Here is a 72,089-nt window from a genome sequence, read left to right on the forward strand (position 1 = left end):
TTCTAGGGCTATATCCAGAAGAAACTGTAAAAAATGGAAAAAGTCCTACATGTTCCAAAATATTCATAGCAGACCTTTTTGTAAAGAATTGGAAATTGGGGGGGATGTCCATCAATTGGGGAATTGCTAAACAAGTTATGGTATACATGAATGCTATGGAATATTATTGTTCTATAAGAAACAATAAATGTTGGACTCTAAGCATGGAATGACTTATGGGATCTGAAGCTGAGCAAAGGGACTAGAGCCAAGAGAATAATTTACACATCAACATTATGAGATGAACAACCTTGATGGAAGCAAGTCCAGAGAGCTAGGACAACCATATTTGACAGATTATGGACTATATTATCCCTCACCAGAGGAAGAAAAACAAAACAAAACAAAATACACAGAAAAAAAAACACCCCTACTGAATCTGATGAACTTTTTTTTTTTAGGTTTTTGCAAGGCAAATGCTTGCCAAAGGCCACACGGCTAGGTAATTATTAAGTGTCTGAGACCAGATTTGAACCCAGGTATTCCTGACTCCAGGGCCGGTGCTTTATCCACTATGTCACCTAGCTGCCCCTGATGAACTCTTTATAAAAATTCTCTCTTATGTATCTCTTTCCCTTAATCTTAATTCCTTATGCCAAAAATGACTAATTTGTAAATGTGTTTAATAAAATATGTATGTAAAATGCTAACCTGACTGCTCCTAACTGAGGGGAGAGGGGTGGGAAGAGAGGGTGGAGGGAAACTTTGTAACTTGGAAATATATTTTGTACAAATCGATGAAAATAAATTTATTAAAAAGAAAAAATGGGGATGAAAATATCTGTGAACTCTGTGTAATAAAATATTTGTGTTATCCACCTTGTGGGGTTGTTGTGAAACTCAACTGAGATGGAATTAAACTCAACAGCAACAGCTACAGGTCAGGCCCTAGGCTAAATACTGAAGATATAAAAAAGAGACAAAAGACAGTCCCTGCCCTCAAACAGCTTACAGTCTACAAAGTGATTTCCCAAGGGTCACATGGACAAAATGAATCATAGGTGATCTTCCAGAGCAGATGTCACATAAAGTCCTCTGGTTTTCAAAACTGACCATCCCAATAACCTTAAATAGTCATTGGCTATAGGAAAGGGGGGGGTGGTTTGATGAGAATGGGAGTAAAATATTTTTCTGGGAATTGTTTTTTGTAGGCCAAATGAAGGCATCTGTGTTCCTTGAACATATCAAGTGAATGAATGGTGTAAGTGAGAAAAGCATTAGCAATCCCCGGAGTTTGGAGACCTGGATTAATTTCCCACATCTATTACTTAAGGTTCAGATTATTTCCCAGGGGATTGAAAAGAAAAATCACTGGATTTGCTAATAAATCTCTAGTGGTTGATGTGGAAGACTTTGATCTGAACTATCCCCATTCCTTAGGCAAAATTGTCTCTTTCTGAGCCTTGATTTCCTCCTCTATAAAATGAGGGTGTTGGATTAGATGGTCTTCAAGGTCCCTTCCAGTCTTAAATCTTTGATCCTAAAATAATTAGCCTAAGGGAATACTAATTCCTATGTCTGGGTGAGCCTGTCATGTGGTTTCATTCTTTTTTCCTTTCTTCTTTTTGCAAACTCACGGAGATTCTTTTCTTTTTATCTATCAATGTAACTTCCCAATGGGTTACTCATCACCCCCAAGAGAAGCTATCTCTGCTAACCGGTGGCTAAGTAAATCAAAACAAGCCCACATATTAACTGAATCTGAAAAAAAATGTACAGCTTTACACGAGTCTAGTGGAATATCACTGCATCATGAAGATGACTATGACATGTACTGAGAAGCATGGGAAGACTTGTATGCACTGATGCAGAGTGAAATAAACTGAACTAGGAGAATAAGACCTGCAATGCTACAAAGATATACATGGAAAGACTACAACAGCCAGAAACAGAACATTATGTGATATAATATCATAGACTGGACCCCAAAAGGAACCAGAAAAATATACCTCCTTCCTTTCTATGCAGAGATGGGTGACTACGGGTATGGAACACTGAATACTCTGTCCTACTCATTTGATGTGGTAGTTAATTTTTCTGAACTGCTGTTTTCCCTCTTATTTATTTGTTATTAATGGGTTATGACTCTCTGGGAAGGAAGGAGGGGATTTGTTTGGAAATGATGGTGACAGAAAAAAAACAGGGTATAAGTAACAATTGATTTTTAAGGATGCCTCAGCCCACACCTGTGGCCCCTTCTCAAGGAAGTGAGCACTCATACATTGGCTTGACTTTTTGAGGGTGGCCAAGTGGAATAAATTGATACTGCTCCTTCCTCTTCCTCCATCACCTCTTCCTAACACAGAGACACAGACACAGACACCAGAAGCCTCCCAAAGATGAGGCCACCACAACCAGATCCTTTTCTTGCACACTAAACTTGTGCAATTCTGACCTGCCTTCTGGACTGAGCCTTTCATGGGCAGGTCTCTGGGACCTGGGAATACTTGGTTTGGAAACGGAGGGTCAGGCTTCCTGGTAAGCAGTTCTCTGTATAATTGTCCGATTCCAGAGGCAGAGGAGGGCACACAGACTCTGTTTCTCATTAAAAATGAAAGGGGGGAAAAAGCCCATGAGCAACTATGCCCTTGTAAACAAGCTCACGGGCTCTTGGACGAGCATCAGTTGCATTGCTTGGTCTGTTGCGGTGGGCTTGGAAACCACAGCTCAGAACTGTCCCTAATGTGGAAGGAGGACCAGTATGTCTGCTGCACTTGCTGGGTCATTAAAGAGGCCTCTGGAAGAGAATCATTCGAGAGAGTTTGCCTTCTAGTCTCTCACCTCCAAACAATTAAGCCTTGTTATTTTGACTCCACTGATTTCAAATTTGTGATCTTACCATCTTCCAGTTCTCTCTGAAGAAAGGGCTTCTGGAGTGAGGTGATGGCAAACAAGATTGTTGGGGTTAATATTTAGCCTGTCTAAGAGAACAATGTTTTTTTTTGCAAGGCAATGGGGTTAAGTGACTTGCCCAAGGCCACGCAGCTAGGTAATTATTAAGTGTCTGAGACTGGATTTAAACTCAGGTCCTCCTGACTCCAGGGCCGGTGCTCTATCCACTGTGCCACCTATCTGCCCAGAGAACAATTTTTTTAAAAGGGCACCTGTCAACTTGGGGTCATATTTAAACCAAGGTACTCCTGACTCCAGGCTAGTGCTTTATCCACTGCGCCACCTAGCCGCCCCATTGGAGTCATATTTAGATGTTGTTCATTATTTTTTAGTTTTATTGAAGATTCTTTCCATGATCTTTTCTTAAAATGGATATTTCTTTAATATATATATATATATTCATACATCAGTAAAATTGACTTCCTTTGTAATCCTATATATTTTATTTTATATATTAAAAACATTAATTTGAGAAGGGATCCATCAGTAACATGAACCTGCTCAAGGGATCAGAACATCACAAAATTAATAAAATCTTATCAATCTGAGGTGGTGTGGTATAATGAATAGAAAGCCGGTTGTAGAACTCTGAAAACTTGGGTTCAAACCCCACCTGTGACTCATATTTTCCGTGTGACCCTGGGCAAATCACTTATGCCATTAGATTGTAGGCTTCTTGAGGGTAGAGACTGTCTTTTGCCACATTTTGTATCCTTAGTATTTAGCATGTAGCTGTCATTCAGTCACTTCAGTTGTGTCTGACTCTTCATGACCTCATTTGGGGTTTTCTTGGCAAAGATACTGGAAAGGAAATTGCCATTTCCTTCTCCACCTCATTTTACAGATGAGGAAACTGAGGCAAATAGAAATAAAGTGACTTGTCCAGGTTCACATTGCTGTTAAGTGTCTGTGGCTGGATTTGAACTCAGAAAGATGAGTCTTTCTGACTCCAGGAGTGGGATTCTATGCGCTATGCCACCTAACTGCCCACCTGGCATATGTAGGTGTTTATAAAATGATTATTCAGTGGTTGATTATCTTCTCCGTACCCCCAGATAATTCCAAGACAATAAAGCCTTTGTTGTCAATATGCAGAGTCAAGCAAAATCACTTCCCCCTTTGTCTGAAGGCATGTGTCACCAGGAATCTTGAGTCAGTCGGCTCTTTGCGGAGAGGTAGGTAGCTTGCTTCAGTCTCAGTTTGGTGGTGTTATGTTTAGAACCATGGATATGGAGTTAGCAAAGACCCAAATTCAAATCTTGCTTCACACTCCTACAAGCTGGGTAACCCTGGGCAAGCCACTTTATTTCTGTTTGCCTCAGTTTCCTCCACTGTAAAATGAAGCGAATAATAGGACCTACCTCTCAGTGAGGATCAAATGAGATAACATTTGTAAAGTGGTTAACACATAGTAGAGACTTAATAAATCCTTCCTCCCTCCCTCCTCCCTCCCTCCCTTCCTTCCTTCCTTCCTTCCTTCCTTCCTTCCTCCCTCCCTCCCTCCCTTCCTTCCTTCCTTCCTTCCTTCCTTCCTTCCTTCCTTCCTTCCTTCCTTCCTTCCTTCCTTCCTCCAAAATTGTAATTGGCCCTTGAATTGACCAAAGCTCTTAATTCTTTCAAAGTTGCTTTTCTAAGAAATGTTAGTATATAAATTGTTTTCCTGATTCTAGTGAGTTCATTCAAGTCTTCCCTGGTTTCTTCAAAACCATCCTGTCATCCTGTCTTATGTATTAGGACTTTGTGAAAAGGAGGAAAAGTATGGGAGAATAACTTGAGGGGATGTAGGATCAAGAGAGTGGAAAAGCTGGGAACATTTGTAGGTAGCAGGAAAAGGGTTAATGGATAAGAAGAGATTGAAAATTAAGGGTAGAATGGGCAGCAAAGTGGCGTAATAGAGCATCAGCTCTGGAATCAGAAGGACCTGAGTTCTAATCCGACCTCAGATCCTTGACGCTTACTGGCTATGTGATCCTGGACAAGTCATTTCACCCTGACTGCCTTGTGAAAAAAAAATATTAAAAAAAATTAAGAAGGTGGAGGGGATGATGAGTGATCTCTTGGAGATGGAAGGACATAAGGTGAAGAACATATAGGATTTGATGTTGTCAGGAAGGACTATCTCATCCTTTTCGATTGCCCTAAAAAAGATGGCAGATAATGGTGATTTGAACTATGGAACTGGGAAGAGGGATCTGATGTCATACGGCCCTAATGTTCTCCATTATTAAATGATGGGAGACACTTATTAGCACTTATTTTAATTGCTGTATGTATCTGAAGGGAATACAGAAAATGGCATTTCCATAATAACAGTTCACATCTTTATAAAATGTTAAGATTTACAGAGCACTTTGCCCCCAACTGTCCTTTGAGGTAGGGCATGCAAGTGTTATTATCTCTATTTTATAGGCTGGGCTCAGAAAGGTTAAATAGATTTCCCAGGGTCACACAGTAAATTCCAGAGCCAGGTTTCTCAGTTCTGCACTTCACTAAACCAAGCTCTGACTTGCTAGGTTCCCCCCCCCCCCCCAATTAGTTTGAATAAAGGAGGGGTTAGTTAATAAGGAAAAAGACCAGAGAAGCTGGAGACCAAAAAGAACTGAGGTTCAGAATTCTCAAAATATAATAGGTGAGTCTCAATTACCATATAAAGCTGTCTGATTATATGCCTGGCTGGTGTCTCTGAGCATAGAAGCCTAAGGCTCAGTCACTATTTCTGAATTCAACTTGGGTGGCACAGATCTTACTCAAGTTAGACCAAAACCAAAGGGGTTCACAAGCCCATGGGGATTTCCATGACCAGTGCAATTTGCCCCATTCTGAGGGTCCAACTCTCATTGGATTGAAGAAGAAGCATGGGGAGTAGTATGGCTGAAGCAGGAGACAAATGACTTTCAAAGGTCTGGTGTGGGAAAACAGAAGGGGAAGGGAAAGGAATTCCTATCTTATCTCTCTATCTTTTTTACTGACTATGTCTAAGAAACAGGCAGTCAGTCAACAAATGTTTCCCAGGAACTTTCCAAGCACTTTGGGAGGTGCTAGTAATGCAACAACAAAGAATGAAGCAACCCAGTGGTAGGTTTTCGAAAGTCTAAGTTGAGCAGGGCTGGAGGGTCTTTGTTCTCATCTTCAAGAACTTTGAGGACAATCTAGTCTCCCACAACCTGACCTCCTTTGATAAGGAAAGGAAGGAGAGAATATAGATTGACACCCCTATTTTATGGAAAATGAAATAGAATGAGGTGAATTAAGGTTCTTTGGAGGGCCTTCAGTTGCAAGGATATGCATGGTGCCCCCAGAAAGTGCACCTGATTTGGAATCAGAGAATCCCAACTCTCCCACATGCTACCTGTATGATCTTGGGTCTCACTGGGCTTGACTTTACTACTCTGGAACTCAGTTTCCTCAAAAGTAAAATGAGTGGGTTGGAGGAATCCCTTTCCTACCTCTAAATCCCTGATCCTTTGATCTGTGAACGAAATTCCATCAAAGGATTATTGATCTGGAGATGGAAACAAATCCTCAGTTCAGCTGTCTCACTTTACAGATTAGAAAACTGAGGGCCAGAGAGGGAAAATGACTTATCTGAGGTCACCCAGGTAATACATATCAGAGGTGAGATTTGAGCCTATATCCTTTAACTCCAGATACAAGGGATCTTATTACATCACAATTCCTACTTGGTTTTAATCTAGTGACCTACTAACTTGCAATTGTTAGTGGTGGTGATGATGATGATGATGATGACGATGACTTTGCTTTCACAAAGTTTTCTGGGGAAACAGGATGCACCCTATGCAACATGAGAGCAACAAATATAGAGCCATATCCACTAGTGGAAATGACAAGGTCTGTGAAAGGTGAGATGACTGAAGACTGTAGTCCTGCAGCTGAGTATAACCCCCTCACTCTTTAGGGGAAAATCCCGAGATTCAGAAATGTTCAGTGAGGTTCAGGAGATTCAGGAAGTTAAGGGAGAGGGAAATAACCCCCTTTAGGGTGGGGTGTCCTTCCATTCAAGGCTATTCCAAATAAATTTGGGATGGGCTGCAGGTGAAGACCTCTACCTTCCCTAGTCAGAGAAGCTGGTTTCAAATTTTAGTTCTGCTCCTTCCTTTGACATCATTAAGCAATTTGGACAAGTCCCTTGATTTCTCTGAGCTCATTTGTAAAGTAAATGGATTGGGTGGCCTTGAAGCTTCCCTCCAATTTGAAGTCCCTCCCCACTCCAGTCCAAAAGTTTGGGGTTGGCCATGTCATTCTTTGGTCAATAAACTCCAGGAGCTTCTAGCATCAAATAGAAACTCTTCTGGCTGGCATGGATAGGTCTTGACCCCACTCCAACTCCTCCCTATTTTATGTAAATAATGGTCCAGTCAAACTGGTCTTTTTACTATTTCTCCTAAGGGCTACTTCAGTGCCTTTGCTTAGCCAGTCCCCTACACCTGAAATATGGAACCTTTTCTTCTCTCCCTTTTTTAGAATTCCTCTCTTATCTTAGCTCAAGCATACCACCTTCTAGGAGGCCTTTCCTGATGCCCCTGGGGAGGGGGGGCTGGTGACTCCTATCAATCGTACTATCTTTACTTTGCATATAACTATGTAGGCATGAATAGTTTCCCCTAACTAGTAAAGTGGCTAGAGGGTTCAATAGATGGAGCACAGCTGGAAGACCTGAATTCAAATCTTGCCTCTATACTTTGTAGCTATGTGAGTCTAGGCAAGTCCTTTAACCTCTTCTCAGACTCGGCTTTCTCATCTATAAAATGGGAATAATAGGAGCTGCTACCTCCTGGAGTTGTTACTGGGAGGATCCAATGAACTAATACATGCCAGGTACTTTGCAAACCTTAAAGTCCTTTTTATAAAGCTAGTTATTATAAGATTGTAAACTCCCTAAGGGAGCTATTTAATTTTCCCACTTTGTCTGATGTCTAGCAGCAGAGATAAAGAGCTTATCCAAATACCCCGCACCTTGTATCAGGGTAACTAGCTGGTATGGGGAAGGACTCGTCTGCCTCAGATACTTACTAGCTGTGTGAAGCTGGGCAAGTCATTTCATCCTATTTGCCTTAGTTTCCTCATCTGTAAAATGAACAGGAAAAGGCTATGGCAAACCACTGTAGTTCTTGTGCCAAGAAGATCCTGAATGGGTCCCCAAGAGGGAACATGACAGAAATGACTGCAAAACACCCCAAGAACCTTGTATCCTTTTGCCTATAGAGAAGCATATATAGTGGTATATAGCTGATATTTAATATATTCTGATTAGGCAATTGATCCTTTGTTCATGCATGTCTATACTCAGTGAGCATCGTCTTAGGCTTCCTATTGACTAGGCTATAGTCATTTGCTAAACATTTCGTAAGACTGGGCAAGTTACCGTACCAGTCTAGGATGTTGATGTCTCTTGAGAAAATTGTTTATGTTTTCTAAGCTTTCTGCAAGAGCTGGGTGCTTTGCTCCTAATTTTCAGGACCTGGGTCTTACCCTTTGTTCTTTCCTCTACCATGGCACAGGCCAATTGGGACAGTGTCCTGCCTGTACTTGCTTAATGGTTGCTTAAACAATTCTTATTGATTGATAGAGCCAGGCCCCGAAGGAATGACCCCATTTGATAAAGTGAAATAGGAATGGGGAAGTCATCCCAGAAAGGGGAACTATAATCAAAGGTGAATGAGGGTCCACAAGGCCAACCTTGTAGAACAGTGGGTTTAGGTAAAGAAAAATAGGTGGGTAGATAGAACTGTAGAATATTTGAAAGATGTGTCAAAAACAGTAGCCCTGGCAAAATCAATCTGCCTTGGTGAATGAAGCACAGGTTGGATCATGCCAACTCCTCCTGTAGAATCAAAGTTCTCTTTGGCCCCTTTATGGTTTGGCCTCCTTTAAATCTGTTAGTCTTCTTAGACTTCACTCTCCTCTACGTGCTCTATGGTCTAGCTACACAAGTCTGCACCTGATACTTCCCCTTCAATCTCTACCTTTGAACTAGCTCTACCCCATGCCTACAGTTCTTTGCCTTTTCACCTCTATTTCTTGGCTTCCCTGGCGTCTTTCAAGAACCAGATGCAATTTCACCTTCTGCCAGTGGCCTTTCCTACTCTATCCCATCTACCCCTTCATGTCCCATGCTAGCACTTTCCCCATCTTCTATTTTCACTTGTAAGTAAATAGTTATTTGCGTGTAGTTTCTTCCTATAAGAATTTGAGTTCTTTGGGGGTAGCATCGTCAGTTTTTTCCTTTCTTTGAAACCCCAGGCTCAGCCCAATGTCTAGTTCACGTAAGCACTTACTGGGTAGAGTGCTAGTTTTGGATTCAGGAAGAACTGGGTTCAAAGTCCACCTCAGAGACTCATTAACTCTGTTCTCCCACACAAGTCACTTTACCTTTGTGAGCCTCAGTTTCCACATCTCTAAAATGGGGATAATCATCTCTGGTATATCTAGTGAAATGGCCACTGATAAATGGAGAACAGAACAATAGGGAGCCTCAAGTCCATGCTCTGGGAAGATATATTGAAAGAACTGGGACCAAAGAAGAGAAGACTCAGGCAGAAAAAGATAGCCATCCTCAAACATTTGAAGGACTGACATATGAAGAAAAGTTAGTTCTATCCTGTTGGTTTCAGAGGAGGAGCAAAGGACAGAAATTGTAAAGAGGCAAGTTTGAGCTCCATTTTAGGAAAGGCTTCCTGACAGTCAGGGCTATCCAAAAATGGAATGGGCTGTCTGGGGAGGAATGGGTTCCTCCAGTGGCTAGATAATCCCTTGTAGGGCAGATTGTACGGATGGTTTTGGGTGGTGGTGGTAGGAGTTGGAACTACATCACTGCCAAGTCCCTTCCAGTTCTGAGATTCTGTGCTTATCATTATTCTCTGGATAAAGTGATTTGCCAGTTTTAAAATGTAACATAAAATGCAGTTATCTTTATTGTGATGTTTGTCCTTCATTCTCAAGGAAGACCATGACTTCAGAGAGGTGATGTCATGCCAAGCAAGTGAATTGCATTTGAGTGAGGGGGCTGTGCTAAGTCACCAACTTCACTTTGGCCTCTGGTCTAGGTACCAGATAGGAATCAGAATGACTGGAGACAGCCTTGAATTCAAGGCTATCAAACACAGATAAATTTTTTATTTGATTACTAAGGAATCCAATATTGCATCATGATCTGTTATGAATACCACATTTTCAGGACATTGACAATGTGGGGGGCAACCAGAGGAGAAAGACCGGTATGGGATAAGTCCCTATGAAATGAGGTACAAAGAAGCAGAGAATGGTCAGCCTGAAGAAGAGAAGACTCAGACGAGATATGGTGGCTGTCTCTAAGTATTTGAATGGTGTCTATGGAAGATGGTATAGACTCATTCCTCTTGGCCTCATGGGACAGAACCAGTAACAAAGGGTATATTTAAACCTGGTGTCAGAAAAAAAACCCTTAGAGATAGAGGTAGAGCTGTCCAAAACTGAGATCATCAAGGAAATGATGGATGATGACCCTTTGTTTGAGGTGTTGTGAAGGGGAGCCTCCCTCAGGTGCACATTGGGTTAGTTGGCTTCTGAGGTCATATGAAAACTATTAGCCTAGAAGGGAAGATAGAGATCTGATTCCTGACTCTGCCATTAGCTAGCTGTGTGACCTTAGGTGAGTCACACCTTTTCTCTGGGTCTCAGTTTGCTCATCTGTAATGAGAGAGATGGATTAGATGATAGCTCTTCTGGTCCTCTTTTCTTCTCAAGTCCAGCAATAATTGGGAGACAGACTTCATTCTGGCTATTTCTGACATGTTTATGCTTAGATCACATTGTTGTGTGGTGTTTTATAAGAGACTTTGACTCTCCTTTTCCTAATTTATTTCTAATATTTCCAAATCTCTCCCAAAATACCCTCTAAAACTTGTGCTGATTTGAAATTTAAAAAGGAAGGAAGCTAAACGAGGTCAAAAGCAGGTGATGAGTTCTGTGCCCTTGCCTCCTGAATCACCAAATCCAAGTGAAATATTTAGGCAGTAAAATAACACGGCCTGTGCCCACAGATGATGAGGAAGGAGGGTAATAGTTTATACCTGGCTTCATTACTCACGGATGCTGCTGCTTTCAAGGTGAAAGGGAATTAGTTATTCCTCTGTATCTGTCGGGCATTCACTTTCCTCAACTGCCTTTATTGTTTTCCTTTTGGGACTTCAGTGTGCACACAAAGATATCTGATAGGACAGCTGATGGAGAAAGAGATTTAGGAATCCAGGGAAAAAGATGTTTAGGATTCAGTCCTCTGGTTTTGCCATTGACTCATTAGATGGTATCATATACTTCTCTTTCCTACTCTGTGCCTTGATTTCTCTCTCTGTAGGTTGGGGGTAATTCAAAATATTTATTTTCATCTTATGAAAATTATGAGGAGAAATGGAGGCCTTAAATTACATGTACAAGCATATCTAATTTCATTATGCTTTACTTCACAAAAATTGCATTTTTAAAAAGATTTTATTTATTTTGAGTTTTCCAATTTTCCCCCTATTCTTGGAGATATTGCATTTTTTACAAATTGAAGGTTTGTTGCAATCTTGCATTGAGCAAGACTATCAATGATATTTTTCCTATAGCATGTGATCCCCTCATGTCTCTGTGTCACATTTTGGTGATTCTTGCAATATTTCAATTTTTTCCATTATTATGTCTGTGAGGGTGATCTGTGATCAGTGAAACTATTATAATTGTTTGAGATTCCATGAACCCCAGCCATATAAAATGGAAAACTTATCTGACGAATGTAGAGTGTGTTGTGATTTCCCCATTGACTTGCCGTTGCTCAACATTTTCTCTTTTTCCAAAGTCTTCCCTATTCCCAGAGACACAATGCTATTGAAATGAAGCCAGTTAATGCCCTTACAATGGCCTCTAAGTGTTCAAGTGAAGGGAAAAGCCCACCTCAACCTTCTAGCAACCACCACTCTGATCAATGGGATGATGATTCACTGAAGGCTTAAATGATGGTTTAGTATTTTTAGCAATAAAGTATTTTTAAATTAAGACATACACATTGTATTTTAGGCACAGTAGAATATATCGTAAACTTAATAGACTACAATATAATGAAAGCATAACTTTTATATGTGCTGGGAAATAAAAAAAAACCCCATGTGACCCCCATTATCATGATATTTACTTTAGTGTGGTGGTCTGGAACCAAACCCACAAACCTTCAAGGTGTTCCAATACTAGAAATTTCATACTTTTGACTTTTATTTGTATTTTCAAATATTTATTGTCATTCTTGTCAATGATCCCTGCCTGTGATCCCATACAGTCATCTTAAAACCATGTGCAAAAGAGAACCAGCTGAGAGCATGCAAGTGACTAGCCCACTGCGTGTAAGTCCTGGCTCTGATATATATTAACTGGGTAGTGGTAAACCAGTTTCTTTTCTTCTCTAACTTATGCTTTCTTCAGGTATGATGCAAGAGTAATAATACTTGTATTATTTGCCTTACAGCTTTATGAGGACTATCTGAGTCCAAGAATTGTGTGCATTGGGGACCCCTCACATATGGGCCCTGTGGAAAATCTACCTCGCTTTCAAAGAGCTCTGTGGGCCAATACCTACTCAAAATAATATGTTTACTTTGCTCATCTTGCCAGAAGACACATCAATTCAAACCAAAGTTCATTTAATTTAATAGCATGGGAAAAATCCCTCCCACAGGTAACTCTATCAGCAGGGGTAAGATATACTCAAAGAGAATACATGTAACTGGGGAAAACACATAAAAGACATACACATAGAGGTAAAACACACAATAGAGAACATCTTTGAAGGGTCATATAACAGAAATATATATAACTATGTTATTATTGTGATTGTGGCAAATCATTCTTCTGTCATTGTAGAGCTGCTAATGTCCTCTGGTGATATCACAGTTCTATTCTCTGTTGTTCTCTCCTGTGCATTTTATCCTTTTTTTTGGGGGGGGGGTTTGCAAGGCAATGGGGTTAAGTAGCTTGCCCACGGCCACACAGCTAGGTAATTATTAAGTGTCTGAGGACAGATTTGAACTCAAGTCCTCCTGACTCCAGGGCCAGTGCTCTATCCACTGTGCCACCTAGCTGCCCCTAGCCTTACTTTCTAATGGATGCACTGCCTCTCTTAGGTACACCATTTCTGGTAGGTCTTCAGGCTTTGAACTGGTATAATGTTGAATTGGCTAGAAATTTCCACTGATTTTTCGATTGTCACTCTGCTCTGCTGCTATTTTTTGGGTTTCAGCTCCCACTCCCTGGAATGCAATGACTAGAAAGCCTCTCCTTGAAAACAGTAGGTTGGCAGCTTCTTTATTCCATTGCTGAAGCTATAAGACATCACACCTAGCTAAGCAAAGCCAATTGAAATTTTTCCTTTCTTTTGACTGCCACTGTCTGGGTTTAATTCAAATCCTTAGTCCCAGACATTAAGATTAGAAAATTCCTTATAATTCCTGCTTCATGTTCTTTGATTGAAATCCTATGATTCTGAAACCCATTTTAGAGATTCTGCTAGAAACCAAGTCAACAAACCAATGAACTAACAGGAGAGTCTGTGAAGCCCATCTCAGTCTCCAGATCTTCCCTGATGGACAGGCAAATAAAGTTGCACCAGAGCAATGTAATTGAGGTAGGAAGCGAGCACTTGGAGGCTGTAGTTCTGAGGAATGCGCTACTTCCTATTCCATGCTAGGCCTACCTGTAACTAGGCCATCAAAGTTGGGGGGAGCAAGGCCAGTGTTAAAGGGAAGACAAAGGACATTTGGGAAGATCAGGGCAACTATAGAATTTATATCTATCTGGGGCTCTTTCTTGTTGTATATGAATATATATTTTGTGCTGTGGGTATTCTTTAGGGACCTGGGGGACAGTCAGTTGTATTGGATTGTTGCCGGACTCTCAAAGGTGATAGGCACATAATATCTAGGACAGACCTGTGTCACAAAATCTGCACTGCTGACTGCAGCCCCCTGAGTCCTTCCCTTTTCCCCCTTAGGATATGTCAGCAGCAAAGTCTGCAGGCCCCAAGGAAGTCCTTGAATGCCAAAGTTTGAACTTGATCTGGTAGGCAATGAGGAAGAGAAACCTATGTAGTTTTTTCTTGTTTATTCCTTATTTATTTCATTGTGGTGCAATAAAATTGTACATCCCCTTAGATCCAGCAATACCACTACTGCATCTATATCCTAAAGAGATCATAAAAAGGGTAAAATTTCCACATGTACACAAATATTCATAGCAGCTCTTTTTGTGGGTGCAAAGAATTGGAAATTGAGTGGATGCCCATCCATTGGGGAATGGCTGAACAAGTTGTGGTACATGTATGTGATGGAATTCTATTATTCTATAAGAAATCATGAGAGATGGGATTCCAGAAAAGCCTGGCAAGACTGGCATGAAATTGATGTTGAATGAAAGGAGCAGAACCAGAAGAACATTGTCCATCCTCATAACAACATGGGGTGATGTCACTTATGATGGACTTGCTGTGTTCAGCAGGACAATAATCAATGACAATTTTAAAAGACTTGGGACAAAAAAGCACCATCTATATTCAGAGAAGGAACTGTGGAATTGAAATGCAGATCAGCACTTATTATCTTCAATTTTTTAAGTTGTCTTATGTATTATGTTATTTTTTCTCTCTAATGTTTTCTTTCTTCTGTTTGGATCTGATTCTTCTTTCACAGCACGATCATATTGATCTATATTTAGCATGGTTATCAATGTAGAACCTATATCAGATTGCTTTCAGTCAGGGGGAGGGAGAAAAAAAATGTAAAACTCACAACTGCAAAAAAAAGGATTGGTAAAAACTATCATTGCATGCAGTTAGAAAACAAAGAAAGAAAGAAAGTCTCTAAGAGGAAAATCACTCTATCAATGTAGGCCAGTGTCCACTTTACAACTTGTAGTCTTAGAGAACTTCTTGGGGGCCAGGTGGGGGGGGACCCAGAAAAGTTAAGAGGTTTCAGAGGTAGAGCTTTGTACCCTATTCTACCCAGCTCCAAGGCTGGCTCTCTGTCCACTGCCTCAAGATGCCCTCATTAACTAAGGAAGAGAAATTTGAGCTTTCTTCTCCAGACAATGGACAATGGAAAATCCATAATACATAAGAACATTTGTTGTTTCCTATTGGAGACTTTTTTTTTTACTGCCAAAATTCCGAGCATTTTATGGTGGGACAATCTAGTGGCAGTCAAGTCTCTGGTGAGACAGATGCACCTGATTAAACGATTAGAGTGTGAAGGGAGAGAGGGAAAGAGAAAGGAGAGAGAGAGAGAGAGAGAGAGAGAGAGAGAGAGAGAGAGAGAGTTAGGAATAACAAATACAGATGTCTCCCGCTTAAACAAATACCTGAGGAAAATCACAGAAATATTTCAGACTTTAAGGTCTGAACTTAATTAATTGATTATGTGTATTCTCCCCTCATCCTCTTCTACCATGCCTTAGTGAACTTTCTTCATTAGTTGTTATGGTCCAAACCATTCATTTGCTGGTGTCCAGCCTGGGGTTTTAAGTTTCTCTGCCCTTTGCTCCTGAGGAAGGACTCAAAGATTTTCCAGCTTGGCTTTCTTTCTGCCCTTCATGCAGCTTCCATGTCCCATCTCCAGGCCATTTTCCAGGTCATTCCCAATGCTGCAAATGCATTCTCCTCTTTCTTCTGTCTCTTAGAAAGTCGTTTCTTTCAAAGTTTAGTTCGGATATCACCTCTACCTGAAACTTTTTCTGGTCTCCCCAACTTCTAGTTCCTCCCAATGACCCAGAACACATTTTATTCGTGTATGTTCACACATGTAAGATATACACCTTTATATACATAAGAACATGCATATATGTAGACATAAAATACAATGGAAATATAATATGTACTCACATACATCTACATACCTATGTTATCTTCCCTGTTTGAATGTAAACTCCATGAGGACTATTTTCTTTCAGTTCCTACTACTAGTTCCTAGCACAACTCTTGGTCCTTTGGGTCCTTTTATAAATGCTTGCTCATGGGGCGGCTAGGTGCTGCAGTGGATAGAGCACTGACCCTGGAGTTAGGAGAACCTGAGTTCAAATCCAGCCTCAGGCACTTAATAATTACCTAGCTGTGTGACCTTGGACAAGTCACTTTAACCCAATTGCCTCGCAAAACCCCAAAATAAATAATGATAATAATAATTATAATAAATGCTTGCTCACTTGCTCTCCTGGCATAATCTTAGAATATGAGCAATTGAGATATAAGAATAACACATTAGATGCTCTCACAAAAACCTGGAGAAACTTAGATGAGCCTCTGATGCAGAGTGAAAGGGGTAGAACCAGGAGAATATTGTCCACAGTCACAGCGACATTGTATAATGATCAACTACGACAGATTCAGCTTTTTCTCAGCAATACAAATATCCAAGACAACTCTGAAGGATGCTATACAACCCCAGAGAAAGAACGGATGGAGTCTGAATACAGATCGAAGCATACTTTTTAAACTTCATTTGTCTTGGGTTTTTTTTTTGGTCTGTATTTACTTTTACAACATGACTAATATGGAAATATGTTTTGCATGATTATAACCTATATAAAATTTCTTGCCTTCTTAATGAGGAGTAGGGAGAGAGGGAGAGAATTTGGAACTCAGTTTTTAAAATGAATATTGAAAATCATATTTGCATGTAATTGGGAAAAATAAAATAATAATAAAAAATCTACCCAATAAAGGACCTCGAATTAATTTCTTAGTATCATTTCTTGTCATTACTGCTGATGATTATTCATGTTTTCACAAGATCATCCACTGTGAGACACAGTCTATAGGAATGCATTGCATTTAAGGGCAGAGACTACCTGAACTAACAATCATTTCATAGGAATGCATTTATTCCACTGAATGAAGCACATCTATGTCAGAGATGGGCGTGCCTTGGGGGAGATGTGGGGTGGAGGAGAGGGAAAGGCCTCAGTAGGAAATTTTAGACATGCAGATTGCAACTGAGTTGGAAGGTATCTGCATTTGTCAGTCGACAATTCCCCTGGAAGTCTTGCAACCATAATCTTTGTGTTTCTTACCTTTGTGGTCCCAGATGAACAAGGTGAGTGGCATGTCTATAGTGCTCCCCTAGAAGCACATGCAAAAGTGAGTCCTATTTCCTGAATTCCTTTCATCTGGAGGGATTCTGCAGAAGAACACCCAGAACACAAAACACGAGGAAGGAAAGTTGATCCTAACACTGACTCACCTGGTAAGAAATTCCTTTCCCTAAAGTATGGACTTTTGTCTGCTGTTGCCAGGTTATACTCTATAATATGATAACCCATACATGGATGGCACTTACTATTGAAGAAGAAACACAAACAAAACTCATGTAATAAATATTTCTATTCAAATAAAACAAATTTTCACTTGACCAGGTCTAAAAATATTATGTCTCAAACTACCTCTAAGTCCATCTATTAGCGAGTGGTTAGCATGCTTTATGATTAATCTTATAAAATCATGATGGTCATTATGTTATTCAGAATTCTCAAATCTTTCAAAGTTGTTTTTCTTTATAATGCTGTTGCTTTTGTAGAAATTATTCTTCTAGTTCTGCTTACTTTGTTCTGCATCAGTTCATATAAATTTTCTCAGATTTCTCTGAGACTATTCCCTTCATGTTATCTCATAGCACAGAAGTATTCTTTTACATTCATGTGACATAATTTATCTATTCAATCCTTAGTTGATGAGTATTCCCTTTATTTTCAGTTCTTAACAACCATAGAAAGAGCTATTGTAAATATTTTTACATAGTTCCTTTTCTTCTTTCTTTGAATTCTCTATCAATCCAGCAGTAGAATCATCGGGTACACACAGATTAGTGACTTTTGGGTCAGGGAGCTAAATTTCTTTCCAGAATGGCCAGAGCAATTCACAGATCCACCAGTAGTGCATTTGTATATCTGTTTTCATATAGTCCCTTCAGCATTTGTCATTTTACTCTGGTCCAATTTGTCAATTGGAGGTAGGAGATAGAGCTCCAGACTCGTTTTAATGTTCATTTCTTTAATCATTAGTGATTTGGAGCACATTAAGTTATTGTTCTGTACTAGACACTGAGAATAGTCAAATGACTTTTATGACCTTATTGATTTGGAAATCCCATCCAGTGATATAGATTTCATTCTTTCCATTCTGCCCATTCTGTGGGAGCTCAGAGGCACCACTAGAGGCACACAGTTCAGTGTGTTGGAGGGTAGAATGGCAGTGGCTTGATGGCTCCAGATATCACAAGGGTTCTAGGGGGCATTTTGGTCACTATCTGTTTCCTTTTACCATTGCCAAATGACCAGTCCTTGTTTTCTTCCTATCATCCAATTCCTTAACATTTTTACTAGATGACTCCTTCTATTAATGAATTGATCAAATCTACTGACATACTTTTATTAAGCATTTACTACACACCAGACACTGCATGAAGTGCTTTGGATACCAAAAAAAAAAAACCTAATTTCTGTCCTCAAGGAGCTTACATTTTGATGGAGAAGACAATCTGAAAATAATACAGGATACATTTATAATATACCATGGAAACAATGTCAAGACTAAGAGACTGCCTTCTGTGGGGGGGGGGGGGAGCAAGAAGGGGGAAAATTGTGAAACTCAAAATAAATAAAATCTTTCTTAAAAAAATACACACACACATATATAAAATAGATGATAAAGACATTCAAGGGGAAGACTCTAGCAGATTTTTGAAAAAAAAATCAGCAGACATGGAAAAAAAGAGAAGATGCTTGCCCTTTAGAAGCTTACATTCTAAGAGGGAGAGACAATGTTCAAAGGGGAAGTGGTAAGCAGGGAAGAGAGTTTTGGTTTCGGGGGTCCCAAGGTAAGTAGAGTTATAGGGCAGTAAATGACTAGTCCTTTTCAGAAGCAATAGGCAAATGCTAAGATGATCTGATGCAATCACTCGATGGGATGTTTAGCATGGTCTGGAACCCAGGGTGATTCTATACAGTGGGTTAGATGGATAATTACCAAGCAAGAGGTCTCAGTTGCTATGGAAAATGGAAGATGGAGGTATTAGAAGGTGGAAAACTTCTATGATCTTTTAAATTGATGAGTCAATTAAAGTGAATACTGTTTTCTCTACTAGGAGTCCCTGTATGGTGCCTTGACAAGAAAGTGACCTGCAGATAGGAAAATCTATTCCAAAGACAGTACTTGGGGCAGAGAGATCTCACACATTAGCATGGCTTCTTTCTTATGGATGGACCATGGCAGCTCTGGCAGCAGTTGGCCTGAATTTCCTTTGTCAAAAAGCCTTCTCCCCCAGCTTGTGGGAAATATGATTCCCCATCTGATATAAGAGGAAGAATGATTCCAAAGAAATGCTCTTTATTTGTGCTTAATACTGCTACGGAAAATATCTATTGCTGTCTTTTCCCTTGTCATTCAGTTCGACAAGTGTCTCATGAAACAAATTGAGAGGTTTAAATCTCGGAGACAAAAATCAATACTTGGATAAGTAAAGAATTGGAGGGAGTTGGCGGGTTCAGATTTATTCCCCTGGAAATGCTTTTTCAATGGCTTTGCTAATAAATCTGAAGCGGCTGGTGCAGCAGACTTTGAGATGCAATATCCCCTTTGGTAGCTGAAAGTCACCAGTGGAAAGAAGCCCAGGACTTCAAACTAGGGACATATGCATGAAGGACTTCCTATCAGTCTTTTAGGAAGAGCTCTTGATCCCCTGAAATGGAGTCAGACCTCTCTCCTTCTCCTTCCAACCAAATTTCATCAAACCCAGAGAGCATCTGTGTATCTCAAGGGAACTGGGTGAGACGAAGACAATCTTGATGACTGGTGTTGACTGGATGGTCAAAGGGAGAAGCCCTCATGAAGGCCTTTGGGGAAGAATCTGGGGGAAAGACTCCAGGAGAAAGAAAAAAGGTGTGATCTTGTCTTTGGGCAGTTCCTCCCTAGCTCAGTCGAGGACAAGAGCTCTCAGTGTAGCGTGTGGGGAAATATGACAAGCTATGGCAGTTTAGGCCAGAACCACATTACATAGATACAGTTCATTGAGAATATGTCACAATTCATTACAGGACAAGGGACAGCATAACATGAAGCACAATATAACATGATACTCTATGGATTAATACAGCTTTGCACAGGACATCCCAGAGCAACATCATATTTTCACCCTATATTATTATAATATTATACATAGATCACAAGGTGGCATAATAGAATTTAATAAAATAGACCAGCATCACCGCACAATGGGATACAATGGAGCACAATACAATGCAGTACAATCCAGCAGAACACAAAACATCGCTATACAACAGAACATAACACCACAAATACTATATGGCACAACACAAAACATCTCAAGACAAAATCATCCACCACGACATAATACAGTAGAACAGTGTACAAGGCAGTACGATACAAGGCGATATAATTTTGCACACGTCAAGATGATGTAACACAGCATAAAACAACCCACTACAGCACAACATGGACATAATAGAGTCTGACATAACCCAACAGATTACACCATACTATATCACACTACATCCCAGCACCATGAAGCCTAACAATATTGTCCTGGGCAACAATATTGCCCAATGTTGTTGCTGTTGTTTAGTCATGTCTGACTCTCTGTGACCCCATTTGGAATTTTTTGGCAGAGAGTGGTTTGTCATTTCCTTCTCCAGTTCATTTTCTAGATGAGGAAACTGAGGCAAACAGGGAGAAGTGACTTGCCAGGGTCACATAGTTAGGAAACACTTGAGGCTAGATTTGAAGTCTGATATTTCTAACTCCAGGTCCTGCACTCTGTCCAGTGAGCCACCTAGCTGCCCCTTAATATTGCTCGATACCATTACCCTAAAACAATACAACAAATTTGTATGACGTGCACATGTGAAATAGTTAGTGGGCCAGCTTGGCAGGAGCAGAACTTGCTATAAGGAGGAATGTGTAGGTAAGGCGTGATGCTGCCATGGTCCTGGTATCACTTTGTGCCTCCTAAACTTCCCTGTTCTCGGGTGCCCAGCTGAAGCTAAAAGATGGGGAGGGGATCAGCAGGTCTTGTGGGTTAGAATGCCACATTTTTAGCATGCCTTTTTCCGAACTCATGGTGAGACAGAGTTAGAAAGAGAAATATTCTTAATTAGAAACTGTCAGACAGAAACAGAGAATCATGGATTTAGAATCCAAAGAAACATAAATCTAGAAATGAAAGGACCTCTAGTCTGACCCCCTCATTTTATCAATGAGGAAACTGAGGCTGGGGAGACTAAGGCAGTTGCTCAATATTGTAAAAATAGTAAGTTTCAGAGGGGAAGTACAAGCCCAGACCTTCTGATTCCAGAACCAATGTTTTGTCCCCTGTACCAGTTTCCCAAGGACCTTAGATAAGAAAACTAGGGTGTAGGGACATGAAGTGGCTTGTCTGTGGTCATACAGATAGGAGGCTGCAGAAGAGCCTTCAACCCCAGGTCTTCTGATTTCAAATCCATCTCTTTCCACTGTGCTATGCTGCTTCTCAATGAGTAGAAGTGAGTAGAGGCAGAGAAGAGTCCTGAGAGAAGGAAAGCAGATGGCAGACAAAGGCAAGGCAGATCAAGGATGTCTTTGCCGTGTCTCAATGTGCACAGCCTGCCAGTTGAGGAACAGTGACTCAACACCTCCTTAGATTCTCTTTTGTTCTCAAATTGTTTGTCACTCTAGTCACTTGGCCAGCTTAATTCAATTCAGCAAATATTTGTTGAATGTGCATCGTGTGTTTATTAGGGGCTGCATGTTTGCAACTTTTAGCCCTGTAGTGCGGCTGTGATTTGGGGAGGATGGTTTTTAAAGCAGGATCTGAGTTTTGTACAATGGAAATATTTCTGATCTGGCCTTCAGATGGTCAGTGGTGGCCCCTTGAGTATCTAAAGTGGAGGCCTAGCTACAGCCTCCAGACTGGATGCAGCAGTGGCTCTCGGCAGGCTATATTGATGTTGATGCTGGGTCCTATGTGACAAATGGGAAGTCAGTCATTGGCTACTTAATTAGCCTTCATCACTCTAATTGATGGTGGAGCAGATGCCCTGTGTCAACTATGAAAAGCCTGCTGAGAGCCACTTTCACTTTTGGGATAAAGCTAGGGCTTGGAACTGTGATGTCACTGGGATGAGGGACTTCACTACCAGTGCAGGTTGGCATCTTCTTGCCAATTTATAATTTGGGGGGAGGGGAGCAGTGACATTGAGGAGTTCAGTCACTTGCCCAATTCCCATAGTCAGGATATGGCAGAAGCTGGATGTGGGCCAAGGTTTTCTTGCCTTCAAGGTCAGTTTAATCATTAATCAATCTCTAAGGTTCCATTTCAGAAATCAGAGGAAAAGTTATCAGAAACAGGATTCTATTAGACCAAGGGTCCCCATGCTTCTTGTGGGTCTAGTTTCATAGGAGACAAGTCATTGTTGTTAATGTTCAGATTTGTCCTACTCTCTGTGACCCCATTAGGGGTTTTCTTGGCAAAGATACTGGGGTGGTTTGCCATGTCCTTCTCCAGCTTATTTTACAGATAGCTCTATGAGGCAAACAGGGTGAAGTGACTTGCTCAGAGTCACATAACTAGTGTCTGAGGTCAGATTTGAACTCAGATCTTTCAGATGCCAGGCCTAGTGCTCTATCCACTGTACTGCCTAGCTGCCCTCAAACCATTAGCAACTGTAAACTCTCCATTTATGATTATTAAGTGACAAAGCATTTCCTGGAGACACGATATCCTGTGGTCTGGCCAGAGCAGCCAATTCCTCCATGGGGAGTGCATGCCTGAAAGAAAGAACTTAGTTCTCTTTTTAATCTCTTGATAGTCACTTAGTGACCATTTTGCATTTAGGCATAATCATGGAATCTAAGTTCCAGAATTGGCAGGGCTCTTAGAGGCCATCTAGGGTAGTCCCCTCATTTTATAGAAAAGGAAACTGAGTTAAGGGGAGGTGAAATGACATGCTCTGGGTCACCTTGAGAGGGAAGGGCAGGTCCAGTTCCTGTGAGTCCAAATTCATCATTTTTCATTATTTTCTTTAGTAGCTGTGCCCCCCCCCCCCAGTTTAAAAGAGGCAGTCTCAGGCTTACTATGCCTGTGCTTATAGGTGCAAGCACCTGGAGACAGTTGCATCAGCAGGGCCACTGGAAACACAGCTTCCTTTTCATTCCAAGTTTCCTTCTTTTTCTCCCCCTTCTGATTCACTTCTGCTAGGGATCCCCACAAGCATCTTGATCCAGGTCCCCTACTTGGGTGTCTCATTTCATTTCCACATGCCCAGTACCTGCCTTGCAGAAGAGGAAGGTAGTACCTGAAGCTGCTACTTTCTCCTCAGTCTCCACCGTGGCTGCTTCCAGACGGTCCACAGTCAATGCCATCCCACCCCAGTGTCTGTTCTATCCCTCCGCTAAGCCAGCCCTCCTTATGTTCCATTGAGGCAGAGGTTCTTAAACTAGGCTCCATGGAGAGATTTCTCTGAACTTGGATGAAGAATTACATTTTTATTTTCTCTTTCCTTTGGTGAAAATGGAACATTTCCTTCAATGAAGGCAACAAACAGTACTCTGAGAAGGGGTCCGTCAACTTTACCAGACAGTGCTAAAGAGGCTCATGGCGCATGGCATCAGGAACCCTCACTCTATGGGTGTCCAGAAGAGTCCTTAGACATGAGTCTTATGTGAAATGCAGTTGTATCTGGCCTCCATCCTTCAGAATCCGGAATCCTGCCATTTTCACCTTTGTCTGGTCACAAGAAGGATCCTTTCAGTATCTCTGTTACCATTATCACCTGTTACCGTTTCTGTTACCACTGAATCCTTCCCCAAGTCCCCAAAGGCTCGCATACTTGAGATCAGAGGTTCAGAGTTCAAAATGGAAACATCCTCTTTCTTGGTCACACTACCCCTAAGTGTAGTATCTTCCCCATTAGAATGTAAACTTTGTGAGGTCAGGGACCATTTTGTTTATTTGTATTTGCATCTCCTCAGACGCTTGCTTGCTATGGGACCCTTGGATGCATCACTTAGTCCTATTTGCCTCAATTTCCTCATCTGTAAAATGAATTGGAGAAGGAAATGGCAAGCCACTCTCTTTGTCAAAAAAGTGTGTATTTGTGTGTGTGTGTGTGTGTGTGTGTGTGTGTGTGTGTAACTAGGTGGTTCAGTGGTTAGAGAACCAATACTGGGGTCAAAAGGATCGGAGTTCAATTCTGGTCTCAGGCAATAACTAGTTGTGTGACCTTGGGCAAGTCACTTCACTCTAATTGCCTTTAACCCCTCCTACCCCCCCCCCCAAAAAAAGAAACCCAGAGAAGGTCACAAGCAATCAGACATGATTGAAAACAAGTCAGACAACAGCAATTTGTATCTCTGGTGCTTAACAAAACGCCTGTCCCATACTTAGTCCCATTCATCCAATTATTCACCTTTGTTGAACCCTAAGATCCCAGATTAGAGCTGGAAGGGAAATAAGTCTAAGCCCTTCATTTTACACTTGGAAGAAGCCAAGTTCCACTGAGGTGAAATAACCCTCTAAAGTCACTTAAATCGTTTTTTAATTGAGACTTGAAACCAAGGCTTCTGGATTCCATGGCAGGCTCTATGTCCAACCCTTGGGTTGCTTCTCCCAGGCTGGCTATTTCTTCCTGCCCATGTGACCTCTTATTTGAGGAATTTTCACAGATTTACAGACTATCACAGTTCAAAAGGTGCTCAAAAATCCTAAGAGCTATAACAAGGGTGGTTCAGCTGTGGCTTTGTTCTGAGTGCCAACAGCTGGGGGGGGATGTTTTCTCTCTGAAATGACCCCTTAAACTGGCAGAGAGGGACCTCAAAGGTCATTCCTCTGATAGGCCCATCTGGTTGCTCCACTCTTTGGGCCTGACTTGTGAGCAAGGAATAGTGAAATAAAAAGTTCCCATTTGGAATGTATGTTCTTGGGCAGAACTCCAAGCTGCCCCTGTGGAAGGTGCCCACTTCCCTCTTAAACAAAGGTGGTTTTGGAGGAAGGACCAGAAGCTGTGGTGCCTTAGTGGTTCTTCCTGAAAGTGAGCAACCAGGATGGTTTAAAGTCTGCTGAGTAGAGAGAGAAAATGTGGAACCAAAATAGGTCTTTTCCATAAACAAAGCTGCTTTGCATTTGGGTAATGTAAACAGGCAGATGCAATAAGAGATCATACCATCCGGAGCTCGGGAAACAGGCGACAGGGCCCGTTTCTGCTATGAGGAGGAGGAGGAGAAGGAAGAAGAGAAAGAGGAAAGAGGAGGAGGGGAAGGAGGAAGGAGGAGGAGGAGGAAGAGGAGAGGAGAAGCAGGAGATACAAGGGTTCTGAAGTGTACTAGGACAGAACTTTCTGGATCAAGGCCTTGCTGGGTTGGTGCTGACCAGGAGGGGAATCTCACTGGGGCCATGGAAGGGAAGCAGGGAGGCTGGGATATGCCAGATGAGTTAAATGTCCCATGGAAGGGCAAAGGGCTATGAGCAAGGGATGGCCCAATTTCTGCCCTCTTTCACAAGAGTAGGTGGGCAAGAATGCCTCTGAAGGCAGCCCAGACAGAACAAAGTGGTCTCTTCCAACTTCCCCCCAGGAGTTCACGTCACCAGGCTCACATCAGCACAGTGGTTGTGGTTCCTGCCTGTTTTCCTCACACGCCACTGTCTTAGGATGGGACACGTCACCCAAAGGTCTCGTGTTTTCTGCCCTTCGGCATAGTTTCTCCTCTACATTGTCTTCCCCCAAGAGGTTTGTTGAGTATCTATAGCTGTAACCTCTGCTAAACTTGGGGGGAAGTCACACTTGCTTTTAGGATACTTTGCCAAAATGGAGTAGGGACAAAAAGGGGTAAGGCCTCCTCCTCCTGCAGGCCTAAGGGGTCTGGTTGGGAGCTGGTCGTCCCAAGCTAAGTCCCTTTTAGCTGTTTTGCACATATTCATTTACAAGCAAGTTGCTCCCCCTTAGAATGTAAGCTCTCTGAGGGCAGGAACTTATTTGCTCCACTAATTAGTTTCTTAGTAAATTCTGATTGACAGGTGAACTCCCATCCTTGGCAGAAGAAGTGGTCTTACAGGTCAGGTCTCAGGCCTTGGGGGTCTCAAGAAGGAATAATGTGTTAACCAAAGGAACGGGTCTTTGATAAAAGAACTCCAAACGCCAGTGACAGGCAGTGGGAAAGAGCCTTCCAATCTAGGGAGCTCCAGCTTCAGCCTCTTTGGAACACTGCCCTGGCTGGTTTGTTTGGTGGGTACACCGGGCAAAGGGAAACTAATTCACCCCGATGAATCTTGGGAGTTTTATGTTACTTTTTTGGGGCTATATCATGAGTTAGGCCAGAGGGCTTCAGAATATTCCTTTGAAACAATGTGTCCTAGTGTGACCAATTAGTCAATCAGTAAGCATTTTTAGGCACCACTAGGCAGGCACTGCAGTTACAAAATGGAGAGAATCCACCTGATTCTCCTGAGAGAATCCACCCAAATACATTCATTGAGGAAATTGAGGGATTAGAACACCTGGTGGTAGTGGGACTTGCATGAACCCTAGTGACCCCATTTTGTGACTCAATCTGAGCCAGTTCAGCTTCTATTCAGTGATGGGTTTAGTCCAAATTCTTTCTGTGGGAAAACTTTACTCCCTTGTGGCAATTGAGAGAAAGCCTTATGACATTGTTTGAACCTAATCCTGCTTGGAAAACTCATCCATCTCTACCTGATTCTTGGAGAACCTTAACTAAGGATCCAATTTATGCTTACCAGAAATCTGGACAGATTCAAGACGGAGGAGGAGTTATCTCACAATGATACATCTCAAGCTACACATATGTCTTCTCTGAAAACTGGCCCCATATCGCTCAACCATTTTTGTTTCTACGTTCCCTTGGCTATTCACAGACACTAGGGGTGCAGGAATGGGGCACCTCTTTTTCTGATTTTAAGGAATTGCACCTGTTTACTCTCTCCAACTTGGAAGCCCCTATTCTTTCATCCTTTCAGAAATCAGATTACCTAATTTTGTATCCTGGTTAATTAAAAAAATCAATTGTTCCTATTTAATTGTTTTTAGTGTATAAAAATTTGTGTCCTCCTGGAGCCGGGGTTTAGTCCCAAGTCCCTATTTGTTACACATTTGGTGCTCATTGCTTAATAAATTGGTATGCTCAGAAGATCAGACCTTTATTTCCTCAGTCATTTAATCTTTCATCTGCCATACTATGGGTTTGGCACTGTAAGCAAATGGATGAATGAAAAGACTTTGTTAAATATTTACAATATTAGATATTGGGGTTACAAAGATGAAAGTAGGAAAATCCTTGTTCTCAGGGAGCTCATATTCTACTGGGGGAGTGCTGTATGTGTGTTATACATGTGTATGATATATGTGTGGCTAGATCGAAAATGTATTTACACACATGTGACATATCTATGCCATGTGTGTAAATCAGTAGTGTCCGACTCTTCATGACTTCCTGGACCATACCTGGACCAAAACCATTGGGTTTTCTTGGCAAAGATGCTGGAATAATTTGCCACTTCCTTCCCCAGGGGATTAAGACAAACAAGGTAAGTGACTTGCCCAGGGTCTTCTAGCTAAAAAGTATTATTGGAAGGAAGACCTGTTGTGTGACCTTGAGCAAATCACTTAACCTCAGTTTGTTTAGGTGGCTCAGTGGGTAAACTACTAGGCCTGGAGTCAAGATCTGAGTTCAAATTTGGCTTCAGACTCCTACAAACTGTGTGACTCTGGGCAAATGATCTAACCTCTGTTTGCCTTAATTCATTGAAGAAGGAAATGGCAAATGGTTCCAGTATATTTGTCTGGAAAGCTGTATAAAGGGGTTGTGAAGAGTCAAACATACTGAATAATACACCTATGCATCTACAATGCTACACATGTCTAATGTATAAAATCTCTAACATCATATATATGTGTGTACAATAAACACAGTTTACTATATGTCATCACTGGATACAATAGGCTGTGTGTCCTTATGTGTATGTGCACACATGTGGGGCATATTCACATGCCACACATGGTCAGTTTCCTTCTGTGTGAAATGAGGTCGGACTAGGCAGATTCTAAAAATGTAGTTCTTTAGGGGCAGCTAGGTGGCACAGTGGATAGAGTACCAGCCCTGGAGTCACGAGTACCTGAGTTCAAATCTGGCCTCAGACACTTCATAATTACCTAGCTGTGTGGCCTTGGGCAAGTCACTTAACTCCATTTGCCTTGCAAAAACCTAAAAAAAATAAAAAAAATTTTAAATGTAGTCCTTTGAGGGCCCTTGGGAGTCATCCACTCCAAGAAGTTGAAGCTCAGTTGTTGAGTGAATGGACTTGTCCAAGGTCATTCAAGCAGTGACAGAATTTTTCATTCATTTTATTTCTTTCTAATGAAAATATCCCTGAGCTGAGGCTGGCCCTATTCCCCACTGTCTCTGGTTGGTAGGAGTTGGAGTCACCAGGGGATGCCTGTCTGTCAGAAATCTGGAAGGCAGGACAATGAGTGAGCTGGTCTTTTTGAGTCCCCAAGTGATAGAAGGGCCTACTCCAAAGGTGCCATGACTGTTCTAACCTGTTTCTCAGTTTTCCTCTACCTGGTTTCCTGGAGGTGTTCATCAGCCCTGGCTATGGCACAAGAGTACGACTGGTGATAAAAGATTGCAGATTCTTACCTACCCCCTGTAATTTTCTATCTGTTCAGTATTTCCAAACCTATCAACTTTCTCCATCTTGGGTGGATGAGTTACCATATGAGACCTGGTGGCAAGGATTCTATTATCTCTGGAAGCCTGGGGGGCTCTCCGCCTCCCTCCCCCCAACTCCAAACATTAAAGATTTCCCAGTGGGATTAATGAGATCATGTGCCTGAACCATTCTCACTTTCCCTCTCTCTCCTCTTTCTCCACATCTCCAACCCCCAGCTTTAATTGAGATTACCTTATATCCCCAATCAGTCCAATCTTGTTGTTCTTCATGAGATCAACCCCTTGGGTCTGTGAATGGGTTGGAACTATCTCATAGAGATGAGAGTTTCAAGTGAAACCCAAACTCTGGAGAAAGGGTATGAGATCGGGGTTTCCTAACTCCCAAACTATTGACCAGAAGTGAACAAGACCTCCAAAATAAATGGCAAACATCTCTCAGTCTTCTTTGAGGACTCAGTGTTCTTTTCCAAAGACCCCTGGGCTTTGGAACCCAAGTTCCCGTTGTTTCTGTGATGGCCAGTTTCAATGACATAGGCTTGATAGGATGTAAATGGTGACACACTCTTCTCAGGACTTCTATGATTAAAATCTGTTGCCTCCATGAGGTCATAAGCTACCTCCACCTCCAACAGAGCAAATGGGCCAATGGAATGGAGAAACATTAGTTCTATCAAGCATGTTCCCTTCTTGCTATCTCTGTCCACCATCTAATTATGATGGGAGTTAATTCCTCTGGCGTTTTCTCTGACACATTGAGATTTCTCTCCCGAGCCTGCCAGGCCAGAGCCAAAATAACCTTAAGGAAACTCCAGCCCTCAAGACAACTAGTAATATTGCCAAACACGTACCCCTCCCTATCAGCACAGAGCACATGCGTATAAATGTATTTGGACAGGAGACGTTTATGACAGATCCCATTATTTCTATTGCACAAGGGTAAAGTGTTGAAATAACCAACTGATGATGACAGTGTTGAAATAACCTGTCGTTTCAGCATTTTCACCATCATTAGCCAGATGGTTCATCCTCCAGAAGCTATCACATTCACTGGAAGGATGGGGGTTGGAGGTGGGAGATGGGATGGGATGGGGGCAGCATGAGAGGCAAAGGTGGAAAGGGCCAATGGTATCCTCAGAGACCTAAGAATGGTCAAGGTCATGGTTGTCAATGGAAAAGCAGGGAGGAGAGGGGAGAGAGATTGGGATTCTACTCAATTGTTAAGAAAGTAACCCCAAGAGGAAGGAAAATTTATGAGGACAGAGGCTTAAAAGACCCAGGTAAAGAGAGTGATTTTGAAACCTGGATATTGGAGCAGTATCTTCTTTTTTTCATGGTGGCAGGTTGGTTATTTTATTTTATTTCTTACAGGACGGAACATAGGTACTTAGATCAGGAGACTATTGTAGAATAATTTTCTAAGAAAATTTGACCTCAGAGTAGTATGGGATATGAAACAGATTGAAGCCGCCCATAAATGCTAACCATTTCCAGAATGGAAGACAACGGAGGAGATACTGAGTGAAGAGCGCATCGTGAGGATTGTAAAAATGGAGAGAAAGGCTGGAGTTAACTATGGAGAAGAGACCCCAGAGGCAATCTGGTCTCAACATCTCCATTTACAAATGGAGAAACTGAGGCCCAGAGAAGTACTATCATACAGGAGATCATAGACCAGGGTTGAAAGGGACTTCAGAAGCTATCTAGTCTAACCCCTTTGTGTATAGAGGAGGAAACTGAGGCAAACAGAGGCTAAATGACTTGCCCAGGGTCAACTAGATAGATCGACCAATAGTAATAACTGGTATTTATAGAATGTTTGATCACTTGTAAAACATTTTATACGTATTGCCTTATTGGTCCCCACAACAACCCTGGGAGGGGCGTTGTTGCTATCCCCATGTTACGGGTGGGGTGAGGGTGAGAGAGGTTAAAGTAACTTGTCCAGGATGACACAACTAGTCAGGGTCTCAAGTAAGATTTGAACTCGTGTCTTCTGGCTCCGGGTGTAGTGCCCTGCCCACCGCTCTGCTTGGCCGCCTGGGATAGGTGATAAGCATTCATTTAGAACTTTAGTTGTAACTAGCACTGTGCTAAGCGCCACAAATAAAGCACAGCACAGGACTGTCCATTACATTCCAATGGGAAAAGACAGCAGGTGAAGGAGAAGGGGGGGGCAGGGAAAGGTCCCTCTCAGGAGAAGGTGGTGGGCGGGGAGGAAATATCCGGAGAGAGATGGAGGCATGAGAGAGGCAAAACGTGACCAGACCTGAAATGATGGCTTTAGTGAGAGAGTCATCAGGCAGCAGAAGAAGACCTCAGGGCAGAGGTTTCACCAGGACAGGAAAGTGAATGGCAAAGACAAAGCCTGAGAAAGAGTAGAGGGGTGAGTGTAGTTGTCACAGGTGGGATTTGAACTCAGCTCCACCAACACTAGAGTCAGTGTTCATCCCACTGTAGTAGGGAATAGAAGTAGGGTGTCATCTAAGGGGGGAAGCTATGGGGGCCTTATCTCTGGAGATCTAGTAGAGAAGGTCATGGTTGAAGGGAAATGGGTGGATCCTGTTTGCTGTCTTGGGCAGATTATGGCTCTAAGGTCCAGGGGTGTTGGGGTGAGTCTAGATCCTTGGGTTCTCTGGATCACATACTATCTCCTGGCAGCAGATGTGACCTGTTGCACTCACCTCCTCCTCTTTTTCCTTTTCTTGCTTTTCCTTGTCTTCCCTCTCCTCCCCCTCCTCCTTTTCCTCCCTCTCTTCCTCTTCCTCATTTTCTTCCTCTTCCTTTCTCTTTCTTCTCCTCCTCCTCTTTTCTTCCTCCTCCTCCTCCTCCTTTCTTCTTCTCTTCTCCCTTCCTCTTAATCCATTTTCCATCTCCTTCTCCTCCTATTCCATTTCCTCCTCCTCCCTCTTCCCCTTTCTCCCCAGCTCCATCACCTGAGCTTCCTACATTGTCCAACTCACCTTCTGTCTCAACTCCTTTGGGGGATTGGGTTTTTAATTTATCATCTGTGAAAATCACCACCAACCCACCAGAAATAGTCCTGAAATATTCTCGAAACTCCTATTTCCAACGCCTGCCTTTATTCAAGGATTTGGAATTCAGCTAAGATGGATGCTGTTCATGTGTCTCAGTTTGGGAAGACACTTCTGTGGGCACCTTGAACCTCACTTCAAGAAGCCACTTGTTCATGTTTTTTCAAAATGGAGGAATGAGAATTGCTGAGGAGAGGGGGTCAAATTTGCACCATTTGAATAAATGGAACCAAAAGCTGATAGACTAAAGTTACCCAGAAGGGAGGTCTCTAGTGGAGTCACGCAGGGCTCTGATGAAGACTCCATTCTGTCCAGCATTTTGATCCATCCCTTGGATACAGGCTCCGAGAAGATGCCACACTTTATCAAATTTGTAGATAACACACCAATCTGGGGGGGAACATTGATGCATGGAAATGAGGATGACCGCATCTGGATCCAAAAAGATATCCATGGGCAGAATCAAAGAAGAAGAAATAGAATAGGGGTAAATTTAGGTCTTGAATTATTTGAGGGAACAAAATTGGCAGCATGAATAGGAGGTAGTGAAGCCCTATCCAGATGGCACTGGATTTGAAAAAGAGAAGCCACCACTGAGATGAGGTGATAAACACTGAATGAAAGAAGAAAGGGAGGAAGGAAGAAAGGAAGGGAAAGAAAGAAGCATTTATTAATTACTTACTATGTACCTGCCATTGTACCAAGTGCTTAACAATATGATTTCATGTGAGACACAACCCTGGGAGCTACAGCTGATTTTACAAACTGAGGCAGACAGAAGTTAAATGACTTGCCCAGAGTCACACAGATAGTAAGTACTGGAGGCCAGGTTGGCAAGTCCATGCCACCTTCATGCCTCAGAGTCCTAAGGAGCTAGGAGACTGGCTTAAGTTCCACCTCTGACTCTCCCTAGATCCGTGACCTGGGTAAGTCATTACTCTTTCCTGTCCCAGGCAGCTCTCTTAGAATATAAATCACAGGGCGGGTAGGTGGCGCAGTGGATAGCGGACCTGCCCGGAGTCAGGGGTACCTGAGTTCAGATCTGACCTCAGACACTTAATAATGACCTAGCTGTGTGACCTTGGGCAACCCACTTAACCCCATTTGCCTTGCAAAAACCAAAAAAAAAAAAAAAAAAGAGGAATATAAATTGCACATCAGATACCCTACCTGCCTTTTAAAATCATTTATTTACTTTGGGTTTTTGCAAGGCAATGAAATTAAGTGACTTGCCCAAGGTCACACAGCTAAGTGATTATTAAGTGTCTGAGGCCAGATAGACAGAATTTTAGAGAGAATTTCCTCAGTAGATGCTCCTCTTAGATGCTGGAAAGCACACATATGGCATCCTCCCTCCCCAAAGGGAAAGATGTCTGGGGGTCTAAAAGAAGGATTTTAATCTTGGACCCCTTTGGCAGTCAGTATGGTGACTTCCGCAGACCTTTTCTCAGAAGCACGCCTTTTGGACAAAATAAACCATATAAGGATAATTTACAACTGATTGTTTTGGAATAAAGATGCAATTGTTTCCTCATCCAAGCCCTTAGATTTCTATATTCTAGGAGGTCTGTGGTCTCCGGGTAGAGAACTCCTATAGAACTTGGAAGACGTTCCTTCTCCTCTACTCTTTTTTCTTTCAGATCACATTTGGAATATTATAGACAGCATGTTTTAAGAGACACTTTATCTTAATGGAAAACACCGTTACGGGGGTGAGAAGGATGGTGAAAGATTTGGAAAATAGACCAAATATGGGACAGTTCAGGCAACTGGAGAAATTTAATTTGGAGAAGAAAAAATTGAGAGGCTCTATTGAAAACACCTGAAGAATCACCATATGTTGAAATGGGCTTTCTTCAAGACTTAGCTCCAATCCGAGCTTTTGAAAAGGCATCCCCACAGCTCCTTAGTGCCTTGCCTCCCACATTGCCTCTCTCCTCATTTACATCATATATATTTTATAGGTACACAGATGCTTGTTTATTGTCTCCTCCATTAGAATGGAAGATTCTTGAGGGCAGGGTTTGTGTTTCACCTTTCCTTGTATTTGCAGTAGCCTAGTGCTTGGCAAATGTTTGTTGATTTGACCTAATGCATGTGACTCTTTAGGCAAAAGTTGGGCCATTAAGCAAGTTTAGATCAATATGAAGTAATAGTTTCCCCCAATTACACCTTCACCAAGATCTTCTGTGTGGCCTCTTTCTGGCATGGAAGTAATTCTGGGTTCACAAATTGACCAGTGGAGGGCAAACTCTGACTGGTTCTCCAATTCTGGAGAGGCTACAGGCCTGGGCCTGGCACCGAAATGAATATGTTTTCCAAAGACCAGCCTAGATAGGTTTTAGAGAGCCTTGTCCCCTTCAGACTGGCCAGTTGAGGTTTAATTCTTTGTATCCCAGGATACAAGACAAACTACAAAATGGTTCTCGTTCTTATGCAGCTGTGGTTGCAGTAAATGCAACAAGGTGGTGGAGAAGGGAGATACTAAGATAGAAGGAATTTCAAAATTATCTATAACCATTTGGTACTCTAATGATGAGAGTTTTGTCCAAGAAGATATAGCATTAAGGAAATGAATCATATCAATATTTATATTTTCACTATAAATGAAGCCAGACATCAAAAAGGTACCTGGGTCATGCAGTAAGGATAGAGCATTGGGTTCAGAGTTAGGAAAAACTGGGGTGGCTAGGTGGCGCAGTGGATAGAGCACCCGGCCCTGCTGTCAGGAGGACCTGAGTTCAAATACGACCTCAGACACTTAACAAAGACCTAGCTGTGTGGCCTTGGGCAAGTCACTTAACCCCATTGCCTTGCCAAAACTTTAAAAAAAAAGAGGCACAAATTGAGTTTGAATTCTGCATCAGACAACAGCCACGATAAAGATGATAATAACAATAACCCTTGAATGTGTAGAGCACTTGAAGATTACTTTGTGCATATTATCTTGATTGACTAAATCACTACCAGAAGCAGCCTCCGCTTTCTCTTCTATTTGAACAAATGCGTATAACACTTGTTCTTACCACACAGAATTGTTACTGAGAGCAATAAATGAACTTTGAAAAGTGTTTTACAAACCTCAAAGCATTGTGTAGATGTTAGCTGTTCTTAAGGGCTAGGGCAGTTGGGGGTTCAGTGGTTAAAGTGTGGGACCTAGTATTCGAATCTGACCTCAGACACTGACCAGCTGTGCAAGTTACATCATCCTGTGTGCCTCAGTTTCCTCATCTGTCAAATGAGCTGGAGAAGGAGATGGAAAACCATTCCAGGATCTGTGCCAAGAAAACCCCAAATGGGGTCATGGAGATTTGGACATGACTGAACAACAACCGAATTATGAAGGACAAAGGGAAATTGGAGCTCAGTGAAGGGATAACAAAGTTTTTCCTTGGAGGAATAAATAAGGGAGTTGATGGAACTCCTTTTTATTATACAATCTAAAGGCAAAGAAATCTATCATGGGATACTCGTTCATTTCCTTTTGCAGCAATCATGATAAATGTTAAATAATAAAATGTTCCCCCCAAAACACAAAAAACCATGAAGATAATTGGAACTTATATGTCATCATCTGAGAGATGAGATCAAGAAATTCTCTGAAAAACCTGATAAGCCCTCCAAATTAAATCAGCATGTGTTCTAATACTGGATGACTTCAGTGCAAAGGTCAGCAGAGGGGAAGAATGGTAAAAACATTTTCAGGGATAAAAAAGATTATAAGCCTATGGAATATATAGAAGCCTCATGTTCATATGCCATAAATAATTTCCTTGAGGAGGTGGAGGTGCCCGATACCACAAAAATGAAAATGATTCTCTTTTAATAATTAGGCAATAGCTGGTTACTGATGTGAAAATTATTACCAAATTAGTTTTCTGGGTATAGGCAGGCTTCTAACTTGTTAGAGAAAAGATTAAAATTGAAACCAAATTAAAAAATTAAATATGAGATATGATGTTCAATTGAGACAATTCTAACAAGGTCTATTTAATCAGGTTGATGATGTTGAAAAATAGGAAACGAATCAAAGAACAGACATCAACACAAACTATCACTAGTGGTTAATAACTCAATTGATTATTGAAATCAGTTGTCACAAGAAGAGAACAAAAGAGTCTATAAACTGAGTCAGCAAATTCTTGCTCTTGCTAAATTGAGGTATTGGACAGGCAAGGGTAAGATGAGGTTAGAATACAAACCACTTTGCAAAATTTTATGGAGCATAGTGGAAGATTTTGAACACCGCCATCTCATAAAACTTTGAGAAGCAAGAGAGGAAAAACAAATTTAAAGAAGTTTGGCAAGAGAACTAGCTAAGTCAAATCATCCCAAGGGCATTTAAGGAGGAAACTGGAAGGAGGACAATGAACAGACATATAATAGGAAATCTCTAAAGATTTCTATAGGCTCATAGATTGAGAGATGTATGGGAATTTGGAGACCATCCAATCCAACTCCCTCATTATATAGATGAGGAAACTGTGAACAAGTCTTTGTCTCAATCAATGACAGTGAAGCCACCGCATTTGGACGCTATCTTGCATCTCCTAAAGTGCCATGTGAAGATGTAGAAATGCAGCAAAAGAAAAGAAAATGGGAAAAGCACCAGCAGCTGGGCCATGTGCAGAAGAGATCTGTCTTTAATTTTGAGAGGTAGTGGAATCAATGTTCTGAATTTATTCACTGCTTGGAAAAAGTCTTGTCTTTTCCCCAAGTATCTAAAAAGGGTCTTATAAAAAGTCTTACACTTTTTCTTGCTTCTCACAAAGGCTACTAAAAGAATAGGATGTTTTCCTCATCTCTACAACTATTTTTACAATTCTACAAAATTGTTCTGAGATGATATACACAGGCATGAAGGATATTGGTTAAAGTTTTGCAAAGAAGCAGGAAAGTTTCCCCAAATAATATTGCATAGCATAGAACTCTTTTCATAGGCTCAACATTGAGAGCTGGAAGGGATCTTCTATTATTCCATGTTTATTGATGGAGAAAATAAAAACTCAGAGATTTAACTTGACTTGCCCCAAGTCATAAATCTACTAGGCAGAATTTGAATCCAGATGTCTTGATTTCAGGTCTAGTCAAAGGATCATTTCTCTATTAACACATATCTATTAAATGTCTACTATGATTGGGTATAAAAATAAATGCTGTGATTATAAAGAAAAAAACTGAAATAGTGACTGACCAGGGAGCTTACCTTCTAAATGAAGAAGATAGTATGCTCATATATTTGGATTAGTATATGCAAAATGGATGACTCAATCAAGCAATAAACACTTATCAATATTATTATTTATGAATCCTGCCATATTCCAGGAGCTGTGCTAGACCTGTATATAAAGATGAAAGTGAAACAATTTTTGCCCTTGAGGGGCTTGTATTCAAACAGCCAGGATGACACTTACAAATAGAAGCAAATAAAAAGGACATAAAATGTGGATACAGTCACCTTGGAGGAGAAAGCACTCTTGATCTGCATTGCATTGTGGAGCCATCTTTATCTAAGTGTCTTAATCAATTAATTTAAAAAATAGTTTGGCTCAAATACTACCCCCTCTGATACTACCCCTTTCCTGATTCTTGAATTGATCAGGAATCTCTCCCCGATTGCCTCTGTAGCTCATTTTAAAGATAAAAAAAAAACACTGAGGGAAATAGAGGGAAATGACTTGTCCAGGGTAATGCAGACAGAAAGTGTCTGAGGCCGAATTTGAGTTCAGTTCTTCCTAACTCCGGACCCAGTGCCCTGTACACTGCGCCACCTAGCCGCCCCATAACATTTTATTTGTTCCTTGCTTTTTTAGATGGCTCTTAGTAAATGTCTATTAGAGGAATGAATGAAGAAAGGATCAGCCCCATGGTAGTGGGGATGGGAAACAGGAGAATTCTAACACATAGTTCATGCTCTCAAGATACATATGCAATCCAGTTAAAGAGAGCTATATAGAAAGAAAAGTTAAGAATATGAAGAAGGATTTATAATGTGGTAAGGTGTAGCAGTGGGGTGATACTAAGTGTGCTTCAGTGAAAGACCATTGGATTTAGGGTCAAAGGAACTAAGTTAAAATCCCAGCCATTGGCCAAATCACTTAAGTATTTGGGGCGGGGGTGGGGGGATCTTAGCTTCTTCCTTTTTCAGTCTAGGGGAGTGATGAAACCTGAGGTCTCTTCCAGTTCTGACGATCAGGACTCCAAATGGAACATCTCACCAGATCTTTTTATATTCTGTCTTCTTTCCAAACATTTAATTAACAATCTCCCAAACTCCTACTCTGCTTCTCTTTGTGTCTTTTGGATATAGTTTAAAAAAGCAATAAAAGAGAAACTTATTTGGAAGACAAAAGCAATGGGATGGAGGATCAGCCTGCTTCCAATGCTGGTAACTTGGGTGTGATTCTACATCTGATTCATGCCAGAGAATTACAGCCCTCTACAAGCTTCTACAAGCCCAGGCTGGGTGGCTTGAGCACATAGGCTATCAGGTGAGTAGTAGAGAAAACCACAGCCAGATAGCATCCTCCTCTTCTTCCTTCTCCTCCTCTTCCTCCCTTCCCCAGGAACTCATTTGCTCAATGAAGCTGGGGAGAATGGGAGGCAGATCCTTTTTTTCTTCCTCCCTCTCTGTCTTCATAAAAAAACCCCATTTCTTAAATTCCAGCCTATGCATTATATAGTCCGAGGCTCATTTTAGCCATTGTCCTTTTCTCTTTGAAGGAATGAATTTCTCAGATCAACAACGCTGAAAGTCAATCCTCAAGAAACAAAATCTGGGCTTACAGATAGATGACCTACGTTCAAGTCTTGGAGTTGTTACTTATCTATCATTTGATTTTGAGCAAGCCCCTGGGTCTCAGTTTTCTTATCAGGAAAATGGGGGGTAATTATATTTTCATCACCTAACTCATAGGTTATATATCTAGAGCTCCTGAGAGGCCAGCTAACTGAATCTCAGGAAATTCAGACCCAGGGAGGTAAAGTTGCAAGATTATACAGGTAGCAAGGGTCAAAGGTAGCATTTGAACTCAGTTCCTCTGAATCCACTCACAGTCTTTCTACAGCAGGTTTGTTGGAATAGTCAAAGAGTTTGTCTGGGAAATCAGGTTCAGTAATACATGATTTCTGAGCATCTGGCTATCTGTGAAAAATGAGTAATTTTTGTGATTGTTATTATGAGCATAGCTAAAACTAAGGCTACATAGGTAGGCTGGAAAGATAATGAACAAATGTGTTAATAGATGAGATTGGGAGTGTTGACATTTCTATTTTTCAGGCTAAGTGAAGCCTTTTGGGTCTGAAGGTGTGAACAAGGTGGGTTGCAGAGTAGACTGGATGGAGTGAAGAGGAGCATTTCCTCCTTCACAATCAGATCTGGAAGACTTCATGGAGGAAGGGGGATTTTCGGAGCTACCTATGGGACTGAAGTCAATCTTCCTAGTGGCAATTTTCCCTTTATTCATTCTCCACAATGGGATTGAAAGACTGACAAGTCAACTACAGCAAACACTGATTCCACTCAATTCAGGAACCATTCATTAATGTCTTCTTGTAATGAAGGTAAAAGAGATACAAAAATGACATAGGGCTCTTGACTAGGTTTCAGGAAGGTCTGGTCCAAAGCCCACTTTAGGTACTTAGAATGTGTGACTCTGGGTAAGTCATTTAATCTTTTGCAGCTTTCACTAAAAGCTTCTATGGTACTTTTTACCTCTGCATCTATGATTTGCAATGCTATGATTTTTGACTTCAAGGGCATAGAAACTGATATAGGTGGGAGAGCTCAAAGGGAGAATTATGAGAGATTTGGGAATGGAAGAAACATTTGTAAAGACCAGAAGTCAAAGATGGAGGTAGCGCCTTATAATCTCCCTTGCATATTGTTGAATGAATGGACATACCAACCAATCAATAACTATCAGTGCCTATTGGGCCAGATACAAATACCAAAAAAAAAAAAAATATGAAATAATCACCACTTGCAAAGAGCTTTCATTCTCAAAAGGAAGCTGGCAAGCCTGGTCTCCTGACCCTGAATGCCATATGCTTTTGAAGAGGAATTCAGAAAATACTTTGACCAACTGCATTTTCAGGGAAATAAGAAATGAAGAGTCTCTCAAAGTGTCTACTTTGAAGATGGAAAGGCTCCTACGGATGTCTAAATTCTGTATGTGTATTTAAAACCTCAATCTCATTGCCCTGTGACAAGGGGTCTCTCACTTTTTGATCTCAGTGTTCTTTTATACTTTAAAAATTATTGAGGATCCCAAAGACTTTTTTTGGTGTGGGTCATCTATCTGCCAATATTTATTGTATCAGAAATTTTTAAATGATTTATTAATGTCTTTGAAATAATAATAAAAATAAACAAATCCATGACGTGACACACATAAATCATTTATTTTTATGAAAAGTAACTTTATTTTCCAAACAAAAAAAAAAGCTTAGTGAGAAGAGTGGCATTGTTTTACATATTTTTGCAAATCTCTTCAATGTCTGGCTTAATGGAAGACAGCTGGATTCTCATATCTACTTCTGCATTCAATCTGTTGCAATATGTTGTTTTGGTTGAAGTATATGAGGAAAATCTGGCCTCACACATTTATGTAGTTGGGAAAAGGAGCGGTATTTTAATAGACAAATAACATTTTGGTATCATTTTAGAAATCTAGACCAACTATAGTCCCTGAAGAGGTCTTGGGGACCCACCCCCCCGGGGGTGTCTAGCCGCACTCCGAGAACCACGGCTCCACTATATTGTGGCAAAACCTTCCATTTATATAAGGATCAGGGAATTTTGAGAATCCCATCTGGGGAGGGGGAAGGGCTCTTTGAGGTCATCAGATTGAGCTCTCAAAGAAACTTAAGCCCAGACTGGTTAAGTAAACTCTCCTTGGTCTCAGAAGCAGTAAATGGGGGAGTGGGCTTGAAAACCAGATTCCTTTATTTCCAGACCTAGTTCCTGCTCCGATAAGCCTAGAAACAATGCTAATGAAGTCGGTAGGGCTGATATTTTGCACCTTTCTCTGCAGAAGAGTAGATTGAGTTCTGCAGAAAGGATAAGTGACTTGCCTCTGGTTCCACCCAAGGGTGCTGGGTTAGTCCTCTTGCCTCCTGGTTTACGGGTTTGCTATCCTTTCACGACACACCATTCAAGAGGGTGATCATAAACTCTCTAAGGGAGTGGGCTGGTGACATCTTTAGTGGTGACATTTGGTGAAAAATTCATGATCATCAGTTACTCAAGGAAGAGAGGGGGGGAAATGAGCCATTTTTCCCAGCTAAGGAACACGACTTTCCCTTGGTGAGAGTCCACAAATCTATTTTATGTGACTGGATGTATAGCCTAATCGAGGAAGCTTATCATAGGCTTAAGAAAAAGTGTATAATAATGTACCTTTCTTCTCCTCTACCTTTCATCTGAAGCAAAGCACCCTTATGTAAAATGAAAATGATGGCCCTTTTGACAGAGCCACCCAGAGTTCAAGGGAGAACCTGGAGACCTTGGGGAGCTAGGCTTGGGGTGGGGGGAACCACCTGATTTTTTTGTTTGGTCCCCATCTAGAGGCTCTTTCTTTCTTCATCTGTCATCAGGGAGTGCAGGACCGGTTGTGAAACCTGTCATGTTCATCAAGCATTAAATCTCCTTCAGAGGCATTGGAGCACGGTGGGAGCCAAAGCAGGGACCATCTGTCTGTCTGTCTGTCTGTGTCTGTCTGCAGTAGGATGAAAGCAAAATTCCACTCTTCCCCTTGGGTCCCACCCCTCCTCAAAGTGGAAAGAGCCAGGCAGGCCCAGGTGGCTGAGAGCAGGGAGATGTCAGAGCAGGAATGTGGCAGTCATCTTATGGTTTTGAGTTTGGGGGTAACTGAGACAAGTTGGTTCCTGGAGTGAGGCCAAAGTCCCTTCTTGCTGAGAAGAAAGAAATTAGTTTGCTGGGCAAAGTAGCAAGTTTTGAACCTGCAGTGATGTCACTGGAAGGCCCTGTTAAAAATTGATCTCACTGTATGCTCAACTGGGGACAGAGAAGGGAGGACCTTTTCAGTGCGGAATAGTGGAAAATTCTCTGGATTTGGAGCCAGGGGACCTGGTTTCAAATCTTGAACCTGTTACTTGTTACTCATGTGACCTTGGAAAGTCTCATTTCTGTGTTGAGAATATTAGACTGGATCCTAAGTAATGAATCCACTATGATGTGATCCTAAGGGGTATATGATCAACCAATCAGAGTGGAAAATTAGATCCTGTGCCGCCCTGAGAGTCTGTCATGGGACTTGTCTCCAGCACAACCACCCCTCTGCTTGCCCCCCTCAAGCCAACCCCTCCAAGGCTGTGCAAATTCTCAGCCTCCCACTCTTAAGCTAGGGTCCTTTTAATAGCAGGTACTCAGGTGCTCCCTGAGCTCCCACCCCTAGCATTCCTTCTGGCTAAAGTGATCACCCAGATCTCTTCATGGCTGTGGGGCTCTGGATTTTCATCAGGGACCAGTAGGAGCCCTGCCTCCCCCTTTTCCATTTAGGGTGAGGCACAATGAGTTGCCCAGGATGAGTAGACGCGGATGGATTATAGCATGTGTCACAAATCTCATTACATTAGCTTCTCCCCCAAACTCAGTCCTCTCAAACTTCCCTATTTCAATCAAGGGTGCCACCATCCATCCAGTCACCCAGGTCCACAGTCTTGGCATCATTTTGGACTTCTCTTTCTTTCCTTCCACCACAAACCTAATAAGCTGCCAGATCTGATTTCTTCAAGCTTGATGTTTCTCTTTCGAATCTGTTCCATCCTTGCTAGTTAATAGTCATCCCCTTAGCTTAGGCCTTCACTTCCTCTCTGGTGGGTTTTTGCAATGCCCTCCTAATTGTTCTCCCTGACTCGAGGCTCTCCTCTAATCCTTCCTCTTCACAGCTGCCAAGGTAGGGAGGGCTCTTCACCTGGGCTCCATGCCTTTCAGGGGGATTTAAGACAATGTGTGGGTGAAAACAGCATTTTAATTTCCACTAACCTCTCATTGAAATTGCATATTTTCAGGGTGGTTAAGTGGCACAGTGGATAGAGCACTGGCCTTGGAGTCAGGGCTTGTCAGGAGGACCTGAGTTCAAATTTGACCTCAGACACCTAATAATGACCTAGCTGTGTGGCCTTGGGTAAGTCACTTAACCCCATTTGTCCTGCAAAAACCTAATAAAATAAAAAAAAGAAATTGAATATTTTCTTCTATTATTTAAAAACTATTATGAGAAGGTATCCATAGACTTAAAAAGATTGTCAAAGGGGCAATGATATAAAACAAGTTTAAGAGCCCCTATAAAGCGATTTTGCTCAGTTGCAACACTGACTGTATCTTCCTCCCATTCCTCTTGTTCAACAAATGCCGTTGACTCCTAGGATCAAACATTGCTTTATCTTTGTCATCCTTTTAGAAAGTCCCTTTTGCTCTGGTATAGTGCATATATTGTAATTATTAGCCAAGTTGTCTTTGTTCAGTTATTTTCAGGCGTGTGTGATATTTTGTGAACCAAGAAGGGAAGTGCTTTTCCAAAGATCACACTGTCACTTAATGGCAAATCCAAGATCAGAATCTAGATTTCCCAATCCTCAGCAAAGTCTCATTTTGCACATGTTACTGTTGTTTTGTTGAGGTCAGACCATCCCAATTCTCAAAGCCAATATAGCCAGTGCTGTATAGTGAAAAGAAAGGATGGAAGGGACCTTGGAGAGGTCCTTGACCTTGCAGATAAGGAAACTGATGCCCTGGGTATGATTTGACCAGAATCCTGCAGTCCATTTCTTTCTGCTTTCAAATCCAGTGCTTTCTTCATTATGCCACACACCAGAAAGACAGGAAATAAGTAGTCAGAAAAGCAGGACAACCAGGAGAATTGTAGAAGGAGGTGGTGGTCAATAGTGTTACTGTGGTACAGAGGAGTTAGAGGGCAATTGAGCTCAGAAAAGACCACTGTATTTGATGAGATCTTTAAGAGAGCAGCTTCAGCTGACTGGCGGGGGTGGAGATCAGATAGCTAGCGACTGAGGAATGAATGAGTGGACCAAATTAAGCAAAACATTCATATACTCTGCCTCTTGCATCTCTATTCTCATCCTCACTCTGTGAGATATGTATTATTATTACCCCAGCTGTCTGGATGAAAGGCTGAAGTTGAGGGTCATTAAGTGATTTGCTCCTGGACACATTGCTAACAAGTTTTTGAGGCAGGATTTGAACTCAAGTCAGAGTTTTTTCTAGCTCGACCCTATGGATCTAGTTGACATGATTTGATGATTTTCTCATTAATTCTTGGAGACCTAGAATGCAGTGCAGAGACCAGGCTGATGGGTGTCACCTAAGTCTGGCAGAAGCAATAGGCACCAAGAATGTGTCATTTGATTATCCTCTTATAAGCATAACCAATGCAAAACAATTCAAAGGGAATTATTTGTGTGGTCCTTATCTAAAATATGACAAATTCTAAATTAAGGAGGAGTGCAGACGTTGAATTAATGATATTAGGATGGATCTCTGGGGACCCCAACCTAAATCCCATTTGTTTAGCTTATGATTGATTGGCCTTATTCTCTCTGATCACTGCCTGTAGTCATTTCTAGATGTGATTCGGGGTTTATATTATTATTTCCTGGATCCTGAATATCACTAATAATCCCCACCCACCTTGTTATTGGTCATTCCAAAGAAGCCTGGAGTTAGCGTGGAGTCATTAGATGTTAGAAAAGGAAGGAGTCTTCGTAACTCCATGCCAACACTGGCTCCTTCATTGGTTTCTGTAGGATAGATGAGGAGGAGGCAAATCAATATAATTTTTCCAAGTCTGCCATAAGGGAAAACACACAATAAAAGGGATGAAGTAGATGTTACAGGCTTGGTCTGTGGCAGCTCAGTAGAAGGTGAAGGAGCCCTTGGTAGCTGACCTCCAAGAGAAAGAGTGCCTCTGGCTTCTTGGGATGGCCAAGTGGATTGCAAAATGTCCTCTAGCTGCCCCCTTTGGAGTTGACTCTGATCTAGGAGGCCTTCTTCAAGGGGAAGCTTCTTCTTCAAGGAACATGAGCTCTGAATAACTGAATGAATGAATGACCTGAGAGACAGTGGAGCAGAGTGAACAGAGTCTGGTTTTAGAATCAATATGGCCTGCTGGGATTCAAATCCCATCACTGCTGCCGTGAAACCATGAGCAACTCCCCTTATCTCGCAGAGCTTCTTTCCTCACTCTTAAAAGGAAAGGGTTGGACTGATGGTTTGTAATGTCCCTTGCAGTTCTGAATCCGCTACCCTAGGAAGCCATAAAACAACTAGCCTTGATGAAGGACCTACTCTATGCTGGGAACTGTCCGAGGTGCTAAAGACACAGGGACTAAGATAGCAAAGCTTCCTGTCCCCAGGGAGCTTATATTTGTCTTATGAAATGTCACGGTCACGTTTCCCATTCACCAAAGGGAAAATGAGCATCTGTCCTCCTTCCAGGAGGCTGGCAGAAAGAAGTCCCTGAGGTTCCCCTTATGGCTTTCTGTTTCTCTGACAGATCCCAAGCTTTGCTCTGAGGTACCCTTGGAACCTTGCTCAGGGTGCTGTCTCCCCTTGGGCCTGATGGGTATATTAGTCACTGAGCTGCCTCTCCAGCAAGTGGGAAACAGAACCGGAACAGTTACACAAGATCAGGTGATGAGAACATGGTGAAAGATGAGGGAGGGGAGAAGACTGAGGTGGGGGCCCATCCCCGGGGATATGCTGGGAAGGCCTTGATGGCCTTCAAGGCTCATGCAGGGGAAGACTTGCTCCTGGGCTTTTTAAAATGCCTGGGTTTGCATGTCTACAAAGCTGAGTCACCCCTCTTTCTCCAAACCACATACCACAGGCTTCAGCGCACTGAGTTCCAAGCAGTGGCCCCCCTCCCGCCATAGACATAGGCGCCTTTCCTTTGAGTCATTCTCTTCTTTCCTGTCTGTCTGTCTGGGCCTTGCTTGGCCAATCAGAATGGCCTCATCCATTCAAACCTGGCAGGGACCTACAAAGTCATCTATATCTCTCCTCCCCCATTTTACAAATGAAGAAACTGAGACCCAGAGAGGAGAAATGACTTCAGGACCAGGTTTAGCGATTGAAGGGACCTCAGAGATCATCAAATAGAAATCCTTTCTTTTACAGATTAGAAAAATGAGGGAGATCTACTTGAGGTAACATAAGTAGTAATTGACTGAGGTAGAATTGGGCTTGGATCCTCTAACTCCAGATCAGTTCTCTTCTGCCGTAATACAGTAGCTCCTACTGTACAACCCTACCTTAAGCATTTCATGGGAACAGATAATAGCAGATTGTACTTAGATTCAGATTGTATCCAACTTAAAAGACTGTCAATAGGAGGTAGAAGTGGTATAATTTGGGGTCTTCATTCAAATGGAAAACTCAACAGAACTCAATACCATTATTTTAGTGATCAGCAACCTTTCCATAGAATTGGTGAGGACTTGGACAGCCTCTAATTCAACCTCCTACCTAATGACTCTTCCAAGTGAAGGCATCCATTTTCTGCTTGGATGTGTCTAGTGATAGGGGACCAACTTCTATTGTGGGGCAACCTTATTATTTAGAAAATTTCACTTCTGACCGTGGGTCACCTGACTGGCTTTTCCTGAGTCTTGAGTCCTCTGAGACTTGAAGGGAATGGGGAATAGAGCAACCACTCTCTTGTTTGTTTAGAAGTCTCAATATCAAAGTGGGGCAATAGATGGTGCAGTGGATAGAGCACAGCCCTGGAGACAGGAGGATCTGAGTTCAAATGTGGCCTCAGACAATTAATTGTGACTTAGCTGTGTGACCTTGGGCAAGTCACTTAACCTCATTTCCTTGCAACCCCCCCCCAAAAAAAATAAACAGACAGATATGATAGAAGACATCCTATGGGAGGTTGCTGTATAAATTCATCAAGGCAGTTCTCAACATATCAAAATCTGGGTTGGAGAAGGCGATAGAGTATCACCTGGAGATGGATTAAAAAAAGTAAGAGTCCAGTTGAGGAGGGAAGACAAATTTGCAATGGACCCAGACGTTTTGGTTCCTCCATGACCATTCAGGGGCTAGGAGAAGCAGAGATGGCAGATAGTAGAGGTGACAAAAGGTGGTGAAAGATGAAAGGAGTGTGAGAGGCAAGAGACAGAGGGTTCAAATCTGGCTTCAGACACCACCTCGCTGTGTGACCCTTGGCAAGTCATTTAACTCTGCTTGCCTCAGTTTCCTTATCTTTAAAATGAGTTGGAGAAGGAAATCCCAAAGAGCTCCAGTATCTGTGACAAGAAAACCCCAAATGGGGTCATGAGGAGTCTGAAATGACTGAACAACAACAATGGGTCAAATAACAGAACTAGGGTGCAAGGGAACTGAGGGTAGAAAATTGTAGCTTTTTGTACTCATTAACTAAAGGATCAAGACTGAAGGGAGGAAAATGAGGCCCATCATGGGGCAATAACCTAAGAGAAAAGGGATCAGAGGTCATGGTGGATTCAAAGAGAAGGTTCAGGTAAAACCAGGCATTGTTAGAGGTTAAGTAAAGAAGGCTATGATCTGGGAGAGGAATTATAGCTCTGTAAAAGAGTCAAGGGAGAGGGCGAGGGTCGAGGTAGAGAGGAAGACCATGAGTCAAATGAGGAAGGAAGGAAAGTGACCTGCGTGAGTGACTTTGGACAAGTCATTCCTCCTCTTGAAGTGCTTTCTCATTTATAAAATAACCAGGTGGATCCTAAGGTTCATCCTGACTCTGAATCCTATGAATTTATGACCTGGAGGCCGGCGGATACATGCCGCAAAAGTCTGGACAAAGTGATATAAACAGATGGTGTACACTTCAAAGGAGGAGAGGTTGACAAGTGATGGTAGGAGAGGGAGGGTCTTCTGAATGGCTTTGGGGTAGAAGAATTATGTCAACTCCCCTCCTCCTGACCCAGGGGATCAGGACCATTAGAGAAGGAGTGACCGTGCCTGGAGAGGGTGGCAAGGGATGGAGTGTGATGGAGGGGAGAAAAACAGTCTTTGTTGAGTGGTGAAAGATGAAAGGAGTGTGAGAGGCGAAAGACGGAGGATGAAGGGAGTTGATTCAAAAAATAGGGCTCCCAGAGGGCTAGTGGAAGGGGAGGAGGAGGAGGAACAGGCTTGGCCTGGGGTAGGGTTGCTCTAGAGAGAGAAGGGAAAAGTCAATGGAGGAGAGGGAATTTTGCCTTGGCCAGTAGTGGTTCTGAATGATAAGGATCAGGGGAAAAAAAATCTCTGGCCCCATGGATGAGGGAGGATCCAGAATGTGGATGATGAATTAGGGTGTTATTGCACAGCTTGCTTCTCAGGGTCTTACAAATGATGCCTCCTCGGTCAGTTGGGTCATGGGTTGGGAAGACTGATGAGCTCGAGGAGCTTGATGGGAACCTTCCAGAAACATCCCTTGTCTTCTCACCTCCTCAACCTTTTGGGATGGAGGTGTAGTGACCAAGGTGCAAATGTGGTCCTCTCTAAGAAGTAAATTATAATTCCATAGCAACTAGGTAGGCAGATGACACAATTGCTTTAGCAAAGAGATGAATTGTCAAGCAAAAGAGTCTCCACACAGAGGAGGATTCCAGGGATTCTTAACTTGGAATCTGTGAACTTCACCTCTCAAACATGTAAATAGAGTCAAAAAAGAAGACTATATTTTTGCTTTGTTAAGTAAGAGAAACAATGGCAATATGGGCTGACCAAGCACAGGAATACAAAGAAAAGTCCCTATTAACTTACGGTCTGTGAATTTCTTTTACAAATATTTTGTTTCAATATAATTTGTTTCTTTTGTATTTTAAGATCTTATAAATATGATTCTGAGAAGAGATCCATGGGTTTCACCCAACTGCCAAATGGATTAAGGGTCCCTAAAATCGAAAGAAGTGTTGCTACTGTTGTTCAATTATTTCAATTGAGTCTGCCTCTTCATGTCACCGTTTGGTGTTTTCTTGGCAGAGATACTGTAATGATTTGTCATTTCCCTCTCCAGATCATTTTTCAGATGAGAAAACCAAAATAAATAGGGTAAAGTAACTTGCATAGGGTCACATAGCTAGTAAGTGTCTAAGGCCAAATTTGAACTCAGGAAGATGAGTTTTTCCTATTCTACGTCTGATATGTCTCCTAATTCAGAAGTTTCTGCTTCTGCAAGAGAAGGTGATGGAAACCCTAAGTTTATAGGAAACTAGGCACTAGTAGTGACTAGTGAGATGAACTAGAATCAGGAATGTCTAGGTTCAAATCTCCACCCCTGACAAGCTGTATGACCTGGGACCAATGTTGTAGAATTCAATAATGCCCGTTGTTTTGATCAGAGCAGGGTGCTTGGCCTGGCAGCCTGCTAAGTCAATTCATCAGTACAGGAGGGTTGCATTCTCATAGGTTTATTGTGAAGAAAATACTTTGTAATTTATAAGATGCCATAAAAATGTGAGTTTTTGAAAGACAGCATGCCAGAATATCTAGAAAGCTGGCTTGGAGATGGGAAGATCTGGATTCGGGTTCTACCTTTGCTGTGAGTGGGTGACCCTGGACAAGTCATTAAACTTCTCATGTCTTCATATTCCTCTCTAAGACTGGATATCACATATAAAGCACTTATCTGACTGCCAGGGAAATCCCTCAGCTGAAGGAAGGAAACGAATGCCTACTACATTCCAGACACTCTGCTATTGATCCTCACAATAGCCATAAGAGGGAGACGCTATTATTTTCCTCATTTTACAAATGATGAAACCGAAGCTCAGAGATTAAGTCACTGGTCCCAGTCATGCAGCTAGTAAGTGTGTGAGGCTGAATTTGAACTCTAGTCAAATTGGAGAAGGAAATGGCCATATTCGCCAGAATAAGCCAGAAAATGGCAAATGGGTCATGAGGATTCTGACACAATTAAAATTGACTCAACAACGGCTTCCTGCAGATTCAGTACTCAGTCCACTGTTTCCCCAGCCACAGATGTTCCCAATAACCATGCTATCTCTGGTCGGGTTAAAAATAAAGTACACACTCTACCTCTTGGACCTGTGCCTGAATCCCTATTTATTGCTTACATACTACAACCCGAACTACTTAACCTGGCATTCAAGGCCTTCTGCCCTTCTGTTCTCCTCTCCCCAGTTTTGTCTAATTTTACTCTCCTCCACATTCTTTTTTGTTTGTTTGTTTAGTTTTTTATTTTACAAGGCAATGGGGTTAAGTGGCTTGCCCAAGGCCACACAGCTAGGTCATTATTAAGTGTCTGAGGTTGGATTTGAACTCAGGTCCTCCTGACTCCAGGGCCGGTGCTGTATTCATTGCGCCACCTAGCAGCCCCCTCCCCTCCACATTCTTAATCTAAACTCCAGTCAACTGGACTGCTGGTTGAAATCTCTGACTGTATTTTAAAGTCCAGTTCACACCCTGCTTTCTCCAGGAATGACCTTTCTTGAGGGCCTTATCTTATTCTCTTGCTATGAATACTTTCAGATTAGAGTTATTGATATATCTGTCACCTCCACAAGGGCAGCATGTGTGTCTTTTTAAAAGAAAAATTTTTTGGAGCAGTGGATAGAGCACCAGCCCTGGAGTCAGGAGGACCTGAGTTCAAATCCAGCCTCAGACACTTAATAATGACCTAGCTGTGTGGCCTTCAGCAAGCCACTTAACCCCATTGCCTTGCCAAAAAAAAAAACTGCCTCCAAAATAATTTTTTTTATTCTGAATTTAATGAATACCAACACCTGATACTCACTATATCTATATACAAAGGATAGAAAAGGAGATTATATCTGAAACTTCCAACCTCTATTATTTATAATGAATATAAATATTATAAATATAAAATATGAATACAGAAATATAGAATATAATAAACATGAATATAAATATAATAGATATAAATATAAAATTATAATAAATTCAACTTTCAAAGCTATCTTGCTTGTTAGTGTTTCCTTCTCCTTCTCAACTTATGTTCTCTTAAAAATATTACAATGACTCTTTCCTTTTTTTGAGACAGTGTCCCTAGCTTCTCTCCTCCATTCCTAACTAGATTCTTCCTTTTCCTTAAAAAAAGAAAAAGATAATACTTGTAACAAGTAAGTATAGTTAAGCAAAATAAATTCCTACATGGGCCATATCCCAAAAGTCCATCTCTCATCCTGTATCTTGTCTGGCAGGAGGTGGGGACTATGCTTCATTGGTTCTCTGGAGCCCTAATTTGTTAACCAGTCAACTTTTATCAAGAACCTACTATTTGCAAATAATGTGCTAAACATTGGAAATACAAAGAAAAACGAATGCTTTAAAGACTGCAAAGCATTCTGTAGATTCCTTTGGACTTCATTGGTTTGATAGAATCTTCTTTGAACATCATTTTCATTGCTATCTAGGAGAATTCCAAGAGTGTGTTTCGTTGTTTTCTCCTGAGTCCAGAGTTGTGGAGTAGATCACTTTAGTCATTAGAGATTTTGATCGAGTAACAAGGGCCCAGCTCGGGCACTGGTCCTTGTTTTGGTAGTTTATCCTGAATCCTTTTTTTTTTTTCAGCTTTGACAGTAATTTAGATGAAGGCCCAGTTGCCATTCTTATCCAATTTGAAGATGACCCAAAGCACTGAGAGATGACTCACACATTGGATGAGAGAGATGATCTGAAAAGATTTTCATGGGATTGAATGACGGGGGAACTGGAGTAAAATATACTTTAATAAAAAGTTCTACATGCTGACTAAAAATAAATCAACTTCAGAATTTTAGAGTGGGAGAGATAGGACTAACCAATGTTTCCTGTGAAAAACAGCTGGATGGCAAACTCAGTAGAAGTCAGTGGTGGATATGGTGACCAGAAAGTTGGCATTCTTCTAGGTTGGCTGGAGAGGCAGAGTCACCAGTGAGAGAAACGATGATTTCACTGTGCTGCTCCTTGGTCAGACCACATGTAAGGTACTGGGCTTTCAGAAAGGGGGAACCACATTTTCGGAAAGAAATAGTCAAGATAGAATGAATTAAGAGGAGGGTGACCAGAGGAGAAATGGCCAGTGGGAGTAACGTCCTTGGAGCATTCGCATTGTTTGTCTTGCTGCAATCCCTGATGTGGATAGAAGCTGGGCCAGTCTACTTCTGGGCACACATAATGAAGGGTTTGTTTCTCTGCTTCAGAACATGTGCAGGTAGGCATTCTATGACTGGAAAAAGACAATTTAATTGACTGATGAACTGGAATTGAATGCATTCAAAAGACACTAACTGACCAAATCGATCCCTCTCTCTCTCTGGCTGTATTAGGAGAAGGAGTGCCAACTGCTGTGGGCCTCCAGATGGGGAGGAGTCTCAGACCCTCAGATTCTCCTTTACCTGGGCCCAGCCATCAGGAAGCTGTGAGTATAGGGTATGATTGCAGCTTCTTTCTCTACTGTGTCTATTCTTAGGTTAAAAAGTATTCAAGAAGGCTGTGACTTTGTGAGCTTTGAAAGGTTGAGTTAGCCCCCTGAGGTCCAGTCACCAAAGTCCATACCAGAGCTTGCTGGCAGCTGAGGCTAATAAGGAGCTGCATATAATCAATGACTATCACATATCCAATTGGTTCCCAAATCAACTCTGTGTGTGTGTGTGTGTGTGTGTGTGTGTGTGTGTGTGTGTGTGTGTGTGTCCCTAACCTCTTTCACCCATCTCTCCTTTTCTCTCCACTGAGCAATGTAGCTCTAGGAGTGACCCATAGGCCTCCAGCCCAAGTAAGTAAGAGAACAACTTCATTCATTGGTAATGCCGCATTTAAACATGAACTTGGAGGGAATGTTTTGTAGCAGCCATGTAAAGTTTGAGTCTATTCTCCCCAGGGACCATGGCGGTAGAGGGAGAAAATATATTCTGGGTTTGGATTGTGTGTGTGTGTGTGTGTGTGTGTGTGTGTGCGTGTGCGTGAGAGAGAGAGAGAGAGAGAGAGAGAGAGAGAGAGAGAGAGAATGTATTTGTACTAGTTACTTTGTAAAAGTCAATTGAAGGAGTGTCTAGGTGGTGCAGTGGATAGAGCACTGGCCTTGGAGTTAGGAGGACCTGGGCCACTTTGTGACCTTGAGCTAGTCACTTAACCCTGATTGCCTCACATCCAGGATCATCCTGATTCCTATCTGGTCACTAGATCCAGATGGCTCTGGAGGAGAAAGTGAGGCTGGTGACTTAGCACAGCCCCCCTCACTCAAATGATCTCCCTGATGTTATGATTTTCTTCTAGAATGAAGAATAAAACAACATCATAACCAAGATAACATATCTAAGGTAATCTCAGGGAAAGGCACTATCTAGCCACTGGGGTACGACTGGGATTGCTGGGGGACTCCCTTGAAGATGCTGCCCCTGGATTGAGTTTTAGAGGACAAAAGAATTCTAAGAAAGAGTTGAGGAGGGAATACATTCCAGGAATGGGGAATGACTAATGGGAAGCTAGAAAGACAAGAGATAGATGGAGTGTTAGGAACAGCAAATAGGCCAGTTTGTCTGGAGGTGAATAATGTATAAGAAGATTGGAAATATTGGAAGAAACCAGGTAGAGGAGAGAAAAGCTTTTCTATTTGATTGAGGGATAACAGGGAGCCATTGGCATTTGTTGAGTAGGGATGTAACATGTGTTTTAGGAAAGACAGCTGTGCGGAGGGGAGTCAGAGTAGAGAGAGACCTGAGCCTGGAACACCAATCAGAGACTATTGTTACAGTCAGGATATGCGTTGATGAGGGTCTAAATGGGGGTAGTGGCTGGGTCAATGGAGAGAAAGGGACAGATTTGAGAGAGATATAATGGAGAAAGTTATAAGATTTGGCAAAGGATTGGACTCATGGGAGCCATTAGTTAAGTAGAAAAAGCAATAGAAAGAATGCAATCAGAAAAAACGTACAGCCAGAGAGGAAGAGAAATGGAATGAGAACGTGCGATAACTGATGACCAACATGGCCTCCCCACTGATATTTAGGTATTGGTGAGAGCCACTTTGGGTGGCCAGCTTATGAGAGGACATGGGCCAGAGTCCCATAAGACGGGTGGGCATGAATGGGTTGCTATTGGCATCATTAGAGGGAATGCCTATATCAATGAAACCACAGATTCACCAGTGCATTGGATACTAGGAATAACTTGTTGAGAACTGGAACAAACCAAAAGGGTAAGGGGCTGTCTAGGCAGGTTAACAAGCTGCCCCTCACCCCCCAAAAGCCAGTAGCTTCTCTAGAATAGTGTGGATCACTTTCCATTTGCCACATCTTTATCTTGCACATATAGAGTTATTTGCATATTGCCCCCCCAATTAGAATTTGAGCTCCTTGAGGGCAAGGACTGTTTGTGTTTTCTTGTGTCCCCAATGCTTGGCACAATGTCTGATGAATAGTAAATAGGATGAATATGCTTGACTGACTCTCTCACTGCTGTTTGTCTCGTCTTCCTAACTCCTAGCACAGTACCGGTTACATTACTTAGTAGGGACTTAATTAAGGTTTGTGGAATTTATTCGAATTATCTCTCATGGTATGAGTAGTGGTAAGAAGGCTTGGGTGGTCTCTTCCATTGGACAGAGGTGTTCTTCAAGGGCAGGGATTGAGTGTCCTTCTCTGTATCCCCAGTCCTTAGCCCAGAGCTGCCATATAGTAGACCCTTAATAAATACTGATTGAATGACTGATTGATTGAAAAGACTTTGGGAACCCAAATTCGTGTTGACTGCCAAATCCTTTGTTTTACAGCCAAGGATCCTTGAGACCATGGAGTGCTGACCCAAGGTAACAATTCTCAAAAAGTTAAGGGTCCAAAGGAAAGGTGCAGATCAGCCAGCAAAGACCAAGAAGTGACCTGACTAATGTCACTTGACTCATAGGCATTCAAGGATAATCCAGGCCCCACCTGAGCAGCATCCTTTAGGCATTGATCTCATTTATTTTTATCTGTATCCCCAGTGTCTAACTCTGTCTGTGGCACATAGTAGGTGCTTATTATTAAAATTGAACAAGCATTAGTAAATGCTTCGTTGATTGGTTAATTACTATGTCCCAGGGGATCTTTCTTCTCCCAGGACCATTCTCAGAGAGAAAATGAGACTCAATTTGATTTGAGATTATGGCATGAGAAGCCTGGCATTTTTAGCATCCCCACTGCAGGGGTTTTCCTGGAAGCAAAATACTTAATTAGTCCTAAAACTCTAATTATAATGTATGAATACTGTGTGTGAGAGCATGTATGTACACATGAACTGGGGTGCTCCTTGGATAAGAGGATATTTGTCCCAGAAGAGCTGGATATGGGTGAGAGTGTGGGACTGGGTAATGGGAGAGAGAGCAGGGGAGGCACACCCAAATTTGGGCAACCCTTTTATGACTCGGAGACTGCCGAGAGAGGCAGATAAAATGTCTGAAATGTAACTGAATATTGAGGAAATAGTAACTGAAAAAGAAAGCTTTGTGAAGCTACAGAGATAAGGAAGGTGGGCAGGGGGAGGGGTGTGTGCTTGAGAAGAGGGGGAGAGGCTCAGAAAAAAGAGGAGCTGAGGTCCCCAGAGCATCCTCAGCCATCCAGTATCCTCTGGGGTTTCCTTAGCCAGAGTTCCAGGCTAGTTTGCTGAGGGCCACACTCATAGTCAGTGGGAAGCACTGGGTGTTTTAAGTCAAAAATGATTCTCTACAGGGGGCAGCAGTCTGGTGGTGGTGGAGGGACTTGGACTCCCTTTCTCCCCCCACCCTTCCCCTCCATCACTATCTGGTTCTTTGTTAACACACCGCCACCTAGTGTTCACAGAGGGAACTACCGGTCCTTCTTCCCAACCAGCTGTCCATTTTTTGGGGGGAAGGGGCACCTGAAATTGTCCCATATGTCCTTTGGGGGGGATGGGAGGTATACCCCTCAGGTGAAGGATTACTGAGCTCCAGGGGAAGTGGTTCTCTAAAGCATGAGGGAAGAGAGATGAACAATGAAACTATCCTTTTAAACCAAATCAAATCACTTGATAATAATGTCTCTCTTTGGAGGAAACCAAGTGCAGGAAGGGGTCAGGGCAGCTAGAGGGCACAGTAGATAGAGCACCAGCCCTGGAGTCAGGAGGACCTGAGTTCAAATGCGACCTCAGACACTTAATAATTGCCTAGCTGTGTGGCATTGGGCAAGCCACTCAAAACCCCATTGCCTTAAAATAAATAAATAAATGAAAGAAAGGGAAGGGTCTATGGGGGTATGAAAATGTGCCCATCACACAAACTGTCTAACTAACTCTTGTCTACCTTGACTGTCTGTCTCAAAGGACCACAGATGCAGAGCAAACTCATCTATAAATGGTCAAGACTCAGAGAGATCATGTTTCTGGTAAATGCTTGGGGCTGGTTTCGAACCCAGATCTTCCTGATTCGGCATTCAGAATTTTTTTACTACTCCACTTTATACAAATGGTCCACCATGTTTAGAATGAACTCTCATCTTACTTCTGAACATAAACCCTAATTTCCTTTAAAATTGTTCATTTGCCACCTACTCTATAAGATCATTCTGAATCTGCCCACTTCCTCTATAGGAATCCTCTCTCCCGAAATGACTTTATATTTACTTATCTGTGTAAGTATTATAGCCTTCTCTTGCAGTAGAATAAAGTCATTTTTCTTTTTTTTATCACAGTGCCCATAGTAATGAGCAATGCATGTTCATTTGAGTTGAGTTGAGCTGATTTTTGTCCCTTGACAAGGACTCTTGGACCTAAGAGTCTGCATTTTGGACCAGTTCCCACTCTGTGAATCTCTCTTCTCTGACTTTCTCCCCCCACATATCTAGCCAGCATCCTGCTCATTGGTGCACTCGATTATTCACATACTGCCCTGGCTATTTCCAAGGTCTGTGTTTTATCTCTCCAGAGAGGCAGCTACATCAGCAAAGACCAAAACCCAGCTCTTTCCTCCTCTTAGACACCAGGATAGGGCTGGGAATTAACTGTGGAATTGACTCAAATGTAAAATCCCAATATTTTCACTGCTTCTTTTCACATAGTGGTTGAGGCACTCGACTTGGAGTCTGGAACAGAGATTGGAATTCAAATCCTATCTTAGACCCTTATCAATCAGTACTGCCCTGAACAAGTCATTTCATTCTGTCTGCTCATCTATAAAATGGGGTTAATAATAGAACACCCTCATGTTGTTGTGAAGCTAAAATAAAATAATGAATATAAACCACTTTGCATACCTTAAGGTGCTATAGAAATGTTGACTACTATTTATTATTATTAATAATCTATGTCATTTTACTTGAGTCTAAGTGACATGAATGTGTGAGGGGACTGGGAAGAAAAATAGAAATGGGCATTAAATGATACAGTTTCACAGAATTCTCCTAGTGGGAAAGAATCACAGCAATCATTTAACTCAATCACACCTGAAAAAAGATCCCATCAACACTGTAACTAATGGCCAACAATCCTAGCTCTGCTTGGAAGCTGCCTATAGCTTCCTATGGGGCCATTCACAATCTCCTGCAGAAACTCTTGAATGGCTGTATTTGTAAGGACGGTTTTTATTACAGCAAATTAAATTGTACCACAATTCAAATTCAAGTCACTGCTGTTGGTTTTGTCCTTGCAGGGTCAAGGGAAACACGTCTAAACCCTGTTCAGTATGGTGGTCTTTCACTATGGAACCATAGCCATCTTCCCTCCTTCATCCTCAAATTTTCTCTTCAGAGAAAGTTGCCCACTTTTTTCATTTGATATTTTTGTTATCTGATCTCAAAGCCTGTCACAATCCTGATTGCCTTCCTTTATATGCTCTCCAGCTGACCAATGTCAGGCTTAAACTGGGATCCCCAAAAGTGAACATGATATATCACACAAGGGATGCCTAGGGCATAGTATAGTAGAACTTGCCTGCTTATTCCTAGAAGTTATGTATTTGTTTTCTTGGTGATCATATCACCCTGGTGTCCTTTATTAGTTATAATCCACACAACCCCCTTCCAGAAAAAACCCCCAACATAGATAGCTTTTGGATGACCTTGTTGTTCAAAAGTTTCAGTTATATCTGACTGTCCATGACCCCATTTGGGATTTTCTTGACAAAGATACTGAAATGGTTTACTATTTCCTTCTCCAGTCCATTTTACAAATGAGGAAACTGAGGCAAGCAGGGTGACATGAATTGCCCAGGGTCACACAGCTAGTAAATTTGTGAGGTCAAATCTGGAAGATGAATCTTTCTGACTTAGGGCCAGATGATCTATTCACTATGACATTTAGCTGCCCCAGCTAATGCTTTCCATCTTCTCCCTGTGAAATTGTTTTTTTGAACTAATATATGACCTTTACATTTACCTCTACTAGATTTCAAATGTATTTTCAAAGGAAGATTAGACATAACAATGAGAATAATGATGATTGTCAGTATTTGTACAATTTTCCATACTTTCCAACGAGTTTTTGAAGTTTGACAATAATCCATATTCATATAGTAACTATACACATATTTATATGATATATATATATATTATATGGCATTTTACAATTTTGTAACTTTACAGTTACAAATATCTGACATTCTTGTTTGCATCCAACCATTACAACAATCCTATCCTCATTTTACTGAAAAATAGCCCTCGCACAAATAATTTCAGGCAGAATCAGGACTCAAATCAGAGGTAGCTAGGTGGCCTAATGGACAGAAAGCCATCCCCACGTTCAAGAAAACCTGAGTTCAAATTCTGCCTCGGATAATTTATTAACTGAATGACCTTGGGCAAGTCATTTAACCTCAGTCTGCCCTAGTTTTCTCAGCTGTACAATGGGCATCTTAATAGGACCTACCGCCTAGGGTGGTTGTGAGAATCAAATGAGAAAACTTTTGTCAGGCAATTAACATAATTCGTGTGGCATGGCACTTAGACAATAACTACCTGTTTTCTTCCTTCAACTTTTAGTCTTTTGCCTCAACCTAGCACTCTCTATTTTTATTTCTGCATTATCAAGATAACATTACATGGTGAAAAATTAAGTAAGTCTTCTAGTATTTTCCTTGCCAAGAATCTTCAAAACCTATTTATAGGCTGAAAAACCTCTCAGAAAATTCTGACTCTATTGGATGATCGAAGAGATCAAATCAAACCTTCCCCCAAAAGGTCCTGACTCCCAAGGAATGATTTTGTACCTATGCCGCCCTCCATGATCAATATATCTAGGGTGTTAGGGTCCTGTTGATGTCTTCAGCATCACATAGTATATTTCACAGAGGGAATAGTTGAAAGAATTGGAGATGATTAGCCAGGAAAAGAGAAGGCTCAGGGGCATGTGGTAGCTGTCTCCCAGTATTTGAAGGATGTTTCTTTAAGGGAAGGATTAAAGTGTTTGTTCAGCCCAAGAAAGCAGAATTAGGACTAATGAGCAGAGAAGCAAATATAGACTTGACAGAAGGAAAATACAGAGGTATATATAGAGGAAAAAAACCCCTGAACAATGAAAACTGTTCAAGATAGACTGAATTGTCTTGGCTCCTCCTCATTGCAGAGGTCTTCAAAGGAAGGTTAGATGACCCATTGCAGGTATATCATAAAGGGATTCTTTTTTTCCTGTCTATGTTGGACTAACTATCCACTTTCAACTGAAATTCTATGACCATAAAGTAATAAAGAAATCAGAAATCCACTGGTGGAATATTCAGGAATAAAATTAGTAAAGAACATTAAAGAGAGAGTTTCTAAAGAAGAGAAGCCACAGTCATTTGCAAACTTGAGATTTGCACACAGTACTGTCTTGGTTTGGGGCCAAATGGATGTTTTAGTGGTATTTCTCTGAACTGGCTCCCTGTAATGTCTATACCCACCATGTGTAGTCATATAGCCTTTGATGGGAATAGGGAAGGGAATAGGTCATTAAAAATTGTTTCTATTGCAAACAATAACCATCAACAAAAATAATCAAATTAACATACCGAAGATGTGATAAAATCTTACACCGAGCCCTTCAATTAAATAAATACTTATGACGAGTTTAATATGTCCTTTCGCAACTATGGATAGGCTAAGAGATCATGACCAGACACAGGATGGAGAGAGGATCACAGAATAAAGTGAAAATAAAAATGTTGTGGAAAATAAAAGTGAAGAAAAATTCAATGCTGATAGAAAGGAAATAGTTAACTGGGGGAAATCTTTACAGTAAGTTTTTCATATAGGTTTGATGTTCAAGATATATAAAGATCTGATTGAAATAATTAAGAATTATAGCCATTTTGTAATAGATAAATGCTCAAAAGCTATGAGGAGGAGGTTTTTAAAAAAAGAAATTCAAGCTATCAATAGCCATATTTTAAAAATGCTTCAAATGGACAACAATTAGAAAAATGCAAATTAAAATGATTCTGCGGTCCCACTTCAAATATAGCAGATTGGTGAAAAATGAAAGGCAGGTAAGGAAAGTGACAATAGTTGGAAGGGCTATAAGAAGATAGGCACATCCTTGTGTGTTCGGTGGTCCTGTGATGTGGTGCAACTATTCTGGAAAATAATCTGAAACTAGACCAAAAAAGTCACAGATTTGGGCACCTTCTCAAATTTGATCCAGTCAGCCCACAATTGTTGCTCAAAGAAAATGAAAAAGGACTCATGTGGAAAAAAATATTTGTCATAAAAATTGTTAATAAAAAAGAAATATTGTAGCATTATTTGTTGTTGCAAAGAACCAGGAACAAAGTGTGTTCATCAATTAGATATAGTAGAATATTCTAATGTAATGAGAAATGACAGGAGAGACTGTTTGGGGGAAACCTAGGAAGACATATATGAAGCAAAACAGAGTGGAGTGATCAGAACCAGGAAGGCAATTTTTACTGTGACTATAACAATGTGAAAAAAAAAAACCAACTTTAAAAGATGAGTTTTCCAAACAAAACTGTAGTCAATGGTAATTCAGAGGATTGTTGATGAAGCTTGCCATCCACCTCCCTTCAGAAAGGGGATGGATGGGTTAGAGGTATGGAATGAAAGGATGTTATCAGACATGGCCGACACGTACATTTGTTTTCCTTGAATCTGTTTCTTAGTTACAAGGTTATCCAATGGTTTTATAAGAGAGGAAATTTTGGAGAGAGAATTTTCACAACATGCCCAAAGTTACTGCAAATCAGAATACTTCCAAAACATTAAATCATTTTATAAAGACAAGGAAGAGAATAGAAAAAAGTCCAAATGGAAACACAATCAAGAACAGTTCTGAAAATGACATACTTTGAAAAAAAGCAAGATGTATGTTAAAGACATTTGTGGTTTCTCACATCATCCTCCTTTTCTGTTCTCCTTTGTATATGGAATTTTTTTTTTTTTTTTTTTTAGTGTTAGTGAAGTCCAGAATAAAAAAAAAATTGAAAGAAAATAAGCAAGAGTCTAATGTGTACAAGGACCACATTAGGTGTGTAGAGATGGAGAAAAAAATAAAGAAATCTCCTTGCTTTCAAAGAGCTTACTTTCTCTCAGGGGATAAAGTCGAGTAAACAGAAAGCAAGGACAAAATAATCTTTGGGAGAACTTTAAGGAGGCCGAAAGCAAACAAATGAACAAATAACAAACAAGCGAGGAAGATCCTTTGTTCTTTGTCCTCTTCCAGGCCTGCCTGAAGGGAAGCTTAGCTCTTGAATAAATACAGTATTCACTGGTTGATGACTCAAGTTTCTGCTTTGCTTTATTCCATTTCGACCTGGTTTCTAGTTTAGAAGTTTAAGTAGGATCCTGGGATCACAGATTTAGAGAAAGAAGGGGTTTTTCAGAGACCCTCTCATTTTTATAGATAAGGAAACTGAGGCTAGAGATTGAAATCTCTTGCTCAGGAAAGTAAGGACCTGGGAATAGTCAGCTCTGATCCCCTTTGATCCCCATATCTTTGGTTTTCTACCCTGGTCTACACCATTTGTTACTCTGCCAGGTCAACCCTCATTAAGAATCTGGGCAGAGCAGACATGGTGGAGGCAGTGAGGTGGGATAGTGGATGGACCCTGGAAGAGCTGAGGCCAAATTGAGCTTCATACAATTATTAGAGTCAACTCCTAAGACACTTATTAGCTGGGTAACCCAGGCTAGTCACTTCACCTCAGTTTTGCCTCAGTTTCCTCAACTGTAAATGGGGATAATAATAAATGGGGTTATTTGGGAGCATCAAATGAGCTAATAGTTTAAGAGTTGTTAACATAGTTCCTGTCACATCACAGACTCCTCCCTGACCTACTGTCTGTCACTGGCTCTGAATCTCCATTTAATGTGAACTTTGTCTATACAGGCCTGAATTATCTGGGTAACACCCTCCATTTTCCACTTTGCCCTGCCTTTATAGATTCTAATCCAGAGGACACTAGGTAATTCTTTGATTGTACTCCCACTATAACTAATGAGCACCGATAGACATTTCTTCCTGCCTTCCTTCCCCTTTCCTTTCCTTCTTCCTTCCTTCCCTTTCTCCTTCTTTTCTTCTTCCTCTTTTCTTCCTTCTTTCCTTCATCCTTCCCTCCCTCTCTTTCTTCTTTCCTTCCATCCATCCATCCATCCATCCATCCATCCATCCATCCATCCATCCATCCTTCCTCCTTCCTTCCCTCCTTCCTTCCTTCCTTCCTTCCTTCCTTCCTTCCTTCCTTCCTTCCTTCCTTCCTTCCATCAAGCATGGACACCCTCCTCTGGGCAAATACAATTGGCAATACCCAGAACCCATGTCTCTGACCCCAGGTGGCAACGTTTTTACATGAGACAAATCCTTCAATGGTTTTCCTTTCTTCTTCAAACATCAGCTTCTTCCTTCCTCGGGGGAATTTTCCAGACAAAATTCTCTGGATTGTTCGTCAGTGGGCCAAGCTCCCCCATCATCTCATCATTAGCAGCGTCTCCAGTTCCTGCAGATGATGTTTTGGGACAAACAATACAGTAGAATTTGGAAACAGTACCCTTTTACAGAGCCAGCTTTGCTCTAATTAATATGCAACATAATAAACTTCCTTATCCTGGGAAAGGATGAGTGCATATCTTAGACACTCATACCAGCTTCCCCTAGCCTTCTTGTGCTCCCCCCTCCCCTCTGGAGACAAATCCTTAGAGAGAAGCTTTGGAAGAGTCTTTCCATGGGAAAAAAAAAATTGATTCCCTCTCTTCACAGTGACTATATTCATGGTTTTCATTGGGCAAAGCAGAATCACTGGAAGTCAGTCAAGTTAATAGGCTGAGAGTCAGTGGGATGTCTCAGATGGAACCCTGGATCTGGATGGTCAGAGAATGTGAATCTTGACTGAATGAATCACTTACCTTGGCTGGTCCTCAGTTTCCTTATCTGTAAAAGGAGGGGGTCAGACTAGTTAACTCCTAAGATCCCTCAGCTCTAAACCTAGGACCCTATGACTTATTCAGGTTTCATTTCACTGACACCAAAGTCCTTTCCTAGGATAATCCAAGCATCCTTACCCAGAGAACTATTCTTTGTACACTTCCCATAGGTCTTTCTTTCAACTGTCAAGATCATTCTAAAGCAGTGGTTAAACTTGAAAGTTTTTTGGGGGGTTATTTACATTTTAATAGAAGACTGAAGGCCATTGAGACCCAAAGGAGTGAATGTCTAACTGTGGAAATTGGGAGAACAGTTGTGAATGAAAGCAATTTTGGCTGGTGAAGAGGTTTGGACCTTGGGCCCTCACTTGGTCACCAGTCTGCTCTAGGACCTTAGTCACATTGTATAACCTCCCATCTGGGGCAGAGAACCATTGGGCTAGATGATCTCAGGAGTCCTTTGCAATGTGAACTTCAATAATAAAAAGATTTATAAAGCTGACTTGGCCTGAGATATTTGCCTGAGAACTTCAACCGAGTCAGGGAGGTAGCATTGGAGCTGAACGGCATTGGCTGTTCTCATACATCAAGGTCAGAATATAAGTGATTTCTGCTGGAAAACAACTTTTTTGTTTCAGGAAGCATTTCTTTAGTATCCAGAACTCTCCTGACAAGAGAAAGTAGCAGTTTTTTCCCTTCAAAAAACAAAGAAATAAGACTCATATCCATAGGCTTGGTCACCCAAAAAAGTCACTTTCTAAAATCACAAAATCCACTGCCCAGGTTCCGGCAATTTTCAAATCACTGTGGTCAGGAATAAAGAAGGCAATGGTCCAGTGCAGGGAAAAAACAAGATTTGAAAACCAACTGTGGTCTAGGTGCCAGGGCTTCTGGCTCATCTTTTGGCCTTTTCTTACTGGCTCAGTCAGTGAATTTTAACTGTATACACATCTGTTCTGGGCCTCCGTTTACTTACACATAAACTGGGTATAAGAATAGTGAGGTATCATGAGACTCCTTTGAAGTTTGTAGGAAACAGTGGGTAAAACAACTGCTTGGAGATGGTGTTAGCTTGTTACCACTCTAGACATACTGCTCCTGGTGATTGTGCCTCAGTTTCTTCAGTTGCAAATTCTAGGGTCAGAATTTTTCCTTAACTCTCTCCTTCCCCTCATCCTTCCCTCCCGCCCTCCCTCCCTTCCTCCCTCCCTTCCTTCCTTCCTACCTTCCTTCCTTCAGTCCTTCCTTCCCTTCTTCCCTCCTCCCTCCCTCCATTCTTCTCCTTCTTCCTCCCCCTTTCTTCCTTCCCTCCCTTCCTCCCTCTTCCCTTCCTTCCTCCCTCCTTCCTCCCTCCTTCCTCCCCTCCCTCCCTCCCTTCCTTCCTTCCTTCCTTCCTTCCTTCCTTCCTTCCTTCCTTCCTTCCTTCCTTCCTTCCTTCCCTTCTTCCCTCCTCCCTCCCTCCATTCTTCTCCTTCTTCCTCCCCCTTTCTTCCTTCCCTCCCTCCTCCCTTCCTCCCTCTTCCCTTCCTTCCTTCCTCCCTCCCTTCCTTCCTTCCTTCCTTCCTTCCTTCCTCCCTCCCTTCCTTCCTTCCGTCCTTCCTTCCTTCCTACCTTCCTTCCTTCAGTCCTTCCTTCCCTTCTTCCCTCCTCCCTCCCTCCATTCTTCTCCTTCTTCCCCCCCTTTCTTCCTTCCCTCCCTTCCTCCCTCTTCCCTTCCTCCCTCTTCCCTTCCTTCCTCCCTCCCTCCCTTCCTTCCTTCCTTCCTTCCTTCCTTCCTTCCTTCCTTCCTTCCTTCCTTCCTTCCTTCCTTCCCTTCTTCCCTCCTCCCTCCCTCCATTCTTCTCCTTCCTCCCCCTTTCTTCCTTCCTTCTTTCCTTCTCTCTTTCCTTCTTTTTTCCCCTCCTTCCCTCCCTTCCTCCTTGCTGTCTCTCCTGGGCCATCCTGCTAGTGGTGTGCCTGGGCAATCTCTGGGCTTCAGTTGTCTTTTCTTTAAATTGGGGGTTGCGGTGGGGTTTGGGCTAGCTGACCTTTCAGGTCCCCCTCAGCTCCACATCCTCTGATCCTGGGAGGTTCCTGGCCTTCTCTTTTCAAACTTGTTGGCCTTGCTTTATTAAAGGTTCCCTTGGAGCTGCAGGCCAGGCTCTCCCTGGGCTGCAAGGATCAGAGGGAGGGCATCTTGGGAGACATTCCGATCTCTGTCTTAAACTCCAAACAAACACAGCCGCCTAAGAGGGGGCTCCTTCCAGTGGCCCATTGACCTGTGGGAAAAGAATTTCCTCCTATCCACAGGAGCTCCAGTTTTCCAACTACCCTCAGTCTGGCCGCCCTGGCCTTGCCCTCTCCCCGGCACCCCCCCTTGTCTCCCTTGAAGTTTTAAGTGATGGGAAAACAGGAATGAGCCAGTAATAAGTTACTTTAATTGGATTTTTGCACTATTGGTATGCAAAGGTTATCGCTGAATGATTTATTGACATACTACAGCCAAGGGCCCAGCTTAACCCCCTAGAGGCCCTCAGAGCCTCTGGGTGTGTGTGTCTGTATGTCATCTGTACATGTGATTTGTGCTTATGTGTATGTTGGTGTGTCTGTGGGTGTATTTGAATTGTGTGTATGTTTATGTGTAAGAGCCTGTCTGCCTGTGGGTCTGTGTGATTTGTGTGTGTTTGTGTGTATTTGCATGTGATCTGTGTGTGTGTGGATGTTTGTGTGTAGGTGTGTGCCTGTGCATCTGTACAGGTGATTGCCACATGTATCTTTGTGTGTGTTGTGTAGCTATGTGAACCTACATGTAACCTGTGGAGGACCTGCACATGTGGTTTGTGTGTGCATGTGTGTCTGCATGTGATTTGTGTGCACACATATGTATATGTGTGTCTGCACCCCCTAAAGAGAAGCACAATCCCCATCCAAAGGGGAGCTCCACCCCCACCCCCTTTGATGAGTGACGTGTGGAAGGTGGAACTAGAAGCTTTGGGGGGCTGGAGAAGTGGGGGGGGAGGGAGTGCAGAGGGAGGCCCCTCAGCTCCCCCAAGGGCCCCTGGTGCCTCTCTGAATGCAGCCACGTGGGGGTGATGGCAGCACGGCCCAGGAATCTCTAATCATAGAAACTTTCCTTTGAGGAAAAATGTCCTCAGTGAGGCCTGGCAGTCATGGGGGAAGCTGAGGCTGAGGCTGAGGGTGGGGGTGACTGGCCCCAGCACCCCACAGAGCCAGGCCCGGCCTCCCCCTCCTGCGGCCTCCTGAAGGGAGGTGGCTATTCCCTCTGAACCACTCAAGCAGAAGGGAAACTGGCCGGGACACTGCCTCAAGGGTGACTGGCCACTTGTCCCGGTGAGCAGGAGGCCTGGGAGGGATGCTCAGGGTTTCCTGCGGAGCCTCAGGAGGCTGGGGCCTGTCCAGCCTGGCTCCCGCCTGCTCCCCGAGGCCCTGCAGATGCCCCAGACTGGCCTTCAAGGACCGCCTCAAGCCCATGCCAAGCCCCGTCTCCAGTGAGAGTGGGAATTACTCTGCTTGGTTCCTCTATGGATGGTGGCTGAACTTCACATAAAAAAAGTAGTATCGGGAAGTTCTGGATGAGCAACCTCTCTCCACCGATGCAGTACCCACCTTCCCTCCCTCCCTTCCTTCCTTTTCTTTTTCTTCCTCCCTCCCTCCCTCCCTCCCTCCCTTCCTTCCTTCCTTCCTTCCTTCCTTCCTTCCTTCCTTCCTTCTTCCTTCCTTCCTTCCTTCCTTCCTTCCTTCCTCCCTCCCTCCCTCCCTCCCTCCCTCCCTCCCTCCCTCCCTTCCTTCCTTCCTTCCTTCCTTCCTTCCTTCCTTCCTTCCTTCCTTCCTTCCTTCCTTCCTTCCTTCCTTCCTTCTCCCCTTTCTTCTTTTCCTCTTTCCTTCCTCTTCTTTTCAAAACTTATTTAGTTTTAACATTATTTTTCCAATGTGAGCTCCAAATTTTCTCCTTCCAACCCCTCCCCTTCCCTTTGAAAAGGCAACCAATATGATATCATTATCCATGAAGTCACGCAATCATATGAAGATAACTTTCTCTCCACTGAACTAAATTGCTTCTCATTATTCCAGGCAAACTGGACCAATGACTCCCCAGAAACTGACCTGCCATTTCCTACCTCCGGGTATTTGTCTAAGAGAGACGTGTATAAATGTATAAATCAGCGTGTTGGGCTGTTGTAGGTTCTCCTTCCAGGAGAGCCTGGGGAACCTGCTTCTGTGATGCTAAGAGAGTGGACATCTGAAGCTGGTTCCCATCAGGTGATCCCTGTGGTAACCTGGGACCTTTTTTCACTCAGCTGTGAATCAGGGACATTTTCCTAAGGGCTCCAATCGCGCTGGGCCTATTATCTTGGCTGTTCTACTTGTGCCTGAGAGACAGTGTTATAAGGGGAGGAGTCTCAGATCTTCTTTCTTTGAAGGTCACCCGATAGCCATGAGAACAAGGCCTCTTCTAACCAGGCTAGGGTGCTGCTGCATTGGCTATGAGAGTGCCAGGCCCTCTTATACCCAGAATGCATACTTTCTTTATCTTTGCTGTTCACATTCCTTTGCTCCTTCAAAGAGTGGATAGAGAACTGGACCTAGATTCAGGATGATCTGGATTCTGAGCAATATTGACTGTAAATTCACAGCCTCAGTTTCCTCATCTGTACATGGAGAATAATGGAGATAAAATGGGAACTAGAATATACCTCCTGGAATTGTGAGGATCAAATCCAGTGAGATAACTGATATGAGGTACTTTATAAACCTTGAAGCCCTCTATTATATCAGCTTTTATAAAATAATGATGATGATGATAATAATAATAATAATCTTATGATTACGCAAACATGCTTCCCAACCAGAGGAGTCTTCCTTGACCTCCTCAAATTACATTGATATTTTTCTGTTTTATATATTTAATCTATGCTGTGGGTGTCCCAATTGGATCTATGGACTTGGGCAAATCATTTTATCTAGAGAGCCTCAGTGGCCTCATCTGCCAAATGGCCTTAGTGACACCTCACCTCTAAGGACTGTTGTGAGGATCCAATGAAACAGAGTGCTCTAAAGTTTAAGATGCAGTATCAATGGTATCCATTTTGTTGTTTTTCTTTTAATCTCATTCTAGTATTTCTTGTTGGTTCACCAGTTTTTCTATGTGTTATTAGTCTTCTTGCCCCAACTGAACTGTAAGCCACAGGGCAGGGTTCAAAGAAAAAAAGATCTTAGCTATTCTCTCCCACAGAACCTCGTATTTATTTTAAGACAATTTTTGTGATTTATCTATAGGATGCTCCAAAAGTCTCAGCATAGTTTTAAATCTTTAATAATTTAAAACAGCAGGAAGACTTTGGGATACCTTGTATATACTTCTTGTTTCTCCCAACAAAATGTTAGCTCTTTGAGGGCAGGATCTGTTTTATTTATATCTGGCATGTGGCCATCTTTAATAAATGTTTGGAAATTGATTTTTTAATAATTTTATTTCTTTAAGGCAATGGGGTTAAGTGACTTGCCCAAGGTCACACCGCTAGTAAATATCAAGTGTCTGAGACTAGATTTGAACTCAAGGACTGGTGCTCCATCCACTATGCCACCTGGCTGCCTTCCTACCCCTATATTTTACAAAAGAGGAATGGATGGCAACAGTCTCTTTTATTAGAAAGTTCCTTGAAGGAAGGAACCATCTTGATTTTGTATTTGCATCTCCAACATTTGAATAACCTATTGCTTGGTACACAGTAAATAGCAAATAAATGCTTTTGTATTATTTCCTTCCATACTTTTTTCTTTCTTTCTTACTTGTCTTTCTTTCCTTCCTTCCTTCCTTCTTTTTTTCTTTCCCTCCCTCCTTCCTCCCTCCCTTCCTCCCTCCCTCCCTTCCTCCCTCCCTACTTCCTTCTTTCTTTCTTTCTTTCCTTCCTTCCTTCCTCCCTTCTTCCTCCCTTCTTCCTCCCTTCCTTCCTTCCTCCTTCCCTCCCTCCTCCTTTCCTCCCTCCTCCCTTCCTCCCTCCCTCCCTCCCTCCTCCCTCCCTTCCTTCCTTCCTTCCTTCCTTCCTTCCTTCCTTCCTTCCTTCCTTCCTTCCTTCCTTCCTTCCTCCCTCCCTCCCTCCCTCCCCTCCCTCCCTCCCTTCCTTCCTTCCTTCCTTCCTTCCTTCCTTCCTTCCTTCCTTCCTTCCTTCCTTCCTTCCTTCCTTCTTTCTTTCCTTCCATTAAAGAGGCATTCTAAATTTCCTCTTTACCTCTGAATCCAATGAGGATCCACCTACCTAACTCTTCTGATGGGTCGATTGTCATCTTTCTTTTACATCCTCCATAGATGAAAATAGTTATACTAATAACACATATTTCTAGAATGATTTCAGGTTTACAAAGTGCTTTCCTTACAATAGCCCTTTCAAGCAGAGAGTATTATCTACATGTTAACGATAGCGTAACCAAGACTTGCTGGGAGTTCCACAACAAATAAGGGTCAGAGCCAGGATCTAGCCCAGACCCACCCCTTTCTCCAGGATGCCTCCTCCTGTTGTAGTGGCTCAATAAACCTTGACTGAATGAAGGATTGAGATTCTCTGAGAAGATCCCCTTATCTTTGTACCAGTGAACTGGCTGTTCTGTGTCTAGGATCCTGCTAAGAAAAGTGGGTTGTTCTAAAAACTGGGACTAGCTCTCTTCCTCTCTGGTCTGTCTCAGTAAGAAGAAAACATCAATCCCAGTTGCCTTTTGATTGAAAAAGAGTCTGTGCATGAGGTTAAGGCAGAGTGAACACTCTAGGCAAGCTCTCAGCAGTGAGGGAGTCACACGTTTCCATTATTTTCCTCCTCTCTTAGCACCCAGAGATTTTACAGAAGATGAAGTAGACAGGTCTGGTCCAGTCTTTGCCATCAGGGTAGCTCATCTTTAAGAATTCGCTCTTGGGGTGGTTAGGTGGCTCATTGGATAGAGCACCCTCCCTGGAGTCAGGAGTAACTGCGTTCAAATCCAGCCTCAGACACTTAATAATGACCTAGCTGTGTGGCCTTGGGCAAGCCACTCAACCCCATTTGCCTTGCAAAAACTCAAAAAAAAAATTCATTCTCCCCTTCCCCATACCTTTTGCCTCAAACCACAAGATACCCAGAACTCTCTCCTAATGGGGAGAGGACTAGTCTAAGTGTTTCCCTCTCTGGGGAATCTGCATCTTAAGGGAGGAGCTTGGAGCAGAAGATTTGAATCTAAAGGAATTCATCTCTAATAGTGGAATTTGGCACCATCCATAGGACAGTGACTTTTGGAGGAGAGCTTCTTACACCCCGTAAGCATGAAAGTAATTGTCCAGCTGTCAAACTGGTCTTTTTACTATTCCTTCCTCACCATCCCATCCCTATTCTCCATGTTTTTGCAAGCCCTGGAATGCTCTGTCTTCTCAGTCCCACCTCTTTGGAATCCCTGGTCTCATTCAAGCATCACCTTTTGCAGGAGACCTTTCCGATTCCTTTAGCTTCCAGTCTCTCTGCACTTCCCTCTCCTCACCTCTTCTCACCTCATATGCATTACTTTTTTTATGTACCCATCTTGCAGCATCCTGAAGATCAAATAAGGAGATGTATATTAAAAGGTCTTTGTCAATCTTAGTGAATGTTACAAATGTGAATTTTTTTTTTCTTTAAAGGGGTCACTCTTAGTCTCTTGAGACTCCTGGTTAATGGTCCATGACACCTATGAGGCCAGAGCTGACCCAAGGCAAAATTATGAGGTCTGGGAAACTTGGTTTTGGCTGGCTTCCAGAGCCCTTTGGCCCACTTCAGGGTACCACCTGAGGTGCAGGGGCCCCTCTCATTTCTCCTTCTGCCTCCATCAAACTCTGTTCTCTGGAAAAGCAGTGAGATCATTTACACCTCAGTGGGAATGGAAGGCACTGAGTGACCAGGCAAGCTTTCTCTTTAAACCAGATTAGCTCATATGAATTGTAAGGCTTTGAGCTTTGATATAGAGATTTGGAGTATGGGTTGAGTCCAGATTGTGGGGGGGAGTGAATGAAGGAGGAATGTTCCTCTCATTTACCCCGACAGATAAATGATTGACCACTCTGCCTGTGGTTTAGAGATTTTACCCAGCATCCATCTGACTTTTTTTTTAATTCCTGGGACTGGCCCTAAGTACTGCCCCAGCTCCCTCTTCCCCCTTTCTTCCCCAAGTCATTTTGTGGGTTAGAAAGAATCAGAAGACAGGAAATCATATTTCACCTCTGACACTATGAGACCTTGAATAAGTAAACTTGACCTCACTGGTTCTCAGTTTCTTTAGTTGTAAAATGAATCACTCTCAGCTTCATCTCTCTCTCTCTCCTCTGTAAATGGAAATAATTACAGTACCTATCTCACAGTACAGCTGTAAGATCAAATGATAAAATGTGTGTGAAGTGCCTTGCAAACCTTGAAGAGAGTTATAAATGTGAATTCCTATTATTCCTTAATGAAATCCCTGCTCTAAATGGTCTTTGTGAAACCTTACAGATCTAAGATCTTATATTCCTGGCCACCCACTCCTCCTCAGCCTCCAGCCTTGCTTTCTGGACCTTCCTCCTCTCTCCATCTCTCCTTAGACCTCTTTCATCCATACCAGATGGACCCTTTTCTGTCCTAACACCTCCATTGGTTACACTAGGAAGGGTGCTTCCACTGACTAGGAGAAATAGGAAAAAAAAAATCCTCATCATGGAAAATTGTCTAAAAATGAAATTCTACCAGGGTTCTGTCATGGGTTGATTAACAAAGTTTCTCATTGGATCACCAGCTTCTGAAAAGGGGTGGATGGATCTCTACCTGCTGGGAACCTGGGGTACCCTTGAATTTAGAGGAAGGAGTCTGGAGCAGAAACCAATGCTTGGGTCCTGAGCCAGATACAGACCATGAGCTCTTTCCCAGCAGAGAGATCAATCGGAGACAGATAAGTTGGAAGATCCAGCCACATACTTAGTAACACTCCCTACCCTTTTTGTTTCTTTTTTCTTTTGCCAAATGTCAATGTTACCTTCTTAGGTCAGCACTGTCTCTTATGGTAACAGCAGGGAAAGCTTGAACTTGAAACTATTTCCCTCC

Source organism: Macrotis lagotis, chromosome 5, assembly GCF_037893015.1.
Source record: "Macrotis lagotis isolate mMagLag1 chromosome 5, bilby.v1.9.chrom.fasta, whole genome shotgun sequence".
In the NCBI taxonomy this organism is placed as follows: domain Eukaryota; kingdom Metazoa; phylum Chordata; class Mammalia; order Peramelemorphia; family Peramelidae; genus Macrotis; species Macrotis lagotis.